This window comes from Oryza glaberrima, chromosome 2, assembly GCF_000147395.1.
Source record: "Oryza glaberrima chromosome 2, OglaRS2, whole genome shotgun sequence".
In the NCBI taxonomy this organism is placed as follows: Eukaryota; Viridiplantae; Streptophyta; class Magnoliopsida; order Poales; family Poaceae; genus Oryza; species Oryza glaberrima.
The window spans coordinates 17,508,215-17,578,497 of NC_068327.1; the positions used below are offsets into that span (position 1 = coordinate 17,508,215).

The following is a 70,283-nucleotide window of genomic DNA, read 5'->3' on the forward strand; positions in this document are numbered from 1 at the left end:
CAGAAAGGAAACCTATGTCCAAAATTTCTATGTGCTCTACAATGGATGTCGAATCAAGACAAACAGAGCTATTCCAATACCATTATAGACTACACAAGAAACAAGTCTCTTATGTAATGGTATCTCAATAGTAAATAATACAAAAAAAGAATGTTCATTACATGATGATTTTACTACAGCAGCCGGGAAGATACTATGTTCCCAAGGGGACAAAGCCTCATTACATGATGATTTTACTACAGCAGCCGGGAAGATACTATGTTCCCAAGGGGACAAAGCCAGGCTGCCAGTGGCAGCTCAAGCCTTTTTACATTACCATTCCTCCATCAATTTTTACATTACCATTCCTCCATCAATAGTGTGGCAGCCTTTTTACATTACCATTCCTCCATCATTCCTCCATCAATAGTGTGGCAGCCTTTTTACATTACCATTCCTCCATCAATAGTGTGGCAGCCCAAGCCTTTTTTCATTACCATTCCTCCATCAATATCAATAGTGTGGCAGCCCAAGCCTTTTTACATTACCATTCCTCCATCAATAGTGAGGACCTGTATGGTGATATGAGAAGCCTTTTTACATTACCATTCCTCCATCAATAGTGAGGACCTGTATGGTGATATGAGAGTATGAGACCTTCAGAAGGTGAAAGGGTCATCAAAGGACACAAAGAAACAAGGGCCAGTTTTCCTAGTACCATTGAAAAATTACCATAGTTGGAAAATTCCATCGTATGTGGTTAGACCATAAATGTCATTCTCACGTAAAATGTTATTTTGCAACTCAACTATCTTTGCGACGGCATTTCCGAAATTTTCCCACGAAACAAAATGAGCATTTAATCTATGTTCTGATTACCTGCCCAGTGATGTAGCTTCCACCAGGGCTAAGTGCTAAGAACTCAACCAGATCAGCAACTTCCTCTGGCTCACCATATCTCCCTGGCAAAATTGTATAGGAGCATTAGCACTTGGATGGTTAACATGTTCAGATTTCTTCTGATAACATAAAATAAATTAAGGACGAAGTGGTCAATTAACAGGGCAAATCTGAGCACAAATATTGTCTTAAAAAAGTGAGCAATAAGATGGATTAAGCATTCGCAGACCTAAGGGAATAGTAATCAGATTTTTCTTCTCAATCTCCTCCCCAAGTTGGGAGGTCATATCTGATGAAATAAATCCAGGAGCAACAGCATTCACCTAGATAGATATGTAGAGAAACGTATTAGCAATTTGATTACCAGCTGAAGGATTTGAAACAATAAATTGAAAGAAAATGTGCTCACTGTAATATTTCTGCTTGCAAATTCCCTAGCAGCTGTTTTTGTTAACCCAATAACTGCAGCCTTGGCAGCAGCATAATTAGCTTGGCCAAGATTGCCAGTAAGGCCAACAACTGATGCTATGTTCATAACTCTTCCCTATATTGCACATTTGCAGTATTGAAGATTTGAAGTTCAGTTGAGAACAGTGTGAAAAAAAATATAAATATATATATATATATAATTCAAATATCAATCCGGTAAAGAAATGAACTATATGGAGTACCTTTTTCTTCTTCATCATTACTTTTGTCGCAGCCTGCAAAAATATTTTTGCAGTATGATGCATAAAGCAAATTTCTTTCAAAACGCAAGTAGAAAGTATTTTGAGTAGAAAATACGAGAAAATGTGTGATTAGTACCTGTGTGCAAAGGAATACGCCTGTAAGATTAAGATCAACTACATCTTGCCACTGAGATTTCTTCATTCTCAGCAACAATGTATCCCGTGTGATTCCTGAATATCAGTGTGGTCAGAGTTAAAAGTAAAATAAATCGGACTTTTGTGGTAAAAAAAGGACATAATATTCCATTTGGAGTACCTGCATTGTTTACCAGTACATCAATTGTGCCCCATGTATCAACAGCCTGGATGATTAATCTTGGTCAGAAATTTGCAGAGAGAATTGTAAAGTAAGTCTAAAAAATCAGTGTCACGAATGGACTGCTTACTGCTTTAATCATAGAATCCACACCGGCTTCATTAGAAACATCTCCTCGGAAGGTAATTGCCTGACCACCAAATGCTTCAATCTGTAAAACACAGAAACCTCAGTATCTTCTTCCATCTATTCAAGGCAGAACACCATAACAAAATTTTCAAAACACATGCACTCTGGAAACAACATTCAATTGTATTTTCCTTTGATTATTTATGGTTTTGTGAAATTTACTCTTTACTTTAGAAAAGAACATAACGCAGTTTTAGTTTAAATTAATGCTTTGTGGTATTCTTGTATTACAAATCATCTACGTTATGCTATTTTAAAAAAATTATGAACAAAGTAACTAGTCAACACAAAGCTTTACCTCCTTGCAGACTTCTTCAGCATCTGTTGAAGACCGAGCATAATTCACTAAGACCTGAAAGGGAAGTGACATGTTTTTTTGTAAAACATTTTGGTATACTCAGTTAATATATACTAACTGAGTATAACAACTACTCGCAGATAAATATTTGAATCCAATCGACAAGATACATTAATCTTTATGTTGTGCATCTTGAAGTTGCATAAAAGGTAAATTTATTTTCACAGGGTAGCATGCAACTAAGCTTTCATTACCACATCTGATGAAAATTTCCAAACTGTGTAATACCAGTCATTTTGATACAACTAGAAATATACATACCAATCATTTAAAATTGCTATAGTTTGCAGTCTTCTGTAGCAAGGGGCAGTGTTGTGGTAAGCATCATCCCTTTTGATAAAATTTCTATACATATATATAACCATAAATTACAGAGTGCTAACCTTGCAGCCGGCTTTTCCAAAAGCCAATGCAATGGCTTTCCCAATTCCCCTGGAAGCACCTGTAACAACAACAATTGGAGCCTCTGACTTTTTAGTAGTATCTTGTACCACTGCTTGTTCAACAGCTGCAACATGAGTTCTAACACCTGCAAACGGCATAGTTTAGCACCTAAGAAGGCGAGCAACACTTTTTTGGTTCGCAAAAGGCAATTAATTGAAACTGTATAAATATAAATCCTAAGCATTACATGTGCCAAACTACAAAACAAACAAGACAAATTTATGCCGTGACTCAACTTTGCCACCATTTATCAACAAATATTGTCACACTAATCTAAATTGAGGCGATCAAATTCTTAGCCACACCTTAACAAGCCTAAGGAAATCTTGCCACACTTTTCTAAGTTAATAAATGTGGGATTTAGTTTATTGGAAGAGAATATGGTAAAATATGGTGAAACTTGCCTAACCTTAGGCATGGCAAAATGTAGCTGACAACCAAACACATCCGAACACCATTACCAGTTTCACATTTCCAATGCAACTCAACTTTAACCACCAACCAAATATACCTGAACGAAATTAGACTAAACTAATTTCAATGTAGCCAAGTTCTACTAGAAATAGGAAAATACGGAGGATTGGTTAAAGCATTTAAAAGCAAATTTGTGGCATGTCAAACCATTCGACTATTCCTTCATATTCTAGTATTGACATGAAAAAAGAAAGTTGTCAAAGTTGGTAAAAGTAAAAAATAATGTCGTATTATGACGACATGTGTGCATGCCAAATATTTGGACAGTGTTATAGTGTGACTTGGGCAAAATATTCCAGTGTTGTATTTTGAAATTGAATAGATTTTTTTGCTGAGACTTTGAACAAATTTTCGCTAAATTCAAGCAATTCGAAATTTTAGACCAGAGAGGTAATCCCTGACGTCAAATGGTAATGATCACCAAAGATGCATGATATATGTTTCATCAGAAACCCAGAAAAAAAAAACTTGGATCGATGGGACTATTTTGACAAAACATCAGTTTGGGGCAAAGCCACACAACTGACCTCGCTGGTGTATCACAAGCAGTTTTCACAGAAGAAAACCTTTGCAAAAACATAATCAAAACTGAGAATTATCACCAACACCTATACATTTTCACGGAATTGCAAACATAGACATAGTCATATATAGCACTGATTTAGTGAGTCACAGTTTGCCATTATCCCATCATGTTGATGCCACGATGACAAGTGGGTCTCCATGGTCTCTAGCTTTCATCAATAATAATAAGGCGTTAAATCAGAGCGGCCATTAACCTGAGAATGAGAGCGAGACGACGCGGCGGCGAACCGGCCGGACGCTGCGGCCGGCGAAGCTGACCGCAGGCACAGGGGAGCACGGAGACTGGAAGACGGCCGCCGCGGCGGCTGCTTTGGCGGCGGCGATGGTCCCCATGGATGGTCGATCGGAGCGAGGAGTTAGACTGTAGGTGGCGTTGGGGTGGGTGCTGGGTGGTTTGGTGGGAAATGTGTGGGGTGATGGGCGGGGGCGTCCGTCGCAGGTTTGTTTTGAAGGCTGCGATGGGTGCTTGGGCGGGCGGAGGCCACGAGGACGGGGGAAGAAGACGATAGGCGGGACATGGGAGACGGCAGGCGAGTTTGAACTTTGAAACATGTCAACTATGGCCGTGTTTAGTTGGGTGTGTTTAGTTGTTTGGGTGTAAAATTTTTAAAGTATATGGATACACATTTAAATTATTAAATGTAGATTTATAACAAAATAAATTATAAATTCCGCCGATAAATTGCAAGATAAATTTATTAAGCCTAATTAATCTATCATTAGCAAATACTTTTACTATAGGATCACATTATCAAATCATGGCGTAATTAAGCTCAAAAGATTCGTCTCGCAATTTACATGCAAACTGTGCAATTAGTTTTTCTTCCCCACATTTAATGCCCCATGCATGTATCCAAATATTTGATGTGACTTTTTTGACCAAAATTTTTGGATCTAAATAAGGCCTATACCAATCTTCTCTGTTTCCTTTTTATTTTTTTTAGTTCCTTCCACGGATAGCACACGCATACCGCAATCAGACACACAACGCTCTTAAAAAGAGACGAAGACACTACTAGAAAAACGATTTTTTATGGTGTTGGCATATTATTTTCGCCGGCGGCCATACGTGAAAACCACCAGCAAAAATATATCGGGGGGTGGGGAGCCATGGACCGCCAGCGAAAAGAGGTCCGCCATAAAAAAAACTCTATTTTTTGAGGCGGACCTCTTAGGTGTCCGCCAGCGAGATTTTCGCTGTTTTCGCTGGCGGCAGGTAGTGAAGACCGCTACAAAAAAAATTGAGGCCAATAAAAATCCACTGCCCACACCGAGTACTCCGTCCTTATCCTTCTCCTCCCTCCCTTCTCCCTTCTCCTCCCCTTTCTCCTCCCTCCCTCTCCCCACCACCGCCGGCTCCCGTCGCCACAACTCTGTCGCCTCATCGGCCAACGGGGAGGGCCTCGGGAGCGGCGGCAGGGCACGGTCTCCACCTCTCCGCCGCGGGTCGCGCGATGACGAGGGAGGCCGGATCTGGCCGCCGCGACGACGGGGGAGGCCGGATCCGCCTCCTCGACGACGGGGGAGGCCGACGGGCGACGACGATGAAGGGGCCCGGCGGCGGTGGCTGGGGGAGGCCGGATCCGGCCGCCGCCACGACGGGGGAGGCCAGATCCGCCTCCTCGACGACGACGAAGAGGGCCGGCAGCGGTGGCTGGGGGAGGCCGGATCCGCAGCTGCCACGACGGGGGAGGCCAGATCCGGCCGCCGCGACGATGGGGTGGCTGGATCCGCCGCCCCGACGACCGGGGAGGCCAGATCTGCCGCCGACACCTATGCGGCGGCGGTAGCGGCGCGGGGGAGGGGGCGGCAGGGAGCGGATCCGGCGCCTCCTCCCTCCCCACCGGCAGCGGTGAGGTGGCGACGACAAGAGACCGGCGGCGGCACGAATTTTTTTTTGCATGTTTCCTGATGAATGTTGTGATGTTTGATCTGTGTACATTTGTTCTGTGCATGTTGTGATGTTTGATGTGTGTACATTTGTGCTAATGATGATTTTGTATTGTATTTGAATTTGGAAATGAGCAGCCATATATATATGAATTCGATTTGAATTTTGAAAAGGAAAAAGTATGAATTACCCCCTGAACTATCGTGGTCATCCGAATTACCCCCCTGAACCACAAACCGGATATTCTTCACCCCTAACTATGCAAACCGGACGAATTACCGCCCTCGACCTGATCCGCGGTGGTTTTGGTCTACGTGGCGTACACGTGGCAATCCAGTCAGCAATTTTTGTTTTAAAAATGGTGGGACCCACATGTCATACACTCTCTCCCTCTCTGTCTTTGGACGGTCAATGGGCGGCGTCGCACACAGTAGCACGCACGGGCAGCGTGGGGACGGGAGGTGGGCAGCGTCGCGAGGGGGCGGACGAGCGGTGGGCGGCGGGCAGCAAGCCAACGGCAGCAAGGCTGCGCGCGGGCGGGCGGTGGCTAGGCGGCGCAACGGCCGGTGCCAAAATCGTGTCGCAATCACGGAGGGGAGCCACGTCCCACCTTGCCTTGGCAGGGGCCAGCGGAGGGGGAGGCGTGTCGGCGCTGCGACGAACCTGGCGAACCGCCGCATCGGCCGAGGAAGAAGACCACGACGGCGGCGACAAGGACGCGGGCGGCGGTGACCACCAGGTTTTCACCCGTTCGGGGCCGGCGGCGGGGGTGGCGGGCGCGACGAACGTGGAGGCAGAGGTGGTAGTTGACGCGCCGGTGGCAGGGACGGATGGCGGCCCTGCCTAGCAGCCAGCTGGCGGCGTGGCTCGGGCGCAGGAGGACCATGGCGCGCCGGCGCCGCAGCAGGCCGTCGCGGCTCGGGCACAGGAGCGGCGGGGGCGACCGGGGGCCATAGCAGGCCGTCGTGGCTCGGGCGCAGGGGCGTCTGGGAGCCGCACGAGCCGGCTATCACCTCCTCCTCCATCTCCTCATCTTCCCCATCCACCTCCACTAGTTCTTGCGCTTGTCGGGCTTGTCGTTTCCAGGGGCTTGGTGTGTATCGACTTCTTCCCGTCCTCTGAGGAGCCACGAGCGTTGAGGTCAATGCCACGGAGCCACGAGTCACTCTCCTAGTCCAGGATGTCGTCCTTAGCTCCGACGGCCAGTTCACGCTCTCCGGATCCTGGGACGGCGAGCTCCGCCACTGGGACCTCCCCACTGGCCGCACCACCCGCCGGTTCATCAGCCACACCAAGGACGTCATCTTCGTCGCGGCGTCGCCTTCTCCGTCAACAACCTCCAGATCGTCTCCGTGGCACCGTCCGCCGCCAGCCGCTTGCAACCCAGCCGCACCCGCCGCCGCAGCTCGCGCCGCCGCCCACTGCCAGTCCGTCCCCGCGCGCTACTCGCCGCCAGCCACGCCCGCCGCCACCGCCCACCTCTTGGCCTCTTGCGCTGCCCGTGAGTCCGTGACTATGAGAGAGAGAGAGAGTGAAGATAGAGAGAGGAAGAGAGGAAGGAGAGGGTGACAGGTGGGTCCCACAAATTTTTTAAGAAAGAAACTGATGACCGGATTGCCACGCGTACGCCACGTAGGACAAAACCACCTTGGATTGGGTTGAGGGGGGTAATTCGTCCGGTATTGAAAGTTCAGGGTGAGTAATGTCTGGTTTTTAGGTTCAGGGGGTAATTCGGACGACCGCAATAGTTCAGGGGGGTAATTCGTACTTTTTCCTTTTGAAAATGAATCAATTGTCTTTTCTCCAAATCTTTGCTGGCGGCTGGGCAGCTGCATGCGTGTTTTTTTTGTTCCCCAAATAGATTTTCGCTGGCGGCCGATATAACACAGCCGCCAGCGAAAATGAATTTTTGCTGGCGGCCGTCTTAAGCCAAAGCCAGCGAAAATGGATTTTTGCTGGCGGCTGGCTGACGACTGACAGCGAAAATGGATTTTTGCTGGTGGTCAATAACCGCTAGCGAAAATCTTGATCTTCACTTGCCTTTGCTTTGTGGCCGCTGCAAATTCCGCCAGCAAAAATCCAAAATGGCCGTCACGAAAAATTGTTTTCGTAGTAGTGAGACCAGCAATAATTTTTTTACTACTTCACTAAATTTCTATTGAAAACACTACTACAAAATATCAAATTTCTATTGAAAACACTACTACAAAATATCAAATAGGTGTCGGCACTATAGGTGTCGGAAGTGCTAAAACGGCACCTATAGGCCTTTTCCACCTCTGCGGGTTGAAATCGCAAAAAACCGACACCGTTAAACAATTATAAGAACCGACACCTATTCTATAGGTGCCGGTTTTGTTTTATAAAAACTGGCACCTTCAATCGTTGGTGGGCCCCACACAAACCGAGCCGAGCCGAGACCGTACGGGACTTATCCGCACGAGACCGCATGAAACCAAGTCGTTGTTCTTATCCATCCATGCATCCCGCTCCATCTCTCTCCTTATCTCTTTCTTCTCCTCTTCTCCACTCGGCTCCATCTTCTCCTCTTCTCTTTCTTCTCTCTCTCCTCATCCCGGGCGGCGACATGGCGGGGTCCTCGACGGGAGGAGAGGTAGGGAGGGAGGCAAGCGGCCCATGGCCGGAGACGGCGGGAGGCAGGCGTCCCGTGGCCGGAGACGACGGGAGGCAAGTGGCCCGTGCCCCTTAGCTGCGGGAGGCGGCATGTGGCGGTCGGACGGAGGCGGCCCACGGCCCTCGGCGGCGGGAGACGACGGGAGGGAGGCGGTTCGCGCCCCTCAACTATGGGAGGCAGCGTGTGGCGGCGGGAGGCGGTCAGATGAAGGTGGCCCGCGCCCCTCGGCGGCGAGAGGCGGCCCGCGCCGAATCTCGAGGTGCGGCACAGTGAAGACACCCGGCATGGAGGTGGGGCCGCCAACAGGAGGTGCGACGGCATTGGCGGCCAGTGGATCCATATCTCCCCCTCCCTCTCTCTTTGTGATTTGTTCTTATTCATGTGAGATGTGTTATTGGAGTTCATTTGTTGCTCATGTGATATGTGTTCTTGGAATTGATGCAAGATCTATTGATGTGTCAATGTGAGTTGATCTGAGATTTATTGATGTGTTGATGTGAATTGATGTGTTGTTCTTGTTCATCATCTGGCTATTCATCATGTGGATTCATGTGGGAGTTCATCGGCTGGAAGTATCTGCTCCCACATCGGCTCGAGGAGCCGGCTTTTTTTTGGCTCGTTGATTCCATATTGGTGCCAGTTTTTAAGATTGACATTGGTGTCGGTGGAGTAATCAGTGCCGCCTTCATTGTGCCGGTTGGGAAAACCGGCACGTAAGCTGGTTTCCCAACCGACACCTATCTGTGGTTCTGTAGTAGTGAAACATACTCGCAAATGTATAATTTTTATAGACCTGATAGGTTGTTATATACTAGGTAGAGTCGTGAACTCGTAACTTTACCACCATATCATTGGTGTTTCTCAATCATCTCTCCGTTCAATGTGGATTCATGTAATTGAACGGAGAGATGATTGGGAAACACCAATGCACATTATATCATTGGTGTTTTCCAATCATCTCTCCGTTCAATTATACTATCTATCTTTGTTACCGGTATATTTAAATCCTTAGCACTAGTGTTATGTTTAAGTTATAAACATTTAAGGCTGTTGTCGGTGTTATGGATAAGACATACCCAATAGTCTTGGGTTAAGCTCGGCGGGGCCCGCCATATATCAAGTCTTATATGGAATCATGCCTCGTATACGGAAGGTGTTCGGGATAAGAAAGGAGAAGCATAGTTTAAGTTAGAAACTATAATGACTACTCGGATTGTATCCATACTTGTCTTCCTAGCTCTTCTTGGATAAGGGGATATATGTGGGTATAAATATAAGATCCCCTAAGAGGACAGAAGAGGGAACACGCCCAGTCAGAATAGGCACCAATACATCTCTGGCTGGGCTCAATCTACACGTCATAGCACTGGAGGATCTGCTTGGAAAAGTACTGGCAGCTCCCAGTGGCAGACACCTCATGAAGCACGCTGGGGACATAACCAGTCCTCAAGATCAAGTGGCATGCCTCCAACCTCCAACTAGTGGTGCTCAAGTTACTCTCGTTGGGACTTGGGTGAAATCACACGGAGGATGGACTCACTTGAGGTGCAGGCTGGTGAGATCCAACAGATGATGCAGCAACAACATGATGATTTGCAAGCCTACTTCCGCCATCAAGGATTTAATCCTCATTCTGGACCGTGCACAAGAAGCAAGCTTGGAGGGAGACGCCTCTTCCCCATGAAGGTAACTTGTATCTTAATGCATATTTCCCTTTTGCATTTGCATTTATAAACTTGAAAACCACATAAAAATTTGCAAAATAGAAAATACCAAAAATATAGGTTAGATTTTTGCTATGCTAGGTAAGACAAGCTAATTCTCCATGTTGAAATGATGAATAGTTGCTCTGTTTTATATCTCTAATGTATGTGTTCATGGTTAAGTACTCTCTCAAGTTTTAAGTAAAGAAAGTCAACCATTATCCGGGAACCTGAGAGATGTGAGTTGCACATTGCGTAATCTAAGCCTAAGTTATTGTGAGATATGAGATAGTGAAATAGAGTTGCTATAATCTTGATTCAAGCTTGATTTGAATTCCGGATGATTTTGTTTTTCAAAATGATAAATCTAAAAGTTCCTCATTTAATATAAATTCCTACCAAAGCCAAATATATTCTACATTGGGAAACCATACATTATTTTTGGTTGCTTGTAGTTCCATTGAACTTTGTCAAACTTTGTGACTTGTGTAGATATTTTTCATACTTTATAATCAAGATCACACACTCATACATGCACTCATGCTAATCTTCTACACTGGAAGTTAGCATCCATTCCATCATCATCCCAAAATAAGCACTCCATTTACTGCTCCCTTCCCCTAAGAAAAATCCTTTACGGAAAGAAAAGAAAAAAAAAGGAGGGAAAGGTATAGCTATAGAAAAAAAAAATCTTGCACTTCCAAAATATGGAGCATGATGAAAAAAATGTGTAGCCATGCCCTCTTCAATAATTATAACAGATGATTTTGGGGAAGAAAGTGTAGCACAAAAGAGAAGCATTTTCTTTATTCTTTTTATCCACATTCCACTTCCACCATACATTCCACACACTTTGCACAATCTTAATCTAAGTATGATTTGTTATCTGCTTTAGTCTAGATTTTTGACTTAGTGATGCATGTGAATACAAGTATACCTCATGTGATCCTTACCAAGCTCCACATATTCAACCTTTAGAGTAGGAATCGAAAAGGCAATATTTCTAGTGAGGAATAAATATCTATACACTTTGAGTGATCGAGAGAATCATTTGAGGAAGTTTTCGTTTTGCCAAATCATTTGAAAACCATCCGTAATGAAAACTATGCAAGAAAAGAGAAAGTAGCACTTTATCAACTGTTCTGCCTCTCAATTTCTTAAGGTGGTGAGAAGCGTGTGTTCCACACAAATTAGGCGTAAGGGTAAGCCACCGTGCATATTTGTTTAACATGAGAGAGAGTACTCAAAATTGTGTACTTGTACATTTTAGATATATAGCATGGTAGCAACTCCTGATCAACAACCAATTTTATTTTTATGAGTCCTTTACTTGGGATGAGCAAAGGTTCAAGCTTGTAGGGTTTGTTGACGGTCGTTATAGACCAATTTTTGACCATCAATATAACCATAATAAAAGGGAATTAGCTATGCTTATAATGCATATTTGTTTTAGAATAATATAGTTCCTTGTACTTGGAAAATAATGTGTTGCAGGAATTGAGCAAATAAAATAATGAAGAAATGAGGAAAACTCACCCCTAAGTAAGCATATGGATAAGGAGGGCCTACATGTTAGGTGTAACCATCTGGAAACAGCCTTAAATGTCAAAACCGCTATAAGGACCCACCTGTTAGCCATCCTGCCGAAGCTGGAGGCCTACTGGGCTGGCCTAGGTTCGCGGCCGAACCCTGGCGGCGCCCAATCAGCTCAGCCCTCCACGTGGACGTCTAGGATACACTCTCAATGACGGTTGCAAGGGCAAAATAGACGTTACGCATGGCTACAACCGTCATACCGACCCTATAAAAGGAGGAGCTCATTTCACTCTCAACACACTCAAGTAAGCTTAAGATTCCTCTTCATACTTTATTTAGTAGTTTTAGTGTTAAGTGGAGTACAATACAATAGTATTAGGAGTCCTCGGAGTCTTCGGAAGAGTTTCGGTATGGCTCTAGTAGCTTTTCTATTCTCTTTTGTAATACATTCGGAATTATTGAAATACTCTTCTTCTTATATTCTCGGTACTTTACTTAGTATGAGTACTGCTCTTACTTTACATTTGTATCGATATAATCGTGTGGGTAGCCTACTAGAGAGGTGCAATAGTGTGGGTTTAGTGTCCGATTTATCGGTTGCTCTATATCATCTGCAAAGGTGTAGATTGCAGAGGTGTAGAGTAGTATTTATTAATGTAAGCCATGGTTCAAGAAGGCGCTAGGCGCTAGTTGGGCAGATAGGGGGCGCCTAGCGCCTAATTGGCACCTAGGCCCCGCCTAGTGGGCGCCTAGCGAGCGCCTAGGTCAGGTCAAATAGTTAAATTCAAGAAATTAGTAGGCATATTGCATAGAAATTAGACTATATAACACTAAAATAGCAATAAAACACTACCCAAGTAATTTAACCACCTAATGCACCATTGAATGCCTAATCGCGGCGGCTACCCGGTGCCTAGCGCCTAATGGGCACCTAGGCGGCGCCTAAGGCCGATTTTTAGAACACTGATGTAAGCATGGTGCTTACATTAGTAAATATCATTATCTGGACATATATGTTGCGGGACAGTAAAGGTGGGCCACTGATGGTGACAGCTCTGTGTGGGTATTCCTCCACGTTAATATATATTCCTAAGACAAATTCCTGGGGAGGGTACTCCTCCATATTTAGCTCCGGTTGAACGGCCATGACAGGTTGTCGTAAGGAACTCGGCAACCCGGGGTGGTATCTCGAAACACCAGGAGGGCACTGTTAGGGGGTATTGCCAACATGATTGTACACTAGCAAATGTAGACTAGAGTTTGAGTGTATATTAGAAGTATAGGAAATAGGTTCTTTCTATCTCTTCTCCCACTTAGTTTAGAATTATTTATATAAGGAAATATATAAGTTTCGCTTCGTGTCACTTTACCTTTATATTAAATTAACCCCTGCTTAGATTTTGATGAAAGCAAGTAATATATATATAGTAAATTTGTTTGGTGCTCCATGGTGCCCGAGCACCATTGTTGAAATTAAGTATATACCCAATTCAAATGAGTATGAAACTTTTTTAAATGTTTAGGTATTAACATTAACTACTTTACTAACTAGTTCAAAACAAGTTTGAACTGAATTTAAACATGTTTTTATTAGAATTTGATTCTAGGTATATAGCATCCAAACATATAATTAGTTAGGTATGTAATATTGGATTGTGAAATAAAGTTAAATTTGAGTTGTTTTGTTGCTAGGTATAGGTATGAATCGAATACTTATAACTAGGTATATACTCACAATTTAAAAATTTTGAAAATTTTGGACGAATTTGTGTATTTCATACCATGGTATCCGGGCACCATAGTGCCCCATATGAGTGTCCTATGTATATGTGTGTGTGTGTATATATATATATATATATATATATATATATATATATATATATATATATATTTATATATTTATATGTATGTATGTATGTATGTATGTATGTATGTATGTATTAGCATGGTTCTCTCTTTCACAATCTTCTCTTGGGATTAAATAAATATGGTACTTTGGAATACTTTCAGGTGAAATGCTACAATGGTATATCTGTGCGCTTGCGGATTTCTCCCTCCATCCACAAAAGTTACACCTATTACTTTTGTCACCAAGACCAAGGAGAAATTAAATCATCTTGGATGCTACAAATTTAAGGAGTGAATGCAAGAATGCAACCAATAATAAGTATTTAGATGACTCCTTAGGTTGTAATTAAACATTTAATTTATCTCTTCATTTACGTCAATACATAAAAACTCCAAATAGGAACAAATTATTTGGAAAACTCAAATGTGAAATAGGTGTAACTTTTATGGATGAAGAGAGTACTTCTGTAACCATAAATATATTAAAACTATTTCTAGCGCAATTACTGAGAATGAATATTTCTAGTAATATCGTTAAGAAATACCAACGCTAATCGTTATAACATTGTCTAGGTCAGCCACACAGCCCGAACGAAAGCAGCCGTGCCAAATGTGGGATAAAAAAAATCAGATGCCTTTACTCATGAGGACTTAATTTTAGACCGAGCAAATCATTGATCCGCCCATTCGCGTTCCCTTTTTATTTTGTTTATAAGAGCATCCACTTGGCCATGCTAAAAAAGTGAATCATTGGTTACATGCCATATTCCACGAATCCACGTAGGTGATGCATCAAACCGAACTCTCTACTATACTGCAAGTGAATAATAAAATTGCACAGTTCCGTATAGATGATTAAATAATCTCGCTGCTCAGCAGTGAGTTTCTGCGAATGGCAAATGTAGCTTTACAGGTTGATAAGTGGGGCTGAGAACCTGACAGCTTTCTTTAGTCACCAAGAATCGACTCAAAATGATGCATCGACTCTTCTCTCCCAACCTCATGATTCGATAGCTAGCTATATAGTGGTATGTACGTAGTAATAACAAGCATAAGGCTCCAAACACGTGAGATTCGATCATCCTCTCTCTCTCTCTCTTGTGTAAAGTCGTATTCGCGTGCGCGATCTACATCAAGTTGGACGAACATATGCCTAGTGATAATATGATATTTCAACTTTTGGCGCACTGGCGCTGAGTGGCTGGATTAGGTTGTCTAACAATTCATCAATTAAGAATAACCTGCCGTTGACCTCTGTCGCCAGGAAGTTTCGTCGATCAACTACATTTTAGCATATGTTTTTGCTGAGGGTGTGGACTCGGTGTATTGACCGATTCGTCGTGCTAGCTCGGTGTATTAATGATACAAACATAACATTGACGATTACCCACTACCTGTTATAAAACTGACAATGATAGCCCGTTTTCAACCGGCGGTGTTCCAATGTTTTGTACTCTCTCCTTTGCTGTTGTGACTATGAATAACTTCTAAAATATTTATCTTAGAAATATGGAGGCAATTTATACAGACTAGTTTTAAAAAATACTCTAATAATAAAATCCATATATTTATTGATATTTCTATATATATTATGATAAAAAATAATAGTGAAAGTAATTTTTGAAAACCGTGTCATTGTATAAAGGGAAATTTGCAAAATCCACCCCATAAGTAATTTCAAGTTTGACACTCCATCATATAAGTCATTTTGGTACAAATGCCCATCCACATACACAATTTTGTTGCAAAAATCATCTCAGTGCCCACATGTTAAATCGAATCAACATATTTTCATAAATTATGGGCTATCAATGTGGTTCTTATCAAAATTAAATACTTTTGGAGTATAGTCTCGACACTTTTTTGAAGATTCCACAAAATAGAAATGCTAATGAGAGCTTAAATACTATCACACTGAGTTTTGCTATAAATCCACAAAAATGTTCAGTAAAACACAAAAAATAAATCTAATGCAAGTATTTGTACAAGATTTTGACTAGCTAAACTTGTGTTGGCTCTACATCAGCGATAACGAGTTGTTTCAGTTAAAGCACGTGCGTATTGGGGTGGTTTTTTACAACAAAATTGAGTAGGGGTGGATGTTTGCAACAAAATGACTTGTAGGATCAAATGTCAAATTTAAGTGACTTATGAAGCGGTTTTTGTAATTTTTGATGAGTATTATGAACCTCGAGTAAGAAGATGTATGAGCAACAATTAGACATTTTATAGTTTAATAGTAATCACCAAAGCTTATTTTATCAGAAAGGTTAGTTTTATAAAGGCTTTTAAATTAATTCTTTGAAATAATTAATCTTATGGTAAATCATTTTAGAATTAAAATACGTTAATGGCACATCATAAGCAATGACGTAACAACGTTAATATAGCTCCAAGATAGTGAAGCAATATGTGGTATCAGAATTGCATGCTACGGCTTGGCTTTTGACGCATTGAACAACATTATTTTACATCGCTGTCAGGATGACATACTAGATTTGTTTTTTTTTCTTAGTTTTTTCTTTGGTCTCTGATAAGTACTACAACGACCGTTCAGCCAGTTAGCGTATGTGAGTTATATATTCTTCTCTATACCTTTCATGGACCAGAAGAATCTTACCAGTCGTAGGCTTTTATATATGCTAACCAATTCAACCAAATTAAAGCTTTTTTCTCTCAAGTAGAGAAGAGATGTACTCCCTCCGTTTCACAGTGTAAGACTTTCTAGCATTACCCATATTCATTTAGATATTAATAAATCTAGACACATATATATATGTATAGATTCATTAATATCTATATGAATGTGGGTAATAGAAAGTCTTACATTGTGAAACGGAGGAAGTATATAGCTGGTTAAGGCTGTGTTCTTTTGAGGGGTTGGGAACCCCTCCCCTCCGCATGGAAAACGAAGCGATAGATTATCACGTGATTAATTAAGTATTAGCTATAAAAAAATTTGAAAAATAGATTAATATGAATTTTTAAAGTAACTTTTCTATATAAACTTTTTACAAAACACGTACCGTTTAGTAGTTTGAAAAACGTGCACGTGGAAAACGAAGGAGGGAAGTTGGGAACACATGGCAAAGAACACAGCCTTAGTAGGAGCAAACCTCGAGGTTCGAAAAACTGTACTATTTTTTCCCTTTTATGAGAGGAGCTGTGTTTTGTTTCCACAAAGAATAGTTTGTAAATTAGCACATCGTTGATAAAAGACTTGTGAGTAATCCAGGCCAGAAATAAACTTTGCCCGAACACACTGGCACGGAATCGGTCATCTCAATCGGATGGCAAGCCTCATCTATCTCGACAAGGGCTCCTGTCACTAAACAAAGGTCACTGATGTGACAAAAAATCTCAATCGGAAATTTGGCCGTCACGGATGACAGTTATCTCAGTTGGACCAATAATAACGCCCGTCACAATGGCTAGCTGACTACCCGATTTCGGATAGAAAATTTGTGTCAGTGAATCAAATATGTGGTCAATAATTAAGTAGTTTGCTCAATCATATGGGCCAATGCAAGACATCTCTGTTTTGTTTTCTTGGATCGGGAAACCAGGGGCAGTCTAAAGTTTATCAGCATTGATATATGAATGGGACTTCTGTACGAAGAACGATCCAACAATAAGTTCACCGGTGGGTTTTTCGCTCACAGATGGGTTAGGTGGATAATGACATGCAAAACCATGGTGAGATATGCCGTAAAATTCAATGGAACCCTTATGAATACATTTGCTCCATCACAGGGACTGCGTCGAGGAGATCCCTTAATTATCTCCCTTTTTATTCCTGTGTGTGGCCGACGGTTTATCACTTTTGTTGGAAGAGAAAGTAAGCCATGGTGCCATGCATTACGCCGGTTAAGGTTTGTCGTGGAGCCCCTGGTATATCACATTTACTCTTTATGGGTGACACACTCTTGTTTCTTAAGGCGTCAAGGGATGTGACATCCTGACTCAATTAGGATGAGGCCTATGTGGCCCATGTGAGCTGTGTGCATATGTTGTACCATCTTGCTAGTCTAGCAAGGGTGGAACCAACTTATAAAGCATCATCCCTCTAACCATATCACTCCCAGGTTAACTCTTTTATATGAAGCGAGGACAGAAGTGTAAATGGGGTGGCATGTGTAAGTGGGCCCGCCCGTCGGATGGGCTGGCTACGCAGTTCTGGAGGAATGGCTGTTACAAGGAAAGAAGCAGTGGCGATCAAGTAAGTGTTGGGTTGATATGCATCTAGTACAGGCCAGTTGATTAATCCCGAAAAGTGTTTAATAATGTTCGGTGAAACACCTTCTATTACGACCAACAGGACATCAGAACTGTGCTATAACTATTTAATTCTGGTTTCGATAGGGTCAACTTCATATGGGGAAGTTTCAGAATTTGCAAGAGAAGATTTGGAAGAGGATTATGCAATGGGGAGAGAATTTTTTGTCGATGGGAGGTAAAGAGATCCTCATCAAAACAATGCTTCAATCCATACCAGTGTATGTAATGGGCCTTTTAAGCTACCTGGATTGGTGTGTGATGATCTGGTTAAAGCCACTCGCAATTTTTGGTGGGGTGCAGATAATGGTAAGCGGAAGACCCATTGGAGCTCATGGGAAAGCTCACAAAATCGAAGTTCTGTGAAGGTTTGGGCTTTAGGGACATGATGCCTTTTAATCAGGCTTTGTTGTCATGACAAACTTGGAGATTGTTAACAATCCTTGATAGTTTGTGTGCTAAAGTGTTGAAAGCCAAGTATTATCCTAATGGTTCCATTATCGATACTTGTTTTGCGGGGAATGCTTCCTCGGGATGGAAGGGGATTGAGTATGGCTTGGAGCTTTTGAAGAAGGGCATAGTTTGGAGAGTTGGCATTGGCCGATCTATATGTATATGGAGGGACCCTTCGTCACCAAGGAACTATTCTAGGAGACCTATTACAGGGAAGGGACTTGCAAACTGAAATGGGTGTCTGACCTCATCGGGAGTAATAGCGACTGGGATGCAGGCAAGATTAATCAATACTTTCTGCCGATAGATGCTGATACTATCCTAAACATGCGTAAGTTGGGAGGACAGGATGATGACTTTGTTGCCTGGCATCTGGATGAATGGGGTTCACACCCTTTGCATTCCTCCACATTCGTGTATGACGTAAGAGTGCGTAAATGCCATAATCACGCTGGCAAACCAACAGGGAGTGGTCTCTCGGTAGTATATGGGTGTCTGGAACTAAGTCCTATGTTGTAAGCATGTATATGTTAAGTGTATACTAGACATGATTAGTATAGAAGTATATATGAATCATAGTTTCATAATCCTAATTTCCAACTAGATATTCTTATATAGGTGAATCTCCTGTTTGTCCACTACCTATGAATTATTATCTTAACCCTTGTTTAGACTATGGTGAATTAATTATAGGTTGATTAAGGAGATATAAAAAACATATCTTTATGCCACCATCTTCCTTTCAGAAATATAAATACAATACCCTTGGGAAAACTCATGGGTGAAATGCTACAACAATATCCGTGTGCTTGCAGATTTATCTGTGAACGTAAGAAATACCAACAAGTGCACAAGACGTTGGTCATGAAAATATGAAAAGAATCAACAAGCTTCTTCGTTTTCTCCATTTAGGAGATGCTGGATGGTAATACCCGAGATGGCTTTATTCATCGTTTGGGCCACCTCCAGATAGTGTTTCATCCTGTCGCCCTTGGCCTCGAAAGTCTTGTCAACATTACCTATGACCAACTTGGAGTCTGTTTTTACGAACAATCTTCAAGACCCTAGGGCTTTCGCCTTTCACAATCCCAGCAAGACTGCTTCGTACTCAATTGTGTTGTTCGTTGTTAGGAATTGGAGGCATGTAGCGTACCAACGATGTTGCCAGCCGACAAACTGAGAATTATGGTCGTCCTGGCACCAAGGTGTGACTAGGAGCCATCTGAGAACATTGTTCAATGGTCTTCTTCAGCGGGTACTTGGGCCTCAACGGGAAAAGTCCATTCAACAATGAACTCAGCGAGGACTTGTAACTTTACTATCATACGAGCCACGAAGTGGAGGTCGAACCTTAATAGCGAAGGTACCTATTTCACCAATCGGCTAGGGATCTTCATTCTTTGAAGTACTACACTAATGGGGTATTGTGATGGGAAGATGATATTGTGGGCTTGAAAGTAATGCTTGAGCTTGTTATAGGCCGAGACTATGATGTAAGCCATTTTTCACTAGCTTTTGCCCCTCCTCAAAGCGTGAGGGTCTTTTCTAAGATATTCACTCTCTTCATAAAGTGGAAGAGCAGCTTGAACAGGAAGTTCGTCCAACGTGGCATAAGACCGAAGTTTCGTGATCCTAAGTATCCGAGGTGTGAGGATTACTGGGATGAAGATGCGAGTTACAAAATATTGGAGAAGGCAAGCTAAATGAGTGAATGAAACAAGGACAACTCTACAAAGAACAAATATCGTCACCATCTTGGCTCAAGCAGGTACGCTAATATCCCCAATTGGGATGAGGAGGAAGAGCTGCGTAAAGCAGGTGTAACAACTAAGACATAAGGATAGGGTATCCCAATAAAACACTATGTGTACTCCAGGAAAACATAACTATCATCTTCTGGGGAGTTGATCACCATATGATCTCGAGAGCAAGAGCTAAAATAGAAGATCCCTGAGACTCATTCCTCATCACAGGGTACTTGTGGGCCCGAAAGGAAGAGAGATGAGGTCACACTGGCATTGAAGAACCACGAGCAACCTGGACGCATAAGAGACGTAGGTCTTGCTCCATGGAAGGATGGTTTTCCGAACGATACACACAAGTACCTGCAGGTTGGGAAGAGAAGACCGGCAGAAGAAGAAAATGTAAGGTTAGGATTTTATCTATGCTATTATATGCTCTTAATTACAGGCATAATGACTGGAAGACAGGAAAGCTGACCTTGGAAATCCAACTCTGACTAGGTTTGTGGAGATTAAGCGCAATCGCATTTGCCGTATTTGTGGAGATACATGTGTATGTTGAACTACATGTATTTAATTATGCAGACTGAGTCTAAGGAGAAAGCGAGAAGTACGCATGCAGACATAATGAGTCATGTAAGCCAATACTTTGGTGACATGTTCAAAATTATAGATTTTTGCAGTGTAACTTTATCTGTTGATAGTATTAGAAGTGTGAACTGACTTATTTTTTGTTTTTCTTGCAGTGGATCAACAAAGAATTTCACATACTGGGAATATTGATCGAAACAACAAATGAGAAAGGTTGGCATGCTGAATATCCTTGTTAACAAATATGATTGATGTGAATTTTTGAGTTTGAGATGTTTTCAAGTTTTAACTCTGTAGTGATTATATGATTAATGTGAATGTCTGATTTTGGGACTTCTTTGAGATATATATATTGTGTTGAATTTTAAGGCTTTGGAATTTGGGAGATATATGTTGATGGTGAATGCATTATATTTGGATGTGAATGGAAGTAGGATGTGGGATGTGGATGTATGTGGCTATGATTGAGTATCTCTGAATTTCTAGTTTCTGTCATTTATATTTTTTTTCCATGCCGACATATAGAACTATGGCTGACTCAAAATATGCTTATTCATTGATTGGGAGTGGTAGGAGTCGATTTGCGGATACTGGAGCCAATGAGTCTTAAGCGCAAAATTCCCACCACCATATACGTACACTCACACCAGCATGAGCTACGTCATCTACAATTTAGACCTTGAGCTATACTTTAAACTAATATTAAAGATTCAGATACGTATTTTCCAACTTCAACCTAGGTAATAAGCTGGTCTAAGTTTGAGTACCGGCTGTGTAATTTACTCATTCCAGTAACTATCGGCTAGCATCATCTCTGATCGTGTGCATTTTATGAATGCAAAGACCAAGAGTTATACTGCCATTATATTATAAAAAAACTACCATATCATGTTGAAGTCACAACAACAAAAATGCTTTATATACATTTTTCTAATACTATGACTATAGAGGCATTCTAAAAATGCGTTTGCAATATTAAAGAGACAAATGTCTAATAAGTGTCTTTTGTTAAATTGTCTATACGAATATGTATTTTATAAAATGTCTATATGCCTAGCTACCAGCATTTTTATGGAGGCATCTTTATATCATTCAGAGGGTAGATGCATTTGACAAAGGCATTAAGTTGTGTCATAGAAAACCAATATGGAAAAAGAGAAAAAATATATTTTTCATGTGCTATTGCCATCCAATTCCTTAGACTCAAGAACTATCGAGAAGATTCATTTTTATCATCATTGCGCTAGCTAGGCAGCCTCTACAGAAGTTAAAATTCCTTAAGAGAAAGCACCTCTAAACATGCAGAAAATTTTGAAGTGTCAAAAGGATATACGTACAAGGTAAATAAATTTAACAAAATTAGCTAATACTTAAAATAGATACAATAAAAATATTCTATGCAATTTTTAAAGTAACTGTAGAAAGTATCTTTAGACTATAGAACTCCAAATTTAAAAATCGTTGATAGAAGAGTACGTAGTGAAGTAAAGAGTAAGGGCTATATATATGGCATATGCTTGCGCCACCGCTATAGCTTCCTGCAGACCAGATAGCCATAGAGCCAGGAGCATCAAGCATGGAGCATGCCGTAGTGAGCGCAGCCACAGGAGTGCTGAGCCCGCTCGTCGGCAGGCTGTCCACCCTACTCGAGAAGGAGTACGCCGGCCTCAAGGGTGTGCGCAAGGAGATCGTCTCCCTGCGGGAGGAGGTAAGCAGCATGAACGCCACGCTGCTGAAGCTGGCCTCCGAGGAGGACCCCGACGTCCAGGACAGGGAGTGGGGGAACCAGATCCGTGACCTCTCCTACGACATGGAGGACTGCATCGACGACTTCACGCTCCGCGTCGACAAGCACGGCCACACTACGGCGAACCCCGACGACGACAAGGGCTTCTTCCAGCGGAACTTGTCCAAGCTGAGGACGCTAGGAGCTCGCCACGACATCGCCGGGAAGATCCGGGAGCTCAAGGCCCGCGTCGACGTCGTGAGCAAGCGCCACGAGAGGTACAGATTCCCAGCGTCTTCCTCCTCCTCCGGCGGTGCTGTGCCCATCGACCCTCGGCTTCATGCCTTCTATGCCAAGGAGGATAGCCTGGTTGGCATCGAACAGCCACGGGATGAGGTCATCAGCTTGTTGACTCAAGGTCAAGGAGAGGAAGCGTTGGTGAAGAAGCTCAAGATTGTCTCCATAGTAGGATTCGGCGGACTAGGCAAGACCACTCTTGCCAGCGTGGTGCACCGCAAGTTGGGCGAAGAACAGTTTGATTGCCGATTGGTGGTATCAGTATCACAAAGCCCTGACATCATGAGGATATTTCACAGGATACTAATCGAAGAATTTAAGGTGAAACCATGTATCCACAACGATTTGCAAGGCATGATTAACCAGCTTAGAAACCATCTTCTACACAAGAGGTACTTTTTCTTTACTTTACATGACTAAATTTTACCTGTTCTTCTGATCTACCTTCGTTTATTTTGATTTTTCTTATATATTAATTGATGGCCTGGAATCCGTAACTTCAATCAGTTTGGTAACTAACCTATATGCTTCAAAAATAATTGCCTACATTAATTTATTATTATTAATTAAATCATTGGATCTGTTGTTATAAATGTTTTTTTAGTAATATTGTAATTTTAAGGATATCTTAATAGTACAAATATACTTATTAAAGTAATAGAAAAAAAGAGGTTTCACATTCGCTCTCACAGCCTAGAAATTCTCATATTAATCGAAGGAAAAAAATAGAGTTCATATACAAATATAATTTTAAAATAGCTTAAATTCGGAATTAAAAGTAAATATTGGATGAGGAGAATAGAGTCCATATTGGTATACAATTTAGAGTTAATTGAAATTCAGAATTAAAAAAATAAGAAAATTATAAGTATAGATTAGAGTCCATATAAAAATACAATTTAGAAATAACTAAGATTCGGAATAAAAAATAATATTGGAAGAAGAGTTCAGAGTCTATGTAGTAATACAATTTAAAATAACTGAAATTCAGAATTAAAAACATGGAGTATTGGAAGAGAAGTATAGAGTCCATATAGGAATACAGTTTAAAAATAACTAAAATTTAGGAACATTGAAATAAGGGTTTATAGTCCCTATAGGAATAAAATTTATAAATAACAGAAACTTCGGAAATTAAAAATAAGAAATATTGGAAGAGAATACTAAAGTGCATATATGAATACAATTTAGAAATAACAACTAAAATTCGAAATAAAAAAGGAATATTGGAAGAAGAGTATAAAATTGATATAGGAATACTATTTAGAAATAACTGAAATTCGGAATTATTAAACATAGAGTATTAGAAAAGAAGTCTAGAGTCAATATAGGAATACAATTTTAAAGTAACTAAAATTCGGGAATATTGAAGAAGGGTTTAGAGTCCATATAGGAATAAAATTTATTAATAATGGAATATCAGAATTAAAAATAAAGAATATTGGAAGAGGAGACTAAACATCATATACGAATAAAATTAAGAAATAACTATCACGTATATACAATACAATATGAATGCTACGCATTGGTTAATTTGGTTAAGTTCATACATAATTTAAAACTATGTTGTCATTTTAATATATTTTAATACTAAAATGTGACTCCATATATGGTATTATGTGAGAAGAAAATATAATGATGCTAGCCCACGCAACCACTATACTAGTTTATATAAACTAATGATCAAATCATTCTCAAAAACCCAACTATTCAAAAAGTTTAGTTTAAAAAAATGGAGCTATTAACTTGTGCGCCATCAACGAGTGAAGGCTGAGTACAACTAAATGATAGAAGAAATGAACAACAGAATCATTCAAATTAAATTTATCAGCTCATTTACGCTTAGCCACCCATTTATACGTGTGTTCAGTGAATTTTATATGTGAAAGATTATTTATCTTTTCTTAAATATACCCCCTCCATTCCAAAATATAGAAATCTAGGATTGGATAGGACACTTTTTAAGCTTTTGTCACGCCTAAAAAAACAAATATCCGAACCACATACTATCACTACTAATTCGCGGCTTGAAATAAAAAGAAAATCAAATTCCCAAACCATACTATCACTGTTGGTCGTGGCTTGAACTAGAAGGGACAGTCTCTATTAGTGCCAAATGGATAACCGCACGGGTATCACTGCCAGATTAACCATAGTAAATTTCTGTGTATGTAATTTCTTTCTGGCATTCATGAATTTTATAAATTAATAATTAGAAAAGTATATATGCATGTATGGAAATGTACTATTCATAGTTATTTACATATTATTCGGATTTATGAACAACTTTTATATGAGTACTACTGTACTACGGAGTAAGTTATGTAAATTTAATTATGTAATATCTATCAGTAGCTTGTGCGAATGGATGGGTTATGATATAGTAGCATTTATAAGGAGATATATGTGCACATGATTAACTAACATGATGTATTTATAACCTATTTTTAGGTACCTCATCATAGTTGATGATTTGTGGGATGTATCAGTGTGGGAAAATGCTCTTTTATGTGCTTTCCCGGATAATAATCTTGGGAGCAGAGTGATCATGACTACACGGGATAACACGGTGGCAGAAAAATGCTGCGGGCAGCAACGCGACTGCATTTATGAAATGAAACCTCTAAGTGAGACAGACTCAAGAAAACTGTTTTTCAAAAGAATATTTGGCTCTGAAGACGACTGCCCGAATGAGCTGAAAGATATTTCAGATGAAATTTTAAGGAAATGTGGCGGTTTGCCCCTTGCGATCATTACCATAGCTAGCCTTTTAGCTAGCCAAGCAGGCAAGGTAAAGGAAGAATGGGAGCATGTACAGAATTCTTTGGGCTCAAAGTTGGGGACAGATCCCAGTCTAGAGATGATGCGGCAAATACTAAACCTCAGTTACAAGTATCTTCATCCTGATCTGAAGACCTGCTTCCTGTACCTTGGGGCATATCCAGAGGATTATGTAATCTGGAAAGATGATCTGGTCAGGCAATGGGTAGCCGAAGGTTTTGTGCACGGACTGGAAAGTGCAGGAGGTTATTTCAACCAACTTGTAAACAGAAGCATGATTCAGCCGGTGAAAATTGGCTACGATGATGAGGTTCTGTCCTGCAGGGTGCATGACTTGATGCTTGAGCTCATCATACGCAAGTACTCTGTGGAGGAGAATTTTCTGACCGCGGTAGTAGGTAATTCGCAAGAGATCAAAGGATCGGTGCACAATGTCCGTCGGCTGTTCCACTACTCCGATGTTCTCGGAAGGCGCCGTTCCGCGCCAGCATTGAGAATCGGTCTGCAAAAGGTTCGATCGATTGCGTCCTGTGTTACCGACATCCATCAGGTTCGGTTCCAGGACATGAAGTTTCTGCGAGTTCTTGTCCTAGAACTCGTTTATAACCCTAAGGATGAGTCGACGACACAAGCGGTAGTGGACCTCAGTGTCATATGCAAACTGTTGTTGCTACGATATCTCAAGATCCAGAGCGAACATCTGCTTAAGCTGCCTCCTCAAATTCGGATGTTACAGCATTTGGAGACATTGGAGATAGCCAGCAAGTTCGACAAAGCAGGACTCGCCATTCCATCAGATCTTGCTCAGCTGCCCCGCCTCTCCTACCTCAGCATTCTGCCATACATGGCGGGGGGCTTGCCAGCCAATGTTGGCACCATGACACAGCTTCGCTCCCTGGCATTCTTGGTTCTGGAGGAGAACACTTTAGACAGCATCAAGAGCCTCCAACATCTGACAAACTTAAGAGAGCTGTACCTCATCAGCGCCTCCGGTGACAGCTCCGGCGGCGGCGACGAGGCTGAAACGGCGGCGGCGCCGGAGACGTCGCACGTGGATGCCTTGCAATCTTCACTCTCTGGCCTGGCCGACTGCAAGCTCTACCTCACAGCCTGGTCGACCTGGCTATCCAGGGTTCCCCAGTGGGTTGGCCGGCTGAGGAACATCTACGGCCTGGAGATCGGCGTCGGCGAGCTCTGCAAGGACGGCGTGTCCGTCCTCGCAGGCCTTCCCGCCATGGCCCGCCTCGACCTGTGGATCCGGAGCGCGCCAACGGAGAGCATCGTCATCGCCGGCGACGGGTTCCCGGTCCTGAAGCACCTTATATTCACCTGCAGGGCGCTGTTCCTCACCTTCGAGGCCGGGGCAATGCCCAAGCTTCGCAGGCTTGACCTTGAGTTCAACAACGATGGAGGAGGTGACGGTGTGTTCGGCAACGCCCTCGTCGGCGTCGAGCACTTGGCGGGCCTCAGGGTTTTGTCTGCCAAAATTGGGGGCTTCAGATCAGCCGTTGACGCCGCCGCCACCACCGGAGAGGAGCAGGCCGACGACAGAAGCGCCGCCATGTCAAGGTTGCGGGACGCCATCGACCTTCACCCAAGTCGCCCCCGCGTTGACATCACATATACGCAGGGGAGGTATGGCCTTTCATGACCCGTACGTCGGCTTCGTTGTTTCATCACGAACGACGTCGTATGGGACGCCAGAGGGACGTCGCACGGCGCGTTGGTCCGCTCGATCGCCGGAAGCTGAGCTAGCGCCTAGCGAGCATGTTGGCAAATCTTCAGAGATAAACGTAGCGCTGTTGTTTGTTTCAGGTTCAGAGTTAGGAACTGTAGCGCGTCATTTTTCGCTTTCGTTCGATCGTTTTGATTTGGTCAGAGTCTTTTGTTAGTCGCTCACTCGCTCTTGAGATGTGCTGTGCTGGTCCACGTCGAGGAGTTCTGTTGCGTTTCTTTAGTGGTGTGCGATTGCGCGACCGATCGTGTGAGATGGCACATGAAAAGGGGGCGCGATCGTCGGCCACTCTATTGTTTCTGCACTGTGGATAAAAGCAGTAAAACAGAAAAGCAGCAGCAAGTTAGCTGCACCAAAACACCTGTTCGATTGCGTTCCTCTTCGTTTCAGACGTTAGCCAAATACGTACGAGTTAATAAGTTATACACGGCCGCCGGAATCAGGGACGATCTCAGCGACATTTGGTATCATAGCAACAGTCGGCTCCGATGCTGCGTGAATTGAGGAGACCTCCGGGACGGCCGCGTCGTCACTTGTCATTCCAACTCGATCGCCTCCTCCGCGCGCCGCCACTGTGAAGGCGGTCACCGCGACCTGGTTGTCCGGTGCGTGGTGAAGGAGGTGGGCGGATCGGTAAGCATTCTCTGACGCTGATGGGGACAAATTACGGCGATTGGACGTTGATGATGATGTTGGAAGGAATGTCTCAACGCGATTTTTTTTTTTTTTTGAGAATTCAACGCGAATTATATTGATCACGGAGTGTTACATAGTATATAACTTCGTCTAACAACTCAACAGATTTATAGCAAAGAGATCGGGAGCATAAGGATATTAGAATATACGGTAGTTTGAGATGTATATAGGATTGACGTGTGTGGACTTTTTTTTATATGGAATCTTTCCTTATCTCTAACCATGTATCTTCTATATATACCACCGTCTAAATCTTAATACCACGTGTCCAAAAATCTCCTATACATATATATCTCCTATATATACCACCGTCTAAATTTTAATATAATGTGTCTAATATTTAGAGTATCTTCTCTATGTACTATTCTACATGGTATCAAGACGGAAGACCTAAGGCAGTCGCCGCTCACACATCCACCGTCGTCCCCGGGTGGGTTCTGATTTCCCTTGGGGACGGCCACCGTTTTTTATTTTTTTCCATCGTCCTCCGTCACCAGAGGATCGTTCCGTTCATCTATTTCTTCATCAATAGATCATTCTTCGTGTCGTTGATTCGGCATATCGTCCAGATCTGCCAGCCACGGCACGGCTTGACTGGGGTCGTGACCGTGCCAGCCCGGCCCGACAGCCGGTATGAATGGGCTGCACCCTCGGCACGGTGGGCTGGCCCGATCAAATAAAAAAATATAGGGATGCAAAATAGACTTAAATAGACTTATTTCCAGCCATTTAAACACAGCCCACAGAGTTTAGGGACCAAAAATACACTTTTTCTATGAGGAAGCACGATGGGCCATCATGCCTTCGGGCCGGCCCGGCAAGGCCCGAGTAGTATTGGGCTGTGTATGCCACCTGTGGGCTGGCATGGCACAGCCCGGTGGGTCGGTCGGGCCGTGCCGGCCCAGGCACAACAGGGCTTGGGCTGTGCCGTGCTGGGCAACCCAGATGGCCATCTATACATGCCACCCAGTCAAGCTCAGCCTCTAGATCTACATCACCATGCTTCAGGGAGCTCCGCCATCGTTGTGGCAGCGCCACAGCCTCCTCTGTAGGGATGAAACTGGTTCGGATAGTTTTCGTCCGTCCGGACCAATTTTCGGATTCGGAAAAATTCGGTCGGAACTATCCGGAATTTCTCATATTCAGAAACGAATTTGGATTTTTTTTCTCGGATACGAAAACGAATACAATAAGGGTGATATCCGACGGAATCGAAAAACGGTCGGAAGCTATCCAGGATTTTTCATCGGATATCCGGGGATATTTTTCAGCAAAAAAAAAACTGGAACCCTAGCCGGCCGTGCCGCCCACCACCGGCCGCCGAGTGGCTAGTGCCAGATCCGCGCCGCCGCCGGCCGTCGCCACCACCCGAAGCCGTCGCAGCAGCCGCCTGCCGCTGCCGCCCACCGAAGCCGTCACCGTCGCGGCAGTCAAGCCCACTGTCGCCCGCCGCGCGAGCCCGCCCGCTGCTCGAGCCTGCTGCCGCTCCCGCCCGCTCGCTGCCGCAGCCCGCCGCGCGAGCCCGCCCGTCACCGCCGCCGCCGCCGCCGCCGGCCGCCGCCCGCCCCGCCCAGCGCCGCTGTCGATGAGAGGAAGAGAGAGAGAGTAGAAAGTGTGAGAGAGAGGAGAGGAAGAGTCTAGAGAAGATAAGGTTGGGGTGAAAAAAAGGTGGATCTTTTTTCAATGTAAAAATCAATTTTTTTTTTACATGTGGCTCTTTAAAATGAATTTTAAGGTATTAAAATTAACTCGCATGAAAAAGTTGTCAAAAACAAAGTTGTATAATTTATTGGGATCTACCATTTTTATTTTGGTCATTTCTCCATCCGAGTTTGATTAAACTATATAAAATTTGAATTTAAAAATATAAGAAATTCAAATAATTTTCTGGGTAGTAACTGATTTCAAATGAAAAAGTTGTCAACAACAAAGTTGTATAACGCATCAACATCTACAACTTTTGTTTTGGTCATTTTTCTATATGACTTTGTTTGAACTGTTTGAATTTGAATTTCAAAATATGACAACTTTAAACAATATTTTGAAATATTAAATGATTTCAATTGAAAAAGTTATCAGCAACAAAATTGTATAACTCATCAAGATCTATAGCTTTTATTTTGGTTGTTTCTTCATCCGACAAAGTGATAGTAACATTCTTTACAAAATTTACATCCCTCATCTGGTTCTATAAACTATAAGAGAGATATGTAAACTTTGTGAACAATTTTACTATCATTTTATTGGATGAAGAAATGACCAAAATAAAAGTTGTATGTCTTGATGAGCTCTACAACTTTTATGTTCATGAATTTTTCAGCTGAAATTAATTAGAGCTTCAAAATATTATTTGAAGTTTTGAAATTGAAATTTTTAGTTGATAAAACAAAGTCACAAGAAAAAATTGACCAAAATAATAGTAGTAAGAACACAATAATATGATAGAGTATGATTTTAGAAACTTTTAGAAAAAAGAATCATCCAATTTGCAAATCATATGAGTGAGATAAACTAGTTTCAAATTTTTAAATTTATTTTTTATACGGTTTCTTAAGTCACCCGTGTGGAAAAATTGATTTTTCCATGCGGGTTCTTAAGTGGTCCACATACAAACAAATGAAAAATTCAATTCTGAAAAATAAGCACTCAAATTTTTAAAAACTTTCAATTGAAATGTTCAACCCAAAATTTAAAATATTCAACCAATTTTCAAAAATTTCAATGCGCCTGCGAAAATTTCAGTGATACACATTAATTTATTTGTTTCATGATAACATAAATTTGTATGGAAAGTAACATAACATTTTCTATCTCCCCCTTGCCCTTATAATTAGAGATAAAATTTGAAAATGCTGATATTTTGTTTTTGAAAACTAATGGCTACATCTATTCCTCGATTTAAGAAACTTATTTTGAGGGGTCTTGATATTTTGATAATTATTCGTTACCGTATTTGTTTCGATTCGTATTCGCTCCGTATCTGTATTCGATAATATTCGATTCCGTTTTCGTATCCGGATTTCTGATTCCAATTTCGATTCCGAGAAAAAATATGAAAACGAATATGATATAGCAGTTTCCGACCGTATTCGATCCGTTGTCATCCCTACTCCTGCTCCTCCTGCCTCCTCCGCGCCTCCTGTTGCCATGCTGCTCGAGCAAGCCAGGCCACCACCACTGACCACCAAGCGTCGTTTCCTCCCTGCCTCCGGCGAAGTGGATCTAAGGCGACTCACACCGATCTCGGCTCCACCTTTGCTGCTGTGGGACTCATCTACGGCCTCCACGGACACTATCGATGTCCACCGGCCCATCAAATCATCAATGCTGTGGGTCGCCACCGCTCGGAGATCGCGTCGCTGTCGGCTCCTACCTCCCCGCTGGCATCTGGAAGACGCCCCCAACATCTCCATCTCCGGCCCCACTGCTCCGGCCTATAGTCTCGCCGGTTCTGAGCTTCTGGGTCATCGATGCCGCCTGGTGCTCTCTCCCTGCCACCATGGACTTTGCTTTGCTGGCCTTGCCGCCTTGGCTACCTCCCAGCTGCCGCCAGGGAGGACGTGGTCCATCAGGGCGACGAGGAAGAGGCCGTGCTACCGGGTGAAGTCCATGACCGCGACGTAGAGGGTGACCGGAACCGGCGCTTTCACGTTGAGGACAGCAACAGAGCAACGACGAGGAGATGACTTCGGCGGCTACCCTAGGACGAAGGCTAAACGAGACCAGCACAGAGCTTGACGACACGGTGTCTAGGAGGACGACGACGACGACTAAGGGCACTCGATGAGGTGGAACAATGACCGGGGAAGGCTTCGGCTTAACGAAGGGAGACGACGACAATAATGATGCGGCAGAATCCCGGTGAGGTGAGCGAGGCCGGGGAGGAGCTCGCTGCTGCGATGCCGACGGCAGCGACGGCGCAGCCGGGCAGCACGCCGAAGAGCGAAGTCGACGACGTCCTCACCTGTTGACGGGGAGGAGGGGAGGCGGTTCCAGCGGTCCTCGGACAACGAGTACATGGGACCTGGGTATGTTGCAAAGCCAACGACGGTGGCGGCGCTGCGGGGTAGCGCTCCGGCGAGGAGAAACGGGCGGCCGGAGTTGCGCCGGGGAAGCAAAGGAGGAGGGCAACGATGACGACTCGGTTCCGGCGAGGTTCGGGCGAAGACAAGGCCAGACCGGGGGAGAGGATGACTGCGCGGTGCCAGGGGATGCGGCGGCGCAGCAGCCTAGCGTAAGGGCGAGGCAGCTGGAGGGCGCCGGCAGCCAGAGGGAGGTAGCGGGGAGGCGTCTAAGGTCTCAGGAGGGAGAAAAAAAGAGCTAGGGGAGGTGGAGAGGGCGGAATGACGGCGGCAGTGGTGGCCATCGGTCATGGAAGCCGGCAAAGGAGAAGGTGCGGCCATTAGGGGAGATTTAATGCCCGGTTGAAGGGGGCAAATGGTAGTTAGTAAGAGGAATCAAAGAGCACTAATTCCCCCAAATAATTTGGAATTAACCAGCTTGAATCACGCGGATTTGAAGGAGAGATTTGCTAGGGTTTCACGGGAGAGAGCCAGAGAGGGGAGGCGTCGACGACGGGAGGAAGGGAGAGAGGAGGGGAGGGAGGACAGGAGCAAGACTTTGGCCGCGGCTCGGCTGGACTAGGCCTGGGAAGAGGAGGGAGAGAATGAAACCTTTGGGCTAGATTCAGCCCAAAGGAAAAGGAGGATTTATTTTATTTTTGTTTTTAGAAAATTCTGTTAATTATTTTTATTGCTTAATAAATATTTCTGGTGATCTTAAAATTAAACTAAAATTTGAGTGCTCATTTTTTACCATGTATAATTTAATAGAAATACTTCAATCCATATTAGAGCTTTTATTGTACATATTTTATTTTTTGCAATTTCTTTTTAGCTTTTAACGATTTTATTGTTCCATTTAGAAAATGATTTTGAATTTTGGATGAACTTATCATGGCATGATAATATGTATAGGTTGATAATACCTATCAATTATCATCAACGGTACCTGCATAATATCTCAAGCTAAGGTACATGAGAATCATATATCCAGATCGATGAAAGATATAAATGCACAAACGAAAATGAATTTGGAAAAAATGCTTGGGAAAAGAAATTTTAGAAATGAGATGAAAAGGCACCAAATTGAAATTGAAAATAAAAAATAAACAAAATTAGAACCAAAACATGGCCATGTTGAGCCTTGCTGCTTGGCTGATCTAATCTGTTGAGAAATATTTGGATGATCTCATCCATCCATGAAAATAAACATGGAGGTTTCAACATAGTAACGTAGTAACGGCAAAGAATGAACACGGTGGTTAGCTGTGCCCCTTCTCCCTATCTACACTCCTCGACAACCGGCGTGATAGTTCCCAATCATCGTGCACCGTGGTTCCCATCGCATCTCCATGTATATAACGAGTTAACGACTAATGATCAATGAGAGTCATACACTCTTACTCATTCGTGCACCTTATAACTCTATACGGGTACCTTTACTATTGTGAGAGGTAGTATTAGAAAGAACCATATGATCAGCTACCCATATATAAGGACCACCCATATACATTGTTGATGCCCTTCTCTCTCGCACTTTTACACGCAATATGTTATCAGCTGGTAGTGGCAGGTCATGTTGAAATTATAAGCACATAATGATTTAATTTATTTCATAAATAAATTATGACATTGCAGATGTAAACTAGCATGAACGCATCATTAGATCTACACATATAAACTATACAGTATAACATGAACAGATCAAATATGCGCAATATATTGAACACGTACCGAGGTGGCGGAAAGACCGATCGCTCGGCAGGAACTACTCGCGGTTGCGGGCGTCGACGAAGGCGCGCAGCTCGCGAGCGGAGAGGAAAGCGAGCCGTCGCAGACGAATAGAGAGCAGTCGCGCGAAACACTTCCCAAAAACCTTATTGCCGCCTTCTCCCGGTGCAGGACGTCGAAGGCAGAGGTTCCGGAGACCTGCTCTCCCGATCGCCGGTGCACGCCGGCGAGCGGGATGGAGTAGTCTACAAGCCACGGCGCAGCACAGAGTAGGAGGCAAACCCTAGATTGATTCCGCGTGTGTTGCGTGAAGGCGGCGGCTCGGTTTATATAGAGAGGTCGCTTGATCAGGGCGTCCGCACGATCTCCGCAGCAAAACAAAACTGCAAAAGGAGGCTGCATTTGCGCAAGGGTGAGGGAGCCAATTTTGCGGACCATTCGACGCGTACGTCATGCACGCCGCCTGCCCTGCCAGGCGAGGTGAGCGAGCGCGCGCGTGTATTCCCACTCTTCCCTCCACCACACATGCTTCAAGTGGCTAGGAGGGCATCCTCCTTTTTAAGGAGGTCCCCCTCTTTTAGAATAAATAAGGTGGTACTAAACTCCACAAGCGTGTCATCCCATGAGGTGGCCTTTTATGATTTTCCAAAGAATTAATCTTTGAATGGGCTTTAGCCCATCTATTAATTCCAACATGTCACCACATGGGTCATGGGTAAAAAATTCCACCATGTCCTTTCCCGTTGTTAACCGCATTTATTAGTTAATGATTAGCTCTAGGTTGATTAAACAATTTTTTGGAGCAATTTATTAAATGAATTTCAAGCCTAGGAAAAGGGAAACTTAAGGGTGTGACACATGTAAATACGAGTGATGATGCTTATCTGATAACAGATACATGTAGTTAGCAGTGATGATGCATATATATATATATAACAGATACATGTAGTTACCAATGACCATAAATGTAGGGCTCAGTAATGATTCTTGCCAAGTACAGGTAATGATACATGTAAACACCAATGAATATACGATGATACATGTAGGTAATTACTACTGATGATACACGTGAGGTACCGGTGATACATATCAATTTATCAACGATGATATCTGTTAGGTACCAATGATGATATGTGTAGGTTTTTAATTATAGTACTTCTTATTAATTATGATTAAACATACCTACTACCTCCGTCTTAAGATATAATAACTTTTAGCTTTGAACATCTAGATTTATAGCTAAAACTACTTATATTTTGAGGCGGAAAGAGTACGTAATATCTCAAGGTATATGAGGATTATATATCCAAGAGTAGGAGTGAATGCTAAGAGGAAAAATGAACAAGGAAATAAATGTTAGGGAAAAGAAATTCCGGAGATGAGATGAAAAAACACCAAATTTAAATTAAAAAGAAAAAAATATAAATTAAAAAATTAGAACCAGAACATGGCCCACATTGGACATTGGATGTTGGGCGTTGCTGCTTGGCTGGTCTAATCAAGCCGGTAGTGGCAGGTCACCACATGGGGTCGTCTGGCGGGTTGTGCACGATGTGTCTGCATGGCTGAAAAAATTGCCGCATCTGCAACACTGCTGCAATAATCGTCAGTTCCCAGATCCATGGACACCTCCACTCTCCTCATCGCTCTCACGCTCCTCCTCCTGCTGCTGACCGCACGACGCCGGCGAAGCGGGAGGCCTCGGCTGCGGCTGCCGCCGGAGCCCCCGGGCCTCCCGCTCGTCGGCCACCTGCACCTCTTCAGGAAGCCGCTCCACCGCACCCTGGCGCGCCTCGCCGCCCGCCACGGCGCCGTGTTCCGCCTCCGCCTGGGATCCCGCCGCGTCGCCGTCGTCGTGTCGTCCGCGCCCGCCGCCGAGGAGTGCCTCGGCGCGCACGACGTCGCGTTCGCCGGCCGTCCCCGCCTGCCGTCGGCCGGGATCCTGTCCTACGGCTGGTCCACCATGGGCACCGCCGCCTACGGGCCCTACTGGCGCCACGTCCGCCGCGTCGCCGTCGCCGAGATCCTCTCCGCGCACCGGGTGCGGCAGTTCGCCGGCGCCCACGCCCGCGAGGCGCGCGCCACGGCGCGACGCCTCTGCCGCGCGGCGTCGCGCCAGCGCCACGGCGCCGGGGCGGCTGCCGGGCGGGTGCGGGTGGAGCTCAAGTCGCGGCTGTTCGAGCTGCTCATGAACACCATGATGGCCATGATCTGCGACAAGACCTACTACGGCGCGTAAGATCACCATGATGCATGACTCGTAAGTTCTTTTGGTTAACCACCATGGATCTGGTATAACTCTGTGCAGCGACGACGACGGCGAGGTGAGCGAGGAGGCGAGGTGGTTCAGGGAGATGGTGGAGGAGACGATGGCGCTGAGCGGGGCGTCGACGGTGTGGGACTTCCTGCCGGCGGCGCTGCGGTGGGTAGACGTGGGAGGGGTGGGGCGGCGGCTGTGGCGGCTGCGCGAGAGCCGGACGAGGTTCCTGCAGGGGCTGATCGACGACCAGAGGAAGGAGATGGAGCACGACGGCGACGGGCGTGAGCTGCCGGCGGCGGCGGCGAGGCCGAGGAGCATGATCGGCGTGCTGCTGTCGGTGCAGAGGCAGGACCCCGAGGAGTGCCCCGACCAGCTCATCAGCTCCTTGTGCATAGTGAGTACAAAAATGCTTTGGTCATGCATGCGCGTGTTGGTGCGGAGTACTAGAGTGAAATGTCGCTTTCCGGGGATGGGGCTCACAAGTTTTTTTCAGCATGACGTGACGCCGCTGATGCCTTGTTGATGGTAGGGCTGTCCACGTGGCGCCCTCGATCCAGCTCGTCAGCAAGTTCACCACCCCACACACCGCAAAACCCCCTCCCCCTCCCCCCCAAACCCCGAATTTTTTTTTTAAAATAATACGATTTTAACGAAAAGTCGGATAAATATAGGTCGGTCGGACGAAATTATAAGTTTAGGAAACTGTCGAACAACCGTGGTTTGATAGGGGAACCTGTCGAACAATTACAGTTCGACGTCGAACTGTGACAGTTCGACGGGTACCTGTCGAACTGTGGAACTGTGACAGTTCAACGAGTTAATGCTCTAAGAAAAAAAATAAATAAGTACGTGCTACAGTACTCGGCAGGGACCTATCGAACAAGGGAACAGTCAGTGTTCGATAGGTGTGATGCTACACTGTCGCTACAGTGTTTTTTCTTTCATAAAATTATTTTATCACCTGTCGAACTGCCCCAATTTGATAGGTACCCTGTCGAACTGCGGTTGTTCGATAGGTGTCCTGTCGAACCACGGTTGTTCGATAGGATGTTAAACTTGCGATTTTTTCTGACCAATATATATTTGTGCGATTTTCCATTAAAATCGTACTATTTTCAAAAAAAATTCCCCCCAACCCCACCCCCATAAAAAATGATATTATTTTAACCGATTTTTTTAATTTGGCAGTATTTGTTCACATTTCACCAATTTTTGTTAAAAAAATAATTTTGGAATATTGTCACCTTCGATACAAATGGAGAAAACGAAATATTAAACCCTAGTTCTAGGTCCGGCCTATTTCCGCATTCGAGCTATTAAAACTCAATTCATCCCTTAAAAAAGATATCTCCTCATAAAAAAATTAATAAGATAGATAAAAATGTGATATGTCATTTTACAAACATGAAAATTCAAATTTAACTTATACAAATAGAAACAAAAATAACAAATTTAACTATTAATAGAACATGTAATTGACGGTCAAATTTGTCATTTTTGTTTTGAATTGTATAAGCCTAATTTTAACTCACATGTTTGCGAAAAGATATATCACATATTGATCCATCTTGACAATTTTTTAAAATTTTTTATAACTTTAAACGCCATGCACAAAACAAGGGGATGTTGTCTCAAGGGAAAAAAAATCCACTTCCCTAGTAAGCAGGCTCAATTTGAGTTCATGCAGTCGAGCTGGGCAATAAGTAGTATATAGTATATAAGTGTATAACATATATTTTAAGAATGCTTTTCATAAAATTAATTATTTTTCTAATCATATCAATAAAAAAATGGTACAAACACAAACTGAATCATTATGTACATATATACTTCCTCCGTTTCTAAATATTTGACACCGTTGACTTTTTAGCACATGTTTAACTGTTCGTCTTATTAAAAAAATTTTGTGAAATATGTAAAACTATATATATACATAAATTATATTTAACAATTAATCAAATGATAGGAAAAAATTAATAATTAATTATTTTTTGAATAAGACGTATGGTCAAATATATTTAAAAAAGTCAACGGTGTTAAATATTTAGAAACGGAGGGAGTACTAATGTATATTTTATCTATTAGTTTAATTATCAAATAAACAAGCTAAATAAATAGCGTAAGTCATATAAAGTTAAGCTTGTTTGAAGTTTTAGCTGATCCCGAACTGGGCCTGAATGAGCTGAGCTCAAGTGGCTCACGAGCCTAGAGTTTCTCTTTTGACAGCCTTAATTTTTAGCATCGCTAACACATAAATAGAGGGATTGTTTTTTTATTTTCTGTGGATAATTGAGCAGTGAGTTTTTTACCTTTAGCAATCTACTGTAAAACTTTCAACAATACCACTCAAACTTTCAGCTCGAACTTTCTAAACTTTTATAGTAAAAATTTTGAATTTCCATGGGAACCCTAATTTCCAACTCATGAATTCAAACTTTTATATCGTTTTTAATGGTAGAAGTCTATTTCACACCCTAAGCTTTAGAGAAAGTCTAAAACCACCACACACTTCAAACCAGGGTTGGATCCAGTGTGGATGTAGGGGGGACTCGAGTTCCTCCTACCCCGAGAGAGGGGAGAGAAATGAGAGTAGGGGGTTGGAGGAGCTAGGAAGAAGGCAATGAGCCCTTCCTCTGGCCCAAAGCTAGATCCACCCAAAACAGAACACTACACGTCCCATCAACTATTCAAATAGTTTATTTTAGATCTCTCAACATAACCTCGGGCAGTTTTAGTCACCTTTCGCTTACGTGGCCTCCTAGTCATTAAGATAAAAGATATCCCATAAGATCCACATGTCATCCTTTATCAAGTTCTTTCTCCTTCCCTCTCCCACGACCCTCTTCCTCTCTCCCATCCCATTATCCTCTGTAGCCGAGTGAAGGAGCAGGCGAGGCTATCAGTGAAAGAGGCATGAGGCCGGCTCAGTGTGAGAGAGGGTGGCAGGAGGAGGTTGACTGCGCATGTGGCTAACGCCGAGATCACCCGCACCAGTCGCCGCTCGTTGTGTTCGTCTACCAATCAGACTTGCAAATGGACTTGTGATAGGGTTCTTCTCTTCACGAGCTTGTACTGATGCATCACACAAACAATTATTGTTATTTAGGAAAACTCTCAGAAATTTTAAAGAAAACATTTTGAATTTTGAACACATCTTTTTTCCTGACTTTGAATAGGTCTTTTTTGCTATATTTGACAATACTTTCTTTGGCCCGAAGAACATCATATTGGGACCCACAACCCACGGGTAGACACAAACTAAAATTCACAAAATTTGAACCAAAATTGTGAACCCTACTTTTTTTTTTGCGGGGAAATTGTGAACCCTACTTAGGAATGAGATTTATGTGAACCCACAATCCATGTTTTGTTTACATATAATTATACTTCCCCCTTTTTTTATTTTCTCAAGAGTTCGCTTGAAGCCGGAACGGGTACCTAAACCGATACAATTGAGTGGGCAATGTCTCTGCTACTAAACAATCCCGATGTGATGAGAAAAGCTCGTGATGAAATCGATGCATTCATCGGGCAGCCAGTACGATTACTAGAGGCAGATGACCTCCCGAAGCTACAATACCTTCGATGCATCATCATGGAGACGCTTCGCCTATACCCACCGGCGCCACTTCTTGTCCCTCATGAATCATCCTCTGATTGCACTGTTGCTGGTTTCCATATTCCACGGGGGACAATGCTTCTTGTGAACACATTTGATATTCACAGGGATCCTCATATATGGGATGAACCAACAAGCTTCATCCCAGAAAGGTACTACATATGGATTCTTCCAAAAATGTTATACTATTGCATGAATGTCCATGTTATATAAAGTGTAATTACGTACCTTTATGTTTCTACAGATTTGAGGATGGGCGAAGTGAAGGAAAGATGGCAATCCCATTTGGCATGGGGAGACGCAAATGCCCTGCAGAGAACTTGGGCATGCAAATGGTAGGCCTTGGCCTTGGGACAATGATTCAGTGCTTTGAGTGGGAAAGAGTTGGAGAGGAGCTGGTGGACATGACTGTAGGATCTGGCCTTACCATGCCCAAGAAGGTGCCTTTGGAGGCCTTCTATCAACCTCGTGCTTCAGTGATGCATCTTCTTTCTTAGGCTTTGTTAGTTATAGCGCAATATCGAAATATGTTGTGATCGTTGATCCAACTGGCATGATAAGGTATTGCTTCACAAATGATAGGATTTGTTTTGTTACAAACAAGAATGAAAGTAAGTCCATCTCTTCGTCTCAAAAGCCATCAATAAGAACACTCTTGTGGTGGACTACTCATAAGAACATAAGAACAGAGAACAAACTTTCAAAAACATATACTCCCTTTATTTTTATTTCATATTATAAGTCATTTGACTTTTTTCCTAGTCAAGTTTAACCAAGTCTATAGAAAAATATATAAGTATTTTCAACACAAAACAAATATATTATCAAAATATATTCAATGTTAAATTTTTTGAAACTAGCTCGGTATTTTAAATATTGCTAAATTGTTCTATAAACATTGTCAACCTTAACTAGGAAAAAAGCCAAACAATTAATAATATGAAACGGAGGGAGTAGGAATAATAAATGAAAGTATCAAAGATTTTATCATGCAGAAAACGTGTTGCATTTGTGATTGGAGAGAGTACTGAATCACAATGCAAGCTGCCCTGTAATTAACTAAGTAATAAAACAAAAAAAAATTGTTATGGCACACATTGTGCACGACACCTTTTGATTAGCGAAGAAAACAACTCTGCTATACATCCGACGGACGTGTACGAGCAGCGTACGACTCAACGGTGAAATACACGGCATAAACCCAATTGAATTAGCGATCATTGCAGAAGTTACGGACGGCGGACAGCCAATAACATAGTCGTACGCTGGTCGTACGCGTCGGTCGGACGTATAGCATTTTCGAGAAAACCAAGACTCACGCTTTGGCACTTGCACAATTGCAATTGGGCAATTGGGCGTCCCGTGTTATGTTTGACGAATTAATAGTTTGGTGATCCAACTTGCTAGTACCACTTGATTATACTTGAGATTTCCAGAAGCCTGCATTTCAGCAAAGCGATATACACCAGTGGCGGAAGCATATATATGTACACTGTCACTGACATGCTCGTCGAGTTCACCTCGCCGCCATGGACGCCCTCCTCATTGCCCTCTTCCTCCTTCTGCTGATCGCGCTTATGGAGACCGCCCGAATACGACGAAGCGGGACGCAGCGTCGCGCCGGGAACGTGCCGCCGCCGCCGCCGGAGCCCGCGGGCCTCCCTCTCGTCGGCCACCTGCACCTCTTCAGGAAGCCGCTCCACTGCACCCTGGCGCGCCTCGCCGCGCGCCACGGCGGCGCCGTGTTCGGCCTCCGCCTCGGGTCCCGCCGCGTCGCCGTCGTGTCCTCGGCGCCCGCCGCGGAGGAGTGCCTCGGCGCGCACGACGTCGCGTTCGCCGACCGGCCGCGGCTGCCGTCGGGCAGGATCCTGTCGTACGACTGGTCCACCATGGGCACCGCCAGCTACGGGCCCTACTGGCGCCACGTCCGCCGCGTCGCCGTCACCGAGATCCTGTCCGCGCGACGGGTGCAGCACTTCGCCGACGTCCATGTCCGAGAGAAGCGCGCCATGGCGCGCCACCTTCACCGCGCGGCGGTCCGCCATGGCGTCGGCGGGGCGGCGCGCGTACGAGTGGAGCTCAAGTCGCGGCTGTTCGAGCTGCTCATGAACACCATGATGGCCATGATCTGCGACAAGACGTACTACGGCGAGTAAGCTAAAGATCGATCGGCGATCGCCATGATCACCATGGTCACCATGGCTATCTTATTCTACCTGTCACTTATTTGTAAGCCTTGTGTAGCGACGACGACGGCGAGGTGAGCAAGGAGGCGAGGTGGTTCAGGGAGATGGTGGAGGAGACGATGGCGCTGAGCGGCGCGTCGACGGTGTGGGACTTCCTGCCGGCGGCGCTCCGGTGGGTGGACGTGGGAGGGGTGGGGCGGCGGCTGTGGCGGCTGCGCGAGAGCCGGACGAGGTTCCTGCAGGGGCTGATCAACGACGAGAGGAAGGAGATGGAGCAGGAGCAGGGCGGCGACCGTGCGCAGCCGGCGGCGAGGCGGCGGACCATGATCGGCGTGCTCCTCTCGGTGCAGAGGCAGGACCCCGACGCGTGCCCCGACCAGCTCATCCGCTCATTGTGCATCGTAATTGTTTTTCTACATATATATTCACATGCCAAATTATATGTTTCACAAAAGGGTCGGGATCAAAATTTTGCAACATGTGTTCACATTGTATATTTTGTACCTTATATATATATTGTTATTTCAAATATGTATGGTATAATTTTGAAAACTTATACTATTAATTTTAAATCTTACACTATAATCTTTCTAGTACATAGTAACTAGGTCAAGAGGACTGATTATGTACTTAAATCTTTGAAAAAAATACCGGCCGTGCAAATTAAGACATATAAGTAGATAAGAAAAGAAACAAAAGTTAATAAGGAAGAGATATAAATAGAGAGTTACTCCCTCCGTTCAAAAAAAAACCAACCTAGGAGGGGATTCCTACTAATACAATGAATCTAGACAGCCCTTTGTCTAGATTCGTAGTAACTAGGAGGAGACACATGGTTGGATTTTTTTTGGGACGGAGGGAGTACCAATCATATAGTGGAAAAAAAGTGATTGCAATTAAACGAGTGTATGATGTCACGTGAGCTGCTAATACACACACAAGCACACATAGATTATGTACGCCCCTCTCCACTCCCATACCACCGCATACACACCACCCATACACGTGTGCACGCCGCGCTCGCCACCTTCTTCCCCTCATATCTACTCCCTCCATTTCATATTATAAGTCGTTTGAATTTTTTTCCTAAGTCAGAGTTTGATTAAAGCTTACAAAAAATAGCAATATTTCTAATACAAAATAAACATTTTATCAAAATATACTCAATATTCCATTTAATGAAATTAATTTAATATTGTAGATGTTGCTATTTTTTTAAAAAAAAATTAATCAAATCTAAAGAAGTTTAACTAAGGAAAAAAAATCAAAGATACTTGTAATATGAAATAGATGGAGTAAATAAACTATGATCTACTAAACCATTTGTATGACTTGTATTGGCGCTTCTAATAAAGAAAATCTAGAAATGAAAAAAAATAATTCAAACTTCAGTTTCCACTTAAATCATTGAACGGATCATTGAAATTTATCTCAAAAGGGGGTTGCAAAGCCACATCCCTTTAATTTCTCCCCTCCTTGAGCACCTAGACAAGCAGCACCCATGCATAAACCATGATTTGCATGATGGGTTTTAAACAAACCATTACTTTTGAATTTTGCATATGTATCCAGTTTTTAATCCATTTGCATAATTGTGTTCATTATGATTAAATTAATAGTTCAAGACCCATATCGAAATAGATGGACAATTGTGAAACAAGTAAACAATATAAATTATATCATCACATATCATTCCATAAACACATATATATAACTAAATTGCATCTACAATATTAGAAGAAAACTCCAATTGTATATAATATTCTCCAAAACATACTTCCTTCATTCTAAAATAGTGATATATCAAAATGATAATGTTAGATTTATATGAAAAATATTCCCATGCATCTTATTTTTAATCTTTTTATGAAAAATATTTCCATGATAAATATATCAAAATGACAATATTGTCATGTTTTTTATTTCTCCAGAGTTCCCTTGAAGCTGGAACAGATACTTCAGCTGATACAATTGAGTGGGCAATGTCTCTCCTACTAAACAACTCGAATGTGATGAGAAAAGCTCGTGACGAAATTGATGCATTCATAGGACAACCAGTAAGGCTACTAGAGGCGAGTGACCTCACAAAACTACAGTACCTCCAGTGCATTATCATGGAGACACTCCGCTTATACCTGCCAGCGCCACTTCTTGTGCCTCATGAAGCGTCTACTGATTGTTCAATTGCTGGTTTTCATATTACCCGTGGGACAATGCTTCTTGTAAACACATTTGCCATTCACAGAGATCCTCAAGTATGGAATGAACCAACAAGCTTCATCCCTGAAAGGTATCGGTATCAATTTCTTTCAAAAATGCTATATATATGTACGGGCGTATTAAATTATAGCATATTATGTTTCTATATATTTGAGAATGGAAGAAGTGAAGGGAAGATGGCAATCCCATTTGGCATGGTGAGGCGCAAATGCCCTGTAGAGAACTTGCGCATGCAAATGGTAGGTCTTGCCCTTGGGACAATGATTCAGTGCTTTGAGTGGGTAAGAGTTGGAGAGGAGCTAGTAGACATGACCGAGGGATCTGGTCTTACCATGCCCAAGGAGGTGCCTCTGCAAGCCTTCTATCAACCTCGTGCGTCACTGATGCATCTCCTTTATTAGCTTTAAGAGTAAATTACACTGGCGGTTCTTAAACTTGTAAGCAGGTTTCATCTAGGTCCACAAACTTGCAAAGTGTGTATTGAAGTCTCTAAACTTGGTTTGTTGTATCATCCCGGTCTAAAGTCTCATTTGATCGTGATCTTGTCTACGTGGCATGACATGTAGACAACGACATGGCACATTATTACTATTATTTCTTTTTTTCCTCCCTTCTTCCTCTTTCATTTCTCTCTTCTTCGGCCTCTTCGACGCGGGGGAGCTCAAGGTGGCTCTTGTGGAGGAAGAAGATAAAAGAATATGAGGAAAAAGAAAAGGGGAAATGAAAAAAAACATCATGTCATCGTCCACGTGGCATGCCATATAGGTAAGACCACGGTCAAACAACGCTTTGGACCAGGATGATACAATAAACCAAGTTTAGGGACCTTGATGTGCGTTTTACAAGTTCGTGTACCTAAATGAAACCTCATGACAAGTTTAAGAACCGTAGTGCATTTTACTCTAGCTTTAATTAATTACACAATAATATATCAAACTTTTGGGTAGTTGATCGAATTGGCATGATAAGGTATCACTTTAGAAATCATGGAATTGTTTTTGTTAAAAAAATGAAAATAAGTGCATCTCTTCATCTCAAAAGCCATATGTAAGAACACTGTGGTGGACTACTAAGGCTGTGTTCGGATGCCCCTTTTCCCAACCCCTCTCCCTCGTTTTTCACGCGCACGCTTTTCTAAATGGTGTGTTTTTTTTCAAAAAGTTTATATACGAAAGTTGCTTAAAAAATCAAATTAATCCATTTTTGAAAAAAAATAAATACTTAATTAATCACGTGCTAATAAACCGCTCTGTTTTTCATGATCACATTTCGGATGGTAACTTGTTCTAGCGAACACAGTCTAAGTAAGAAGAGAGAGCAAACTTTCAAACATGATAGTAATAAATAGTATGTGATGTTGGAAGGATTATATAGCCTAATAAATAATATGGAGAGAGAAGATCTGCGGAATTTGGTGGCATTCCATCTCGAACTTTTTTCTTCTTAGGGGCTGTTTAGTTCCAAAAACATCACATCGAATCTTTGGACACATGTATGAAATATTAAATATAGATAAAAAGAAAAACTAATTGCACAGTTTGCATGTAAACCGCGAAACAGATCATTTGAGCCTAATTAGTCCATGATTAGCCATAAATGCTATAGTAACACGCACGTGCTAATGAATTAATTAGGCTTAAAAGATTCGTTTCGCGGTTTTCAGACGAGTTATGAAATTAGTTTTTTCATTCATGTTCGAAAACCCCTTCAGACATCTGGTCAAACGTTCGATGTGACACCCAAAATTTTCATTTCACCAACTAAACGTGCCCTTAGTCCTTTGTGACTGATGTACGAGGCCTGTTGTTATCGGACTCTGGGCTCAGCTTGTGGTTCTTGGCCCAATCCCTTTTACTTTCTTATCTATGTAATTCACTACTCCAAATGAATGAAAACGGCAGCCCACTAGCCATAAATTAAAAGAAAAATTATATATCATGACACTGAAACTTGACAGAATAACAGGGATATCCATGCTGAATTGTTCAGGTGTTTCTTTTCTTTTAGGGGTAATTGTTCAGGTGTTTCTTTTCTCTGTTTCTTCAGTGCTTGACTATATTTGGCTAAGAGTAGCTAGTAGGCAAAAAAACACACGAGATCCATTATGGACTACTAATGGTCGGACTTAAACACACAGTATGTACTTATCCTATCTACGTTTTAAAATGTTTTAGATTAGACACATGGAAAACAGTATCTGTATGTTTGTCTCAAAAAGTAATATTATAATTTTATTGGGCTCTGTAAAAATTTTGTAATAAACTACTCCAAAGTTAAGTCACTGCACCTTAAAGACCATATCCATGCCAAAAACGGCGTGTCTTGGGATAGCCATATCCATATAGCACTCCATGATCTGAAAGATGCTCTAAGCAGCTACTACTCCTATCAACCTTTGAATTTAAGGGCAAATAACGTTTGCTCAATACCTTCACAGAACAGCCAACATTATGCCAAATAATACACCCAACATTATTGATTCAGTAGGCCTACTGAACCAATTTTATACCCCAAAAAAATCGCATATCATACTCCAACTAGCAAACAGCCAGTTAAGCCACCGAAGCAAGCAACAAAATGCCATCACTATATCAGTCATAGCATGCCCTTGCACAGCAACAAATTTAATCACATGTGTCTAAAAAAAAAGAAATAATTAATCACTTGGGGACAACGTGTCACCGCCTCCACCGGACAAGATGTGTCCTTGGCTAGCCCTATCGACAGTGATGAGGTGAGCCAGTGTCCGGACACCGGAGAGCCCCGCACGGCTCGCCCACCGCCGGCGACGTCAGCCGCTCGTCGCCGCCGCCCAAACCGGCGCGGCACATGCACATGCCGCCGGATGACTTCATTTATTTTTTACGCCATTGCAGCAGTATAACTGATGCACCCACCCTGCGAGCAAACGAAGCACACACACCACAGTGCATGCACTCCAACCATATCGATCCCGCGCGCCCGATCAGCTAGGTCATGGCCGTCGACGCGATGTTCGGCAGCGTCGCCGTCGCGCTGCTGGCGGTGGTGGTGGCTGCTGCGGCGCTGCGGCGGTGGAGGCGGCGGCGGCGGCGGGGAGGCGGGAGGCCGCTGCCGGGGCCCGTGGCGCTGCCGGTGGTGGGGCACCTGCACCTGTTCCGGAGGCCGCTGCACCGCACCCTGGCGCGCCTCGCGGCGCGCCACGGCGCCGCCGTGATGGGCCTGCGCTTCGGGTCCCGCCGCGTCGCCGTCGTGTCGTCGGCGCCCGCCGCCGAGGAGTGCCTCGGCCCGCACGACCTCGCGTTCGCCAACCGGCCGCGGCTGCCGTCGGGGGAGATCCTGGCGTACGAGTGGTCCACCATGGGGACGGCCAGCTACGGGCCCTACTGGCGCCACATCCGCCGCATCGCCGTCACCGAGCTGCTGTCCGCGCACCGGGTGCAGCACTTCGCCGACGTCAACGTCCGCGAGGTGCGCGCCCTGGCGCGCCGCCTCTACAGGCGGGCCGCCGCGGCGGCCGCCGCGGGGGCGCGCACGCGTGTGGAGCTCAAGTCGCGGCTGTTCGAGCTGCTCATGAACACCATGATGTCCATGATCTGCGAGAGGACCTTCTACGGCGCGTAAGATCGGGCAAGATTAGGAGTGATTAATCATGACACCATGCGTGACGCATTCGTAACCTTTGTTTTATGTAGCGACGACGACGAGGTGAGCGAGGAGGCGCGGTGGTTCAGGTCGGTGGTGAAGGAGACGATGGAGCTGAGCGGCGCGTCGACGGTGTGGGACTTCCTACCAGCGCCGGCGCGCTGGCTGGACGCCGGCAGGATGACGCGGCGGATGCGGGAGCTGTCCGACAGCCGGACGAGGTTCTTGCAGAGGCTGATCGACGACCAGAGGAAGGACATGGACGCCGACTCCGACGACCACGCGCCGGCGAAGCGGCGGACCATGATCGGCGTCCTCCTCTCCCTGCAGAGCAAGGACCCCGACTCGTGCCCCGACCAGCTCATCCGCTCCCTCTGCATCGTGAGTACCGGCCGCCGCCGCCGCCGCCGCCGCGCGCCATCCCCGGACGAACACCTTGCTTTAACTACTTCGTCTCTCTCTCCGGCCAGGGCTCCCTGCAAGCCGGGACGGACACGTCGGCGGCGACGGTGGAGTGGGCGATGTCGCTGCTGCTGAACAACCCCGGCGCGATGGCGAGGGCTCGCGGCGAGATCGACGCGTGCGTGGGGCAGCCGGCGGCGCGGCTGCTGGAGGCGGCCGACCTCCCCAAGCTGCACTACCTCCGGTGCGTCGTGATGGAGACGCTCCGGCTGTACCCGCCGGTGCCGCTGCTGGCGCCGCACGAGTCGTCCGCCGACTGCGTCGTCGCCGGGTTCCACGTCCCCCAGGGGACGATGCTGCTGGTGAACACGTTCGCCATTCACAGGGATCCCCAGGTTTGGGATGAACCAGAAGCCTTCATCCCAGATAGGTACTGTACTGTTTCCCCCTCCGATAATACTCGTTGGTTTTTTTTTAAAATAACATAATCTAAAAACAAATTTAATCACTATTTTCTATTCTAATATATATAGAAAATATAAAGAAATTTATGGTTTTTATTGAAGTAGGATATCTATATTTCTAAGACAATACTTTAGAAATTATTTATATTTAAAAATTTTAAAGTTTGATATCAATCTTGTCCAAAACGAAGAGGATTATTAACCCGTAATTAGTACATGTATATATATATATATATATATATACATATATAAATGTTCTTTTCAAGTTTCATCATGTTCTTTACATTTACGAAAATTCATTCACAACTTGTTATGAACTACTAAGAATATATCTTAACAGGTTTGCGGATGGAAAAAACGAAGAGAAGATGGTGATCCCGTTTGGTATGGGGAGACGGCGGTGCCCAGGAGAGAATTTGGGGATGCAAATGGTAGGACTTGCACTTGGGACATTGATCCAGTGTTTTGATTGGGAAAGGGTTGGGGAAGAGCTGGTTGACATGAGGGAGTGCTCTGGCCTTACAATGCCAAAGGAGTTGCCTCTCGAGGCCCTCTATCAACCTCGAGCTTCCATGGTTGATCTTCTTACGAAGATTTAGTCAGCACCATAAAAAATAATTTGTTGTTCAACTTTTGTAATGTAAGGAATAATCGGGCAAGTGCGGTTTCAAAGATAATTGGGCTGTTCATCTTCTTTAAATTTCCAAGATTCACCTCTACCAATTGTGGCTTTGTCAACTAGAAAATTCTGGCAAGTACTTAAGTGGATCCTATTGTCGTGGCTGGCTGGCTGCATACAGTATGGATAATCTGTGTTATAAGGGGGATGGGGTAATCCGAATATGTCCTGAACTTATCTAAATCTGTCAAGCACGTTGAATTATTAAACTGAGATCGAATCACTACAGCTCGCCTCCCTTCCTAGGCTTGAGAACCTTCCTAAGCTCTTCGGTGTTGCGCCGATGACATCAACCTTTGGTCGCACAGATGCTTGGACTGTAATGACAAGCAAGTGAGCAACAGCTTGTCAACTGGGCAAACGAACTCTATGTAAACATGGAACCCCGGCTGGAGTTTACTATAATATTAAGTAAAAATAATATGTAAGATTGCTTAAACAACATAAGTTTACACAAACATAAAAACATAAGTTTATATCATTCGATGTGATTTAAATTTAAATAGTATGTAAGATGATGATTCAAATAGAAAAGTAAGCAGTGGCGGAGCCAGGATTTCAAAGTTGGGTATTCCCGTCTAAGCGCTGAGCCGTTGCTCGTCCCTGCCCCTCGCGACCACCGGCCACCCAACCGACCTGACCGCCTTAGCTTGGCGGAGTGTCGGGCGCCGCCTACCGTGGCAATGGCCTCCCCTTCCACAGTAGCACGGTCTAGCTCCCGCCGCCGATTGCTGTCTCGCCGCGCCGCCACCTAGGGTTTGCAAATGGGGAGTGGCGCGAGGGAGCCAAGCCAGGGAGGGATGGGTCACGGAGGGAGAGCGAGAGGGGGCTGTCTGGAAGAGTGGTGGCTAAGTGGGTCAATTGATGTCTGATGGGTCATGACGGAGTGGGTCGGGTTGGTTGGAGGCATCGCAAGAGACCAGTTGGGCTGTGTTTGGATAAAAGAGTTGAGGATTTAGGTGTACAAATATGTGTACATGTGTATATATTAGAAGTATACTTATTTTTTAATAAAAAGTGTTGGGTATTCCCGGGAATCATGGTGGCTCCGCCACCGAAAGTAAGATGATGTGGTTTTATGAAAGAACAAAAGAAGAAAGATAATTTAGACCATATATCCAAGGGATAAAAAAATTGAGATGATATGGTTTAATGAGAGAAAAAAAAGATAATTCGGACCATAGATTAATCATCTAAAGACTAAAAATAATTGATGTGATATGACTTAATGAGAGAAAAAAATAGTATGAACTAAGTGAGAAACGCTCAGCAACCTTCTGGTGCCAAGGAGTGATGTTGCATACACGAAGAAGAAAGCAGATCACAACATATGCTGAGAAGCAAGCTACAACTGAACCTTTGATTGAACAGCAACAGCTAGCATCAAATAGATGCATATTAGTATTATTATTCAGTATGTAGAAGTACGATTGACACTAATATAGACATGAGAAGTTGCTGCTACTAGATAGATGCATGGCTTTTGTTCATCTTTCCCTTTTGTTCAGACTCTTTGGAGTTTTAGTAAGAGCAATTTTCTGTAGCTGAAAGGCTACGTGATAATGATATGCTTCGTCAGGCTGTTCTTGGCTAAACCTCGAGGATTCTTTTTTCGAGGAAAGAGGATTTTTTTAATCGCTCTACTTTCTACATGCCGAATAAATTTTCTGGATGAAAGCCACCAATTTGGAGCGCTTGCTCATGAGAGAATGTAGCATTGTTGGTATTTGGTCACATATAAATTAATCTGTAAGCGCACGGATACTATTATACCACCATTATAAGTATGACAACGGTATTGAATCACAGGATATGTATGTGTGTATATTTAAGAAATAATTCAACCAAAGACAACAATGAATAGTAAGCTTAGGCTAAAGATGATTCGTATGAATTAATTAACTCTAACAGGAGTTAATCCTATCGAATGCTTCGGGTAACGGCTCTCCCTTGGTTTACCAAGACGAGTCCACCATGTAGGTCTATGATATACCTAAACGTAGAGAGATACAAGGGACTGATAGAGCTATCACCATCTACCGCCTACCTCACTTTCTATAGAGCACACAATAAACGAAGGTAACCTTTAACCTAGACATTACGTATACGTTATTAATTAATTACTACTCTAGCCTCGGGCAAAAATCTTCTTCCTTATCTAGAGTCTTTGTACTAGAGCACTCAGTATAAACTAAGCGGCGAAACCACAACGATGAGAATATATCTGACTTAAGTAAGTAAACTAAATACTAAAATGATATCACAAATAACTTATATCGAAGAAACATTCTCGAGATACAAGATTGGAGAGAGGACCAACAACTCTAGCGCTCCTTCAGAACTATCCCGAATGTAGGCCAACATCTCTAGAACATCGCGGAGAGAAAAGCCGCCATTTGGGCACTCCTTCCAAAGCTTCCCCTCACTCTCTTCCTATATTAAAACTCTACTATAGAGTAGACTAAATGTGTAAGTCAGCTGTACTTCACTTGTTGTGCCATTTGAGATTTAGATGAACACATCCTTTTATAGGGCAGTTATGGTGGTTGTGGACATCGGTTTCACCCACAACCGTCATTGAGAGTGAACATTAGCCCTCCACATGGAAGCAGATGGTGAGGGGCGCCAATGATAGTTTGGCCGAACTAGGAGTTCGGGCGACCCTTGGATTCACCGTCTTCACCAATGCATGGCCCAGATGAAGTCTTGTAGTCGGTGGGAAACTCCATGTGGAGGTGGGAATGAGCGGCCGCAAAGGTGGTTCGGCCGAACCATGGTTCGGCCAACCCCTTAGCACCGTCGTTCCCCATCTACTTTGGCCGGGAAGCTGCCTGGTGGGTCCTTGCGGCAGTGCATGGTGATTAGCCCTTGAATATGTCAGTTATGCACTCATTTGTGGGCCCTCCAATATGTATACTCGCGTGCTATTATACGGAGGTGTATTCCATCGCAAGGTGGGTAATTTTCATCCATATTTCACCCGCATACAAATATTCACCAAGACTTGTGGAAATGGTTAGTAATAATAACTACCTCTAAGTTTATCATTTTATTGTATTCTTTCATTGTTTTTATTTAGCAATTGATAGTCGAATTTGATATTTAAGGACCATCAATAAGCTCTAAGGATGAGCGGATAGCATCGGTTACAGAATGTACTTTTCCCTATCTTACCCCTATGAAATCAATGACCAGATTCGATCGGTACCTGGTACCTCATGGTACCTTCTTTAGGATTGTAAAAATTCATCTACATTAAAAGGAGAGGCAGCCACCATCGGTTGGGCTCTGGGAGGCCACCACTAGGGCCAAAGACTAGGTGGGGGAGGTGAAGAGGTGAGGCCCTGCCTCGACTAGGGAAATACTCCCCCCATCCTAAAATATAAGCATTTTTGAATTTTTGACACAGTCTTTAAGATGCTACTTTGATCAACAATATCTATAAAATAAGATATTGTAAATAAAAAGAGTTACATATTATGATATTTATTTAAAGATAAATCTAGTAACATCAATTTTTTATGATTTAGTTTTTTTTATTTTTTTATTATTGATAGTCAAAGTTAAAAATGTTTTACTTGACACCGCTACGGAGAACGTAGTTTTGCTGCATTGGACCTAGCGTCCTCTCAATTTGACACCAAAAAGCATGCATGCACCCCACTATTCAGGTGAAATCTTCTGGAGCAAACATACCGTGGGCCTGTTCGGTAAGCTGGCTACGGCTGTGGCTGTGACTGCGCTACGTGTCTATAGCACTGTTGATGTCGACAAGTAACATCATACTAATAATATCACTACTCATATACTCGCTCTATCCTATAAAAAACAATCTAATACCGAATATGATATATTCTAATATTACGAATTTAGATATGGTAAATATTAATAGTATTATGATGTGTCACATCCGATATTAGTTGGTTTTTATGGGACATAAAGAGTACTCCATCCGTCCCAAAATATAATAAGTTTTAGAGTTAAAAACGGTTATTAAGAAAGTAGATAGAAGTGAGTGGTTGAGGGTTGCGATTGGATGAGTATGGGAGGTAGGTGGGAAAAGTGAACGGTGGAGGGTTGTGATTGGTTAGGAAGAGAATGTTGGTGAAGAAGTTGCTATATTTTATGATAAATCATAAGGGCTAAAAATTATTATATTTTAGGACGGAGGGAGTGTACTAGTAGCAGCTTCCATTTTTCCATCGGGAAAAAGCTAGTTAGCTTACGCACCGAGTGACATATACCACGGCATCAGTCGCAGTCTGCTACTTCCTTCTCTGCTCCGCAACAAAAATTTCTAGTGGCGATGTGTTAGGGATGTGATGTATGACTATTGTTCTATACACCCTGCTAGCGTACGTGTAATCATAGCAGCCCGCTGTTTCCATAACAATTAAATAGATACTATATTAAAAGAAATTGGTAATGATGATATAAGTATGTAAAAAAACATACAAGACGATCGATACGACTAGAGAGAAAAACAAATAATCGTGCAACGAATAGTACATATGCAGTTCAAATAAAAATTATCATATTTATATCTTGTGCTGTTCAGATTAATGCCATTTTAAACCATATACCATTTTTTATAAAGATGTCAAATTTGTGCACCATTTAGTTTTTTTTACCAAACCATGCTAAATACATAAGAAATCCTGCTAAAACTTAATAATATTGTTAAATTGTCAAAATTTTGACACCGCCAAAATTTAAAATTTGGTAAGATTTATATTAACTACAATCTAAACATACCATTTATATAGAATTTGGAATTATAAGTTGGCTTATATCAATTTTAATCCATCTTGTTAAATTTTGTAAAAAAATAATAATAAGTTACTCCCTCCGTTTCAGATTATAAGACGTTTTGACTTTGGTTAAAGTCAAACTGCTTAAAGTTTAACTAAATTTATAGAAAAAAATAATATTTTCAACCCAACACAAATTTATTATAAAAATATATTCAATTATTGATTTAATAAAAATAATTTGATATTATAAATATTACTATATTTGTGTATAAATACCTACTGAAGGAGTACTTGGTAGACCGCATGCGGTACTTTCTGGTATAATGAATGCACATTGGTCCGGCAGCTAGCGATCGAGCTGTGCTAGTGCTACCGCTACTAGGAGGCGACTCTGCGCCAGCTGTCATGGTCGACGCCATGTCCGGCGGCGTCCTCGTCGCGCTCATGGTGTTGCTGCTGGTGGCTGCGCCTGCGCTGCTCTCGCGGCTGGAGCGGCGGCGGCGGCCGCCGCCGGGGCCCGTGGCGCTGCCGGTCGTGGGACACCTGCACCTCCTGCGGAGGCCGCTGCACCGCACCCTGGCGCGGCTCGCGGCGCGCCATGGCGCCGCCGCCGTGATGGGCCTGCGGTTCGGGTCCCGCCGCGTCGCCGTCGTGTCGTCGGCGCCGGCTGCCGAGGAGTGCCTCGGCCCGCACGACCTCGCGTTCGCCGACAAGCCGCGGCTGCCGTCCGGGGAGATCCTGTCGTACGAGTGGTCCACCATGGGCACCGCCAGCTACGGTCCCTACTGGCGCCACATCCGCCGCATCACCGTCACCGAGCTGCTCTCCGCGCACCGGGTGCAGCACTTCGCCGGCGTCAACGCCCGCGAGGTGCGCGCCATGGCGCGCCGTCTCTACCGGCGGGCGGCCGCCGCCGCCGCCTCCGCGGGTGGCCGCGCGCGGGTGGAGCTCAAGTCGCGGCTGTTCGAGCTGTTCATGAACATCATGATGGCCATGATCTGCGACAGGACCTTCTACGGCGACGGCGACGACGAGGTGAGCGAGGAGGCGCGGTGGTTCAGGTCGGTGGTGAAGGAGACGATGGAGCTGAGCGGCGCGTCGACGGCGTGGGACTTCCTGCCGGCGGCGGCGCGCTGGCTGTTCGCGCGCAGGTTGACGCGGCGGATGCGGGAGCTGTCCGACAGCCGGACGAGGTTCTACCAGCGGCTGATCACCGACCACAGGACGAAGGAGAAGACGGACGACGACAACGCCGCCGCCGGCGACCACTCTCCGGCGCCGAGGCGGCGAACCATGATCGGCGTGCTCCTCTCCCTGCAGAGCAAGGACCCCAACGCGTGCCCCGACCAGCTCATCCGCGCCCTCTGCATCGTGAGTATACCAACCAGCTGCATGCCGCGACGTTTGCTCCTCTAACGGACGAACACCTGTGCGTTCTTCTTCTTCTTCTTCTCCGGCCAGGGATCCCTGCAAGCCGGGACGGAGACGTCGGCGGCGGTGGTGGAGTGGGCGATGTCGCTGCTGCTGAACAACCCCGGCGCGATGGCGAGGGCTCGCGGCGAGATCGACGCGTGCGTGGGGCAGCCGGCGGCGCGGCTGCTGGAGGCGGCCGACCTCCCCAAGCTGCCCTACCTCCGGTGCGTCGTGATGGAGACGCTCCGGCTGTACCCGCCGGTGCCGCTCCTCGCGCACGAGTCGTCCGCCGACTGCGACGTCGCCGGCTTCCACGTCCGCAAGGGGACGATGCTGCTGGTGAACACGTTTGCTATTCACAGAGATCCACAGGTTTGGGATGAACCAGAATCCTTCTTGCCAGACAGGTATCCATCTTCTTAGTACTCACTCTGTTCATATTATAAATCATTGGTAGTACTCACTCTGTTCATATTATAAATCATTGGGAAAAGTACGAATTACCCCCCTGAACTATTGCGGTCGACCGAATTACACCCTTGAACTCAAAAACCAGACATTGCTCACCCCGAACTTTCAAAACCGGACGAATAACCCCCTCGATCCAATCCAAAGCGGTTTTGTCCTACGTGGCAATCCAGTCAGCAATTCCTATTTTTAAAAATGTGGGACCCACATGCATACCTCCCTTTCCCCTTTTCCTCTCTCTATTCTCTCTCTCACACACACACACATGCACCCGATGCAGGGGGCAGGAAGTGGGCGCCTGGGCGGCGGCGGCGGGAGCGGCTGGCGACGAGCGGACGGCGGCGCGAGCGGCAGCAGCAGGGCGCGGCTGGTGGTGAGCGGCGGCGGACAGGTGGACAGTGTGCGGGGGCGGACGGTGGGCGGCGGTGCGCGGCGGCACGCGGGGTGGACGGGCGGCGGACGGGCTGGCACACGCAATGAGAGGCGGGGGCGGGGACGAGCGATGGGCAGTGGCGCGCGCGGATGGGCGGTTGGCGGCGGTGCACGGTGGCAGATGAGCAGTCGGTGCGCGGGGGGCAGCAGCGGAACGCGGGGAGGGCGCGAGGTGAGGCGGCGTCGCCGGAGGCAGCAGCCCGTGGCTCGCGGTCTGCTCCCCCTCGCCAGGACTCCCTCTCTCTCGGGCATGGGCACATGTCGCTCGGCACGGGAAACGAAGGCGGCGGGCCTGTTCAGCTTGTTCGCGTCGTGGCGGGCGAGCAGCACGTTCGCCATCGGCATGAATGCTCGGCTTGTCTCCGGTTACATGGCGTAGTTCGTGGAAGACAGCGACGATGACGATGTTGTCGACCATGACCGCATCAAGCCCGACGCCCTAGACGACGAGTCAAGCAGCCTCGTGATGTTGTACCGCGTGTGGCGGATGGCGGAGCACGGGAACGTCAACGGCCTCCTTGCCAAGCGGCCCTCTTCGCCGCCGCCCATTCCACCCTCACCGCCGTCTCGAGCAACAGTGGCTGCCGGAGCCCTCTTCGCCGCCGCCCACTCCGTCCTCACCGCCGTCCCGAGCGCCGGTGGCTGCCGGAGCCCTCTTCGTCGCCACCCATTCCGCCCGCCATCGTCCCGAGCTCCTCTAGCCGTCCCGAGCTCCACCGCCCCCTTCATCACCCGAGCTCTGCTCGTCGTCGTCCTCGAGGTGAGGGAGGGAGAAGAGTGAGGATTTTGGAGAGAGATAGAGAGGTGAGGGGTAAAAGAGAGGGTGAGAGACTGACATGTGGGGCCCGCTGATTTAAAAAGAAAAGAATTGCTGACTAGGCTGCCACGTAGACCAAAACCACTTGCAAAGCTACTCGGTGGGGTTTTCGTCCTGTATAGATAGTTGAGGGTGAAAAATGACTGGTTTTCAGGTTTAGGGGGGTAATTCGTACTCACTCAATACTTCAGGGGGATAATTCGTTCTTTTTCCTAAATCATTTGATTTTTTTCTAAGTCAAACTTTTTAAATTTAGCCAAGTTTGTTAAAAATATATAGTAACATCTATTATATTATTAACACATATTTGAAAGGAGGCACCACGTTCGCTGTGGGGGCTAGAAATTCCAAGATTAATCAGTGAAAAAGAAAAAAAGAGAGTCCAAGTAGAAATACAATTTAAAAATAGCTTAATTTCGGAATAAAAAATAAGGAATATTGAAAGAAGAGTCGAAATAAAAACCCAATACGAGATTAATTAAAATTCGGAATAAAAATAAAACCCAAAATTAGAAAAAAAAAACAAAAGAAGAGTTCAGGTAGGAATACAATTTAAAATTAGCTGAAATTCAGAATTAAAAATAAGCAATATTGAACGAAGAATGCATATAAGAACCCAATACGAGATTAATTAAAATTTAGAATAAAAAATAAAATAATATCCAAAACTAGAAAAACTAAAAGAGAATTCAAGTAGGAATACAATTTTGAAACAACTGAAATTGAAAATAAAAAATAAAAATATTAAAAGAACACAATATGGTATTAATTAAAATTTTTGAAAAAAATAAATTATGAAATTAGAAAAAGAAAAATAAGATTTCAATTAGGAATACGATTTATAAATAACTAAATTTGGTGATAAAAATAAAGATTATTGAAATAAAAAACCATTTAAAACACATGATAAGATAAATTAAGTAACATGCCTATAAATGAGTAGGGTGGTGGCGGTTGATACGACATATAAAAACTGTTAATAAAACACCAAATAAAATCCTAATGACGATTAAAAGGAGGGACGACAGGCATGCCGTGAAGCAAATGTGCAAGGCGGTTGCCGGGACTTCTAGAAAGTAAAAAAATAAACCCCATTGATAATCATATTCGATTTTTAAAATCTCTATGACAATAAAAAGAGAACCAGCGGGCGGGGTGTATAGGAGTATAGTTGCATAGCCGCGGACGGTTGGCGGGATTTCTGGAAAATAAAAAATGAATTCCAATGATAGTTATGTTCGATTTTTAAAATCCCAATGACAATAAGAGTAGGCGCTGGATGGGCCGTAGAGAAGTGTGGTGGCAGCGTTTGATGGGACTTCTAAAAATCCTAAAAAATGAAACCCAACAAGATAATAAAAGATAATAAACTCTAAAAACTATAGTATCCAATTTTTAAAGATTCGGGACTTCAAAAAATGAAAAAAAAACCAGTGATAATCATATTCGATTTTTAAATCTCAATGACAATAAATAAAGGAGGTGGCGGACGAGCCATAGAGGAGTACACTGGCAAAGCCACTGACGGTTTGGTGGGACTTTTAGAAAGTAAAAAATGAACTCAAACAATCACTATGTTTGATTTTTAAAATGGCAATGATAATAAAGAGAAGAAATAGTGGACAGGCCGTAGAGAAGTATAATGTCAGCGTTTGACGGGTAAACTCTAAAAGTTATAAGATCCAATTTTTAAAGGTTCCAAGGAGAATGAATAGAAACAGTGGTAGATCGAGCAAGCAAATAAAGAATGAGATGACGGAAGTAAGGGGTAGTAACTTGTATGACTTTTAAAAACTATAAAATTAGAAGCATAAAGATGATAAGGTTTGGACTTTCAAAGTCTTAGTACAACGAGATAGCTATTTAAGAAATTTTAAGTAAAATCATATTAAAAAATGTATAATTTTGTATGGTGCTAGCCACGCAATTGTGCGGGCCATCTAGTTAGTTTTCAATATAAAACAAACATATTTGCAAAATATATTCAATGTTAAATTTAATTAAACTAATTTAGTGTTGAAAATGTTACTAATTTTTCCTATAACCTGGTCAAACTAAAAAAGTTTAATTAAGAAAAAAGTCATACTAAGAAAAAAGTCAAATGACTTGTAATATGAAATGGATAGAGTAGTATATATCAATATATGCATATACAAATGTTCGTTTCATCTTACTCTTTACATGAAACCCATTGTCAATATATTTGTGTGTAAGTTGTTACTAGTACTAAAAAAAGAGCATCTTAATAGGTTTGCGGATGGACAAAACGAAGCGAAGATGGTGATCCCGTTTGGTATGGGGAGAAGGGGGTGCCCGGGAGAGAATTTGGCGATGCAAATGGTCGGACTTACACTAGGGACGCTGATCCAGTGCTTTGATTGGGAAAGGGTGGGGGAAGAGCTCGTGGACATGGGTGAGTCCTCTGGGATTACAATGCCAAAGAAGTTGCCTCTTGAGGCATTCTATCAACCTCGAGCATGCATGGTTCATCTTCTTTCGTCCTAATATTTAATCAGCAGTTTTCCAAACATAATTGGTTGTTGAACTCTGTAATCGAAAGAAATGATGTAGCTCAATTTGGTGTGATTTGCCCATAGTAATTGGTGCCTCTGTTACTCTATATATATATATGTATCCTATGAAACTTTTTATGAACCTAACTAGTTGAGAACTGGTATGTGTTTTGATAAGAATATACTAGAAATATTGGCGCGCTACGCTGCGCCCGGTTGACGTTGCCATTGACTTTGAAGGAATACCCATTATAAGTAATGGGTCTGACAAATGTCTGAATTTCATTCACCCGATCGCACAAGAACATAAACATGTTTGCTTCGGCATGTAATGGTTGAAGTAGGATAAAAGAACTTCTACAGAATATCTTTACACAAAGTGGTGTTTGAAATCAATGTTAACTTGCAATTACATTGGTATTAGAATTAGGCAGAATTAACTAATGTATGGAGAGCTCTCGTGTTTGGCCATGGCCAGGACACCATAAAAACAAAAGGTAAATCTTTGCTCTATTATCCTTCCAATCGTGCCAATATCATTCAGCAAGGCATCACCTATCATACAATTCGATAGAACATATACCGGTGTTACCACACTAATAGATTGAGGATAGTATCAATGGAGAAAAGGGAAAGATGCAAGTGCAGTGACTGATTCCGTAAAGATGGGTAAGGTAAGGTATATATAAACAGAGAAGATGTTGACCTAGTGAATAAAGCACCAATTATTAGTGCAGTCAACAGGAGAGAAATAACTCAACAAATAAATGAATTAATCAGTGACTAAATATAGCAGTTTCTTTGTGTAAGTCAAAACTAAAACCTATGGATATGCTATATAACTTATCCATACAAAGATTAAATCATATGTAATCATGTAAGGACTTCACTTGTCAAATGTCAATGCTTAGCTAAGTTAATGTGGCATAAAGATGTAACCACCATTTGAGAGCATGAATACAACATAATAGAACTTGATTACACATGCTATTTGGGAGCTTTGCTCAACAACTGATTACTACCAAATGATTAAATTCTTTATTTGTACTGTAGTTTGGAATAAACTAATATTAATATGAATATATAATATGGACATGTAACTTTATAAAGGGTCGAAAAAATATGTTTCAGGTTATAACAAAATCCTGAAATGCAATAAAGGTAACTGAGTTTTAGTCAAGCAAATATTTAGAGTGAATTTATTTTATTTGAACACTACAATAAAAAATGTGTGTGGTAAGAAATATCTACAACTACTGCTTCAATTGGTTGTGACCAAAGCACTGATGAAGATGAATTCAGACTTTATGAATTATTGCATGTAAAGGAATTAAGACCCCATTTTATATGGGCAATCAACGTATCTGAAGAATACGGTGCATGCAAATTGCGGGTTTAAGTAAGTATGTTCTCTGAAGTGATCTACCAGTTGTAAGCCTTAGTTCTGGCAATTAACTGTTAACTGATCTTGTCAAGTAACAACAACTTTATAGCTAAGTTAATGACCATGTAGGTAAGCCTAATTACCCACAAGCCATGTCTAACTGTACTAATGCCTATCTTTTTACTATTTAGGTCAAATGAAACACGCCAATTTTGGACATTTGTTATGAGTCCACATTTTTCCTACCAGCAGGAAAGAATGCTGAAATGACTGTTGTTGTTTCATACAGATGCTGTAAAAAAAGAGTAAGAAACTATAACCAGAAATGTGATAAATTGACATTAAAGAATGCTAAGTATAACCAGAAGAACATGAGAACCTAACACTGTTAGATTTGTGCTGCAGCAGAACTTGCTTCAGCAACTGATACTTGTTGAATACATCAATGAGGCTTGACAAAAACAAATTGCAGTTAGGAGCAACTGCAGAGAAAAAGCATTGCAGTCAACCTAAAACTTAGTGCCACTGATTGGGATACCACAGTTATAGCGCGCTCATTGGCAATGCTCTGGCCAATATGAAATGAAGATGTAATTATGAGAAATCAGTTCTGATAAATTGAAAATTACTTTGTCAAATCCTAAATCATTGTACATTGCTATGGAAGAAGAATGCACTTCTATGAACAGTTGCTGAAGGCGCTTGTTTGAATGAAACATTGTGTTGAATCCTCTAAAAAGTGAAAATTTTTCTCTATTGTGTTAATGTAAGATAATAATTGACCTAAGAAAAATGGTTAACTTAAATTAATAAGCAACAGACTAACTGAGCTTTCAACGCATTATCTCCATCATGGATTAATGATAAATAGTTCATTTAAATGTGCCCATCTTGTAGAGAAAAAGGATTGGCAAACAATCTTGTTATGAATAAGGACAAACCAAGGACAGTAATGAGCATACACAAAGAAAAGCAATTAGAAAATCTATTATCAGAAGATGGCGTTCTAAGTCTGTCTGCATCCTATTTTCTCTAACAAAAGGAAATAGTGTATGAGAAGCTAGAACCAAATGTATTCCATGCCAAACTAAACAATGGAGGGGGAAGCAGATCTCACTAAAAGATATGGCTAATTGAGACAGAAAAAAGCAGGAAACGCGAACACACTATAGAATCATTGATTTGAATATTATACCTGATTACCAGAGCAGTTACCATACCAGAAAAGGCAAGGCAGTGATGTATTCAGCAGTTACAGCTGCAATTATGAATAAAATCATGCACACACAAATTAGCATAGTAAACATAGAACATTAAAGATAACTATCAAAGAGATAGAATAGGATGCCAACAAAAGTAGGATGGGTGAGGGTAGCATACGACCAAAACAGAACAGAGACCTAATCAGCATGGCACAAGCAGAAGGGAGAGAAGCCCCACTCGTACTGACCTATGGTCCTCTCGCATAATAGTAGCCATGGCTGTTGCTTCACCTTAGATTGTGAGGCTAGGTCCCCGTGCCGTGATGCAGACCCTGGTCGTGGCTATTGGTCAAAGATGCGAGGATAGCGTCTAGGAAGGTACCTAAGGGTGGAGGAGGTGAGGATTACCATGGTCACCAATGGAAGAAACGATTTCTAGTGAGGAGGGAGGGGAAAATCATATCAGCGGCACACCATATTGTGGATTTTGGAGGAGGCGAAGGCTAGATGAGAGAGGTCGGACGGAAATAGGGATTGGAGCGATGGGATCGGAGGTAATCTAGAAGGCTTTCATTGGATCACCTTCGCAGATAAAGTGGAGGCCCTAGGGCCTCCCGACCGAGCGCACGTGGCCGACCAAACCGTTAGGCAAGTAGCTCCGACGGGAAGGCAATGCGCAGCCGAACGGTGAAGGAAACCCTGGGGAAGAAGAAAAAAAAGGGAGAAATCACTGGATTAGACTGCTACTCAGCAGGAAGAAAGAGGAAAAAGAAAGGAGGAGAAATCGCCGGCGACCTCACCAAGAAAACCGAAGAGGAGAGAATGGGGAGAGGAGGGATGTGCGCAGCAGCCGAGAAGAGACTTCACCAAGCATCCTCCACTACCACGTACGGCGGCAGGAGACGGTGGCCAATCCGGCGTGCGCTGTACACGGCAAGCGGTGTTTCTAGCGCCACTCCGTGTGGAACAGAAGCACGGAAACACGGAAATAGAACGTGGGCTGAGCAATGAGAAAGGGAAAAGCCCATGTGTAAGGAAGGGCCGGCACAGGAAAATGGCCCAATAGGAACACATCTAATCCTGTGCTACTAAAACCAATTAAAACAGAATCTAATATATCGCTGCGCACTATCGCTGCTAATTGCTAAATGCATATGCGCTTTAATTATCCGAACCAAACTGATGACGTGGCGCCCCTAACCTTCCAAAGATCCCACGGGGTTTAAGTAATCTAATATTAGTATAAGTTAAAACTCGATTGGCAATGGAGCAACAACAAGTATTTTGTACTTGTGCTGGCTTGACGGTTATTCTTGCCTCATTGTCTACCATATTTATGGCTTTTACATCATGACATGACTGTGTTTAGTTTCTGAAATTGGGGAGAAGTTTAGGGAAAGTTGGTAGTTTGGAAAAAAAGTTGAGAGTTTATGTGAGTAGGAAAGTTTTGATGTGATGTGATGAAAAGTTGAAAGTTTGGGAGAAGTTTGGTGTGAACTAAACAAGACCTAAACTATAGTGCAAAAGGTTAAATGAATTCTGATCAAAATTCGTCCGTTGGCATACCTTCGCTTCTTCCCAATAAAAAAATTTCGCTGATTAAATTGTTTAGCCACCAAATGTTGGTGATAAACTTCGAAGACAATTAGTGACAATTTTGTTAGGAGCTAGATTTTAAAAATAGAATTAGTTCTAACACACAATTGTTACTTCTATTTCGATAAATACAAATATATTTTATCTCAAACTATTGCTCTATTTCTGAAAAAGTATATTTATTTTATGTAAAATTATATAGATCAGTTTAGATCGTTCTTATACTTGTACCCACCATATTTCACCGGTGCATTTTTTTTTCTTTTTTTTCGATGAAAGTGTTAATTTATATGCCGCGATGAAAACTGTAACTCTTTTACATCTTTCATATAAAACTAATATCACGTAACGTAATGAGAAACACCGAGGGATCTTCTGGTTAGCTACACAAGGTGGTGAGCTAGACGACTTGGGTTCAAAGGCTCATCCATTATAATTATTTGATATTAAGTAATTTCTTAATATTTACGTCTTTACATAATATAATATAATAGGTAGATATAATCGGTAAGAACAATTCATAATACTGATTAAATTTCATAAAACTATATATACTTATATGCTATATGTTTAACCTAATATTTTTCATAAAACTACAGACTTAAAGTATCGTATCGTATTAGAAAAATACAAATTTAACATTAGTTTTATCACAAAACTACAACTTTTATAGCCTTAAATGTGATATGGATAAAAACTCTACAATCTGTAGATATTTTATAATTTCATCACTAAATCTGTGTTTTGGATACGATGCCTTAAATCAGTAATTATATGAGAAATTTGATACTTCCTCCATTTCATATTATAAGACTTTTTAGCTCATGTTTGACCGTTCGTCTTATTTAAAAACTTTTGTGAAATATGTAAAACTACATGTATACATAAAAGTATATTTAACATGAATCAAATGATAGAAAAAGAATTAATAATTACTTAAATTTTTTGAATAAGATGAACGGTCAAATATATTTAAAAAAGTCAATGACGTCAAATATTTAGAAACGGAGAGAGTATATGTTAATGAATTCAGACATAACATCTATATGAATATGGACAATGCTAGAAAGTCTTATATCCTGAAACGGAGGGAGTATTAAATATGTAGTTTCGTGATAGTTTAGTCAAAATATATACGTAGGTTTTGTGAAATTTATTCCAAAAATATGTATCTAATTGTTTCTCTATTTTAAAGTAGGGGAAAAAAATCCTAAATAAAACCCTACGGAATTGTTTATTCTCCTGCCTTCAGCCGTCTCCACTTCTCCCCTTGATTGCCAGTCGCCACTGACCAACTTTCCGAAACCTCGTCGCCGGCGGCGAGGCGAGGCCGGCGGCCATGGCCTACCTCCCGCCGCACAAGCGCCACTCCAACGCCTCCACGCCCGCCCCGACCCCGGCCCCTCCTCCTCCCTCCCTCTCCTCCTCCCTCCGCTCGCTCTCCCTCTCCTCCTCCCCACGCGGCCGCCACCACCGCGGCGCCACCACCCGCCCTTCCAGCAAGATCGTCCACGCCGCCGGCTGCGTCTCCCGCTGGTCCACGCTCCCGCCCTTCCCCGACGACGACGGCGACGACGACGGGTCGCTCCGCCTCGAGCCCTTCCCCTGCGACCCCATCGAGCGCAGGACCGGCGCCAAGCCCCTCGCCCTCGTCTCCTCCTCCGCCGCCGAAGCCTCCTCCCCCTGCTCCGCGGCGGCCGCCGCATCCACCGTCACCGAGAGGTTCTTGCCGGACCTCCTCGCCGCGGCTGGGAGGGCGAAGGCGGGCGATGTGCCTGAGGAGGAGGAGGAGGTGAAGCTGAGCGTCGTGGCCAGGGTGGGGAAGGTGCTCTTCCAATCGTTGTGAGTCTCCTTAATTTCTCCTATCCCATCTACCATTTCTCGTTGGATTCGTGGAAGAATGATTGGGTGTTGATCACAAAGAGTTGCTGCTGTTATTATTGATTGATTTTGTGTAGCGGCGGCGGATCACCCGTCTCCATGAACTCGCTCCGCGAAGCCGTGAAAGCAGGAGAAGAGGGCTCGAGGAGCAATCTTCATAAATCGTTCTATACCAATGTGCCTAGTGAGTGCTTGGATGATATGGAGCGATCCGCTGCGGAGAAGATGGGGCTGGAGTTTGATTCCTCCAAAGAGCACTACCATGTGAAGGTTTGCGCGTCTGGTAGCATGTCAATTACGATGTTTTGGGTTTATAGTTGGGTGAAATTAACTTTGGGGCCTGTAAATGAATGGTAGGTCTTTGACAAGCGTCAAAGTGATTCTACAATATCGTGCAAATGCACCGTGCAAGAAGATGGAAAGCTTGCTATCCATAAGGTGTGCTTAACTGCTTATCGTTCTAACCTTAGCCTCTTACCTTTTGTCTTATTAATGTTCTGCATCATAGATTCATATTAGTAGTTTGCACATTGTATTTTAATTTTGGCTCTACTTGTGTAGATTATTTTTCTGAGTATGATTGCTGAATGCCCGAAAATAGAGTGTTGGGATTGTTAGCATTTTGACTTGTACCCATGAGAAATAGGAACAATGAGGCTTCATCTTTGTGAGATGTATGGCATAAATCATAGCTACCGGTCTATCATAGGGATCTTGATTCGTATGAGTTTTTTGATAAAGTGAGAAGCTGGCTCATATAAACTTGTCTACTTCATTTGTGGTACTAGATGAAGCCTATTAGCTACTTTGTCCTTCCAGGTGTTGTGATTCCCAAAATATATGCCTTTAATCATTTTTGAGGTCGCTAGTTCTTACTGATTGGTCTTGTGGATGCAACATTGTAGTAAATCTACTAATGATGGATTAGCTCGATTAGCTACAAACTTCCAATACTATAGACTGGAAGCCTACACTATCAGTAAGCAAGATAATATACTATGTGCCTCTCAAAATTCCAATGATTTGTAATCTAGCACTTACTCATAGCCTTTTTTTTTTTCCTGTAGCGGAACTTCTTTGGGATAGTAACTTCTCACAATTGAACCTTACATTGTCAGTTCGCAGTAGCACTATGCAACTCTTTCATGCTAACTATAATTCTGTGATGCAATATGTGGTTTTGTTTGGTTCATTGAGAATAAGTGCCCTGTAGATGCCAAGGAGTTGCTCAAGTGGGCTTTGAACGTTCCAAAAGTTTGGAGGTCCATTTACAATGCATACATGTGAGAAGGAGAGTACATATTCTGGAGTGTATCAGTACAGGGATACTTAGGAAGTTTGTGTACAGTGTACTTACAATACATCTGTATGTGCACTTACAAAGTATGTACAGTTGAAGAGGTTTAGATTTGAATGAGGCTATCTGTACATACACTTGAAGTATGTATATTTGAAGGGATTTCTGAAATGTTCGTGCCATAAAATCTATCTAATCATCACCAGCTTTCTGAACTTAAATTTTTATTTGAAAAGCTGAAATATAACCAGTAACTAGCAAGTCCTAATTATGGGCCACATTGCACAGTAATATTCAATTTTCCATGTTTTGTTGAATTCGATAGCCTATGGTACACAGCCAATGCCAAACACTATACTCCCTCCATCCTTAAGAGATTCTGGCCCCTTCATTTGTGGACGGAGGGAATATTTTGGTTGTCAATTGTAAGAAATTTGTATCTATTAGTAGAAAAGGTCTGGTGCCTTTTTTCCTTCATTGAAAGAGTCATCTTTTGTGTCCTTTGCTAGGAGTACAGTAGACCTAGCATATCTTTCCTTGGATGGTTGTATCTGAGTTCTAATGTAATCCGTTCTTGATTCAGCCTTGAACTATTACCAGGTTACATTATATTTTGTTTAGATGACGATTTAATTGACAGCAATCAAATCAGGCCTGTGTTAATGTGATCATGTCCTATGTCTATTCTACTGAAGAAATTTCATGACAGTGGTTTTTGTTTCTTCAGTTTTTATGAACTGCAAATTTTATGTTAAAAGCATCTCATATAATTAATTGGTAAGTTTGTTAAATGCAAATTTTACCCGTGTAGGATAAATAAAACTTTGTGTGCGTTGCTATATCCTTAAAATATATATTATTCAATAGAAGAACGAACTCTTTGGCTTAACATGTTTGTTTTACACTGTCATACTTTTCCATGCAGGTTGAGTTGAACCAGGTACGCCACTTGGTGGAAGATATATCCTGTCTGTTCAAGGATCTGGACCTGAGGCTGATGTTGTCTACCAAAAGAATCCTTAAGAACTTAGATGTGAGTTGGGTTTTTTTTGAAAATTCTGATCCTTTATGTTATGAGACATTTTTGGCAAAGTTATTTGGTTTTTGCAGGCTGAAGTGGAAAATGCAATAAATTGCTTGGTATCTTCTGCTGTTATTGATCCTGATGTCAAAGGTGGACTTAGATGGCCTCTTGGGAAAGAATCGATTGATGAGAGGTTCAGCACAGTTGGAGTGTGGCATACAAACTACAAAGCTTTCAGAAATGAGAAGTTGAGGCTCAAGCTAAGGCATGCTGACCGGTTTGACCATCGAAGCTCAACTGGAGAGGTTTCTAATGAAGTTACCTTTAAACTAATTGGCATATCTGCAAGTCTGGAGGTAAGTAAAATCTGCTCGTAAGTTAATGCGTATGTGCTGTTCTTCAGCATTTACACTTCAGTTTACATTCCTAATAAGGCTATGATCCAAAGTCCGCCTCCGCTGTGTACTGCATATCAATTATCATGTTAATATCTAAGATCCCATTTTACCGACATGGGGTCAACCAGAATTGGAATATGTGGCTAATAATTTCTGGTCAACTGTGCAGCAAACGGCATTATGAGTTAATGACCTTTGTAAGTCTTGTTGTTTTCCAGGCTGTTGATCAGGAGGCGAATTCTCTGCAGGAGATGCTGGAGTCTGTGGTAGGAATGATCTGGGAGAGCGGTTTGAGCTACAAGAAGGCGCCCTGAGCACAGTTATGCCGAGTGGCGACAAGTAGACAATGCTACAAGAGCTTCTTGCCGATGTTACCGTCTGACTACCTTCTACCCTGGAGCTAACGGGCGTTGATCTCAGCCCACCCCATCATGTACAGTTTCAGTTAGTCTGTCTCTACTGTAGTGTCAGTGTGTCATTCTGGTTAGCAGGTTAAGTAGTAGTGAGTAGTCTATGGGCATGGTGGCATGGTATGGTAGGTTTTCCACTTACTTCCTTGCTCCTTGGCGTCATAGGTTGATCGAACCACCTACATGAGACGCTAAATTCAAGTGAAGTTGAAATGACTATGCAATTATGCATTCTTCTGTTAAACGAGAATGGCATATTTTATAATATAACTTTGAGTAAATTGCACTCAAGATACAATTGAACCTACAAAGAAATATCTGTTAAAAATCTGTGTTATGTTTAGATCAAAGAACAACCAACCAAATCCTAGGTGGTGCTTAAAAAATATGTAAAAACACCTACCCATTCCATCGAAAAAAAAAATCCTAGGTGCCAGTTTTAGATCAGAATACAACTCATTGTTTTTTACTGTTGCACAAGGCTTAGATTCTGCTAAAGGCAGGTCGAGTCTTATACTGAAACTGCAACATACTCTTGTTGTAATAACTTGTTGAAGCCTTTTTCAAATAGGGGTGTGAATTTGTGAAACAAGATATTCGGATTAAGGCTGCGTTTAGTTTCTGAAATTGGGGAGAAGTTTGAGGAAAGTTGGTAGTTTGGACAAAAAAAATTGGGAGTTTACGTGAGTAGGAAAGTTTTGGATGTGATGTGATGCGACGGAAAGTTGAGAGTTTGGGGGAAGTTTGGTGCGAAAATATGGCCTAAATTGAGTAAATACCAGTATATTGGTTGATGGGGGCGGCGGGAGCATTAAGTATATATAAACACTGGACCGTCATTGCCGTCGCGGCGTCGTCAACAAATGATGAGTCATGCTGCAAGCCTGCAACCCTCGTCGTCGCATCGCCCTGGCCTCCAGTCTATGGATCGATCGGCTTTGTACATCCTGGTCCTTTTTTAAGATTTTACAAATACACTGTCAGCAAAACTTATGCAGAGATGGACATGACGCTGATCGATTGCAGCCGTAGCCCCGTAGCCCGTAGCGACGGACCGCACGGCGCGTGCTTCTCTTCGCCTCAAACCTACCAGGTGTTCGGCGAAATGCCGGAGCGGGCTTCATGCCGCTCGCTCACCACCACGCCGGCGAGGCGGCGACCGTCGGGTGTTGCTCGAGCTCGGCCGGATCAACCAAGCCACCGCCGACATATGGTGAATCTTCCGTGCCGGATAACTTGCGCCGCCACGCCAGTCTGGTACGGTTGAGCTTAATTCCTCCTTCTGCGATACTCTTGTATGATTGGGAAATAGGAATAGGGTTTGGAATGTTGTTGCAACAAATATACAACGGGATGGGATAATCAGACCTGCAGTGCCGTAATGCAATCTTTAACACCAGCCACAGTCGAATTCACAGGGTGGAAAATTTACCCAACTCGACTAGAATAGAAGGATTCTGTTGCGAAAAGTGTGATTCTTTCTTTTTCATCCAAGGTTAAAGAACTGTTTGTTTGGTGGGTCACGAATGTGTCGATTTAGTCAATACTCCTGTCACTAATCAAGTACTATTAGTTGGTAGGAGTACTAGTCAAGCTCACCACCTGTGTGGTTTAGCAGCGTTA

At 43.4% G+C, this 70,283-nt stretch overlaps 7 protein-coding genes and 1 pseudogene across 9 annotated transcripts in view; 7 read left to right on the forward strand and 1 right to left on the reverse strand.

Annotated features, from left to right (window-relative positions):
- Positions 1-4,249, reverse strand: part of LOC127761020 (3-oxoacyl-[acyl-carrier-protein] reductase 4-like) — a 4,300-nt gene extending 51 nt beyond the window's left edge. The window contains exons 1-11 of the mRNA XM_052285228.1: positions 4,111-4,249; positions 2,797-2,942; positions 2,354-2,407; positions 1,997-2,077; positions 1,867-1,912; positions 1,687-1,781; positions 1,551-1,583; positions 1,289-1,423; positions 1,109-1,202; positions 859-941; positions 1-609 (exon numbers count right to left, since the gene is read on the reverse strand). The exon at positions 1-609 is cut by the window's left edge and continues 51 nt beyond it. Of these exons, the coding sequence (XP_052141188.1) occupies positions 577-609; positions 859-941; positions 1,109-1,202; positions 1,289-1,423; positions 1,551-1,583; positions 1,687-1,781; positions 1,867-1,912; positions 1,997-2,077; positions 2,354-2,407; positions 2,797-2,942; positions 4,111-4,249 (939 nt within the window). The 3' untranslated portion in view covers positions 1-576. The remainder of the gene's footprint in view (positions 610-858; positions 942-1,108; positions 1,203-1,288; positions 1,424-1,550; positions 1,584-1,686; positions 1,782-1,866; positions 1,913-1,996; positions 2,078-2,353; positions 2,408-2,796; positions 2,943-4,110) is intronic.
- A 17,897-nt stretch (positions 4,250-22,146) lies between these two features.
- LOC127763854 (disease resistance protein RGA5-like) lies at positions 22,147-27,449 on the forward strand. Its single transcript, XM_052288653.1, has 2 exons — positions 22,147-23,005; positions 25,065-27,449. Exons 1-2 carry the CDS (start codon positions 22,167-22,169, stop codon positions 27,043-27,045), a joined length of 2,820 nt encoding a protein of 939 aa, XP_052144613.1. The 5' UTR covers positions 22,147-22,166; the 3' UTR covers positions 27,046-27,449.
- A 7,694-nt stretch (positions 27,450-35,143) lies between these two features.
- Positions 35,144-40,299, forward strand: LOC127764573 (cytochrome P450 81Q32-like; annotated as a pseudogene).
- Positions 40,300-41,025: 726 nt separating this feature from the next.
- Positions 41,026-44,303, forward strand: LOC127762557 (cytochrome P450 81Q32-like). The gene is made up of 4 exons (XM_052287057.1): positions 41,026-41,648; positions 41,741-42,083; positions 43,614-43,978; positions 44,033-44,303. The coding sequence occupies exons 1-4, from the start codon at positions 41,026-41,028 to the stop codon at positions 44,301-44,303; spliced, it is 1,602 nt and encodes a 533-aa protein (XP_052143017.1).
- A 2,241-nt stretch (positions 44,304-46,544) lies between these two features.
- LOC127761544 (cytochrome P450 81Q32-like) lies at positions 46,545-49,069 on the forward strand. The gene is made up of 4 exons (XM_052285851.1): positions 46,545-47,501; positions 47,577-47,907; positions 47,997-48,358; positions 48,733-49,069. Exons 1-4 carry the CDS (start codon positions 46,879-46,881, stop codon positions 48,989-48,991), a joined length of 1,575 nt encoding a protein of 524 aa, XP_052141811.1. The 5' UTR covers positions 46,545-46,878; the 3' UTR covers positions 48,992-49,069.
- Positions 49,070-54,117: 5,048 nt separating this feature from the next.
- On the forward strand, positions 54,118-59,688 carry LOC127763377 (cytochrome P450 81Q32-like). 2 transcript variants are annotated; one of them, XM_052288058.1, is made up of 3 exons: positions 54,118-55,196; positions 55,287-55,645; positions 55,987-59,198. In XM_052288058.1, the coding sequence occupies exons 1-3, from the start codon at positions 54,153-54,155 to the stop codon at positions 56,081-56,083; spliced, it is 1,500 nt and encodes a 499-aa protein (XP_052144018.1). In that variant the 5' UTR covers positions 54,118-54,152; the 3' UTR covers positions 56,084-59,198. The 2 variants fall into 2 exon arrangements, with proteins under 2 accessions (XP_052144018.1, XP_052144017.1); XM_052288057.1 differs by lacking the exon at positions 55,987-59,198 and adding an exon at positions 59,205-59,688 and having other exon boundaries at positions 54,122-55,196.
- A 5,199-nt stretch (positions 59,689-64,887) lies between these two features.
- Positions 64,888-68,930, forward strand: LOC127763013 (uncharacterized). The gene is made up of 6 exons (XM_052287568.1): positions 64,888-65,492; positions 65,609-65,801; positions 65,889-65,969; positions 67,754-67,861; positions 67,939-68,208; positions 68,469-68,930. Exons 1-6 carry the CDS (start codon positions 64,990-64,992, stop codon positions 68,562-68,564), a joined length of 1,251 nt encoding a protein of 416 aa, XP_052143528.1. The 5' UTR covers positions 64,888-64,989; the 3' UTR covers positions 68,565-68,930.
- A 586-nt stretch (positions 68,931-69,516) lies between these two features.
- LOC127763012 (uncharacterized) overlaps positions 69,517-70,283 on the forward strand; it is a 6,171-nt gene continuing 5,404 nt past the window's right edge. Inside the window, exon 1 of one of the 2 annotated variants that reach the window (XR_008015627.1) lies at positions 69,517-69,917. The gene's annotated coding sequence lies outside the window, so the exon portion shown is untranslated. Of the gene's footprint in view, positions 69,918-70,276 lie in introns of those variants that run through there. The other variant, XM_052287567.1, reaches the window with a different exon arrangement.

Bases quoted from the DNA above. Each gene is read 5' to 3' on its own strand.
- LOC127763854 (XM_052288653.1), top strand. From the start codon at position 22,167: ATGGAGCATGCCGTAGTGAGCGCAGCCACAGGAGTGCTGAGCCCGCTC. The intron at 23,006-25,064 runs GTACTTTTTCTT...ACCTATTTTTAG, and splicing joins AACCATCTTCTACACAAGAG to GTACCTCATCATAGTTGATG.
- LOC127762557 (XM_052287057.1), top strand. From the start codon at position 41,026: ATGGACGCCCTCCTCATTGCCCTCTTCCTCCTTCTGCTGATCGCGCTT. The intron at 41,649-41,740 runs GTAAGCTAAAGA...AGCCTTGTGTAG, and splicing joins GACAAGACGTACTACGGCGA to CGACGACGACGGCGAGGTGA. The intron at 42,084-43,613 runs GTAATTGTTTTT...TTATTTCTCCAG, and splicing joins TCATCCGCTCATTGTGCATC to AGTTCCCTTGAAGCTGGAAC.
- LOC127761544 (XM_052285851.1), top strand. From the start codon at position 46,879: ATGGCCGTCGACGCGATGTTCGGCAGCGTCGCCGTCGCGCTGCTGGCG. The intron at 47,502-47,576 runs GTAAGATCGGGC...TGTTTTATGTAG, and splicing joins GAGAGGACCTTCTACGGCGC to CGACGACGACGAGGTGAGCG. The intron at 47,908-47,996 runs GTGAGTACCGGC...CTCTCCGGCCAG, and splicing joins TCATCCGCTCCCTCTGCATC to GGCTCCCTGCAAGCCGGGAC.
- LOC127763377 (XM_052288057.1), top strand. From the start codon at position 54,153: ATGCACATTGGTCCGGCAGCTAGCGATCGAGCTGTGCTAGTGCTACCG. The intron at 55,197-55,286 runs GTGAGTATACCA...TTCTCCGGCCAG, and splicing joins TCATCCGCGCCCTCTGCATC to GGATCCCTGCAAGCCGGGAC. The intron at 55,646-59,204 runs GTATCCATCTTC...GCATCTTAATAG, and splicing joins GAATCCTTCTTGCCAGACAG to GTTTGCGGATGGACAAAACG.
- LOC127763013 (XM_052287568.1), top strand. From the start codon at position 64,990: ATGGCCTACCTCCCGCCGCACAAGCGCCACTCCAACGCCTCCACGCCC. The intron at 65,970-67,753 runs GTGTGCTTAACT...TTTTCCATGCAG, and splicing joins GAAAGCTTGCTATCCATAAG to GTTGAGTTGAACCAGGTACG. The intron at 67,862-67,938 runs GTGAGTTGGGTT...TGGTTTTTGCAG, and splicing joins GAATCCTTAAGAACTTAGAT to GCTGAAGTGGAAAATGCAAT.